This window comes from Phaseolus vulgaris, chromosome 6 (assembly GCF_000499845.2).
Source record: "Phaseolus vulgaris cultivar G19833 chromosome 6, P. vulgaris v2.0, whole genome shotgun sequence".
NCBI classification, from domain to species: domain Eukaryota; kingdom Viridiplantae; phylum Streptophyta; class Magnoliopsida; order Fabales; family Fabaceae; genus Phaseolus; species Phaseolus vulgaris.
In genome coordinates, this window is record NC_023754.2 from 25,653,397 (window position 1) to 25,723,929 (window position 70,533).

Genomic DNA, 70,533 nt, shown 5'->3' on the forward strand with positions numbered 1-70,533 from the left:
TAATAAAAAGAAATATAATGCGTAATTCTCTGTAGATCTAGGACCAACTTTTGGGTGGCACGTTACGTGTCAGCCATTTAATGTATGATACGAAAGTAGAGAAGTAGTTCGATAGAGTTGTTTAAACTGACTAGACTACGTAACTTTCTACATAATATGTAAATTTATTTTATTGTATAAATAATTCTGTAACTTTCACAAATACGTATACCAAGTGACCAATACATATTACTAATACCAGCGATAGCGAAAACATAGCGTAGTGGTTTTGTGTGTGTATTTGATATTTTTATTCAATTTTCAGAAATTTGGATTAATCAAAATTAAAAAACAAATAATAACATGTAAAAGATGAATTGATTGAACATTTTTTTTTTCGAGTTAAGTCCCTCTTCTTTTTCAAGTTTTTTCTCTTATTCTATTAGTAGTTTTGGGATCAGAGAGTGTGATGATGTTCACCTTAAAATTATGATTGATTTGATGGTAAATACAAAATAATATAATTACTTGAAATGAAATGAAAAAAAGTGATTGAAAAAAAATTTATTTTATTTAATATTGAGATTTGGTGCGTGGTCCGATAACAACCCGATAGCGGATGACACGATAGACTCAACAAACACTCATTATGATAGATTTTAATGACTGTGATATCATATTACGAAGTGAACTTTAAGCTAATTCAACTCCATAAAACCGACTCATGGAACAAGGTTTGCACCCACTTATATACAATAAAATATTTTCATCCCTAGTTGACGTGGGTTCTCCAAACTAATATTTTTCTATGAAAAATTGAATAATATACTCGTAAACTAAAATATCTTAATTGTAAAAGAACCAAATCTTTTATTAAAATTTTATAAGGGTCAAAATGCATATTTGCAAAATTATAAGAAAATTGAATTTAAGCCAACTTTTAAAAAGTAAGGGGATTAAGGCTTTTATTTCCTTAACATTTATAGTTACTACCTGCACCACCATAATTTAAAAATGGATAGTCTTCTTTTCATACTATATTGTAATGGTGACTTCGAATTATCCATTTCAGAATTTTTTTGTATCAACAGGGTGCAGCGGAGGAAGATATTTTAGTCTTTTTGTTGTTAATTTGAAGATGTAGATAGTAATCATGGCGGTGTAAGAAAAAAAGCCCAATAGTATTCTTCTTATTCAGGCCCAATGTTAAACCAAGTTCATGGATGGGGCCTAATATTCCAGCTCATAACAGGGATTGCGTATTTCAAACCAATAGCAGGCCCCATATAATTGCCAAGAAGAAGGTCGGAGTCGAAGACAGGAGAGCAAGAATGGGCTCGGTGGCAGTGACGGTGGCGTCAATGTTGTTCTCAGGCGTCTGCCGGAGTCTTGCGACGCCAGCAGTGGCGCGCTCCTTTCGCATGTCTCGAGCAGCACTTAGAAATCACCAGAACAAGAACGCACCGAGTTGGTGCTGTCGGAGTTCATACAACAGTTACACTGCAATCGCCGCTGAATCTGAATTCTCAAAAACCGACGCCGAAAACTTAACCGCAACTTCCTCTTCTAATAGGTACCTTAACATTCTTGAGAGTTCGCGTTGAGTCTTCAATAGTTACTTCCTTTCCACTACCTTCGCATTTTGCATGATACTGAACTTGCTTCTGTTTAAGTTTGCCGAAGTACGATCGATTGCTTCCATGTCCATTGCACAAAACTCCACCGAGAGTTGAACACTTAGTTGTATCAGAAGGAGGACCTGTTTTAGAACATATTTGCAAGGCTCTGGAACTTCCTCCTTTGTAAGCGTGTTTTCCATGTCTCTGCATATCGTAAGATTCATTATTTTCTCATATTTTCTTCACGCGAGTAATATTAAATGCTATGTTTCATTTTGTGAAGGTACGTTACTGATCTGATTCAATTTGGAGCTGTATACTACGCTCTTGTTTGTCCACAGCCTCCTCCGAGTGCTACTGAAGAACAAATTAGGGTATTCAAAGAAGTAACGGAACCTTCGGTATTGCGCCAAAGAGCTTCTATCAAAGGCAAAACTGTGCGAGAGGCACAAAAAACTTTCCGTGTAACTCACGCGGATCAATTTGTCGAGCCTGGAACGTATTTGCGAGTCCACGTGCACCCCAAACGCTTTCCTAGGTACACCTAGAGTTTAGTGGAATGAAATTGCTTTTTAGATTATTTTGGAAAGATGTTGTCCGACATTTTAAAGCCTTTTTTAGGTGTTATGAGATTGATTGGAGATCAAGGATCATATCTGTGGCGGAATCCTATGTAGTTTTGGATAAACCTGCTGGTACATCAGTATGTAATCAATTCCACAGTACAAACTCAGTTCATTAATTCTCGTATATGTGCATGGTACAATCGTTTCTGTAATTTTTTTAATGCTAGATAGCGCAGAGTCCTCTAGTGATGAAAAATTGATATTTAGATCATTTTAATTGGTTATCGACTGGATTTTTGTATTCATTGTCTCTGTCAGTCCTCAGCTTTCACTGTTTGCTCTAGCTTTTTGGTTTTACTGATGTCTCAGATTCAGCATACTACAATCGTAATTGGATTGCGTCTAACATTAAGTTTGGCCAGACTAGTTGAATGTAGGACCCAGATGGTATTAGAATTTAGGATGCTGAAATTTGAAAAATAGGTTTCAAAATGTGATTTAAGGTTTGAGGGATGGTTAGTAGAAAAGAACAGGGGTAAAAATATGCGGCTTAACAGTCTTAGATCCGCTTCTGCAAGTAATTTATGCCCTAATTGTGCCAATGATGTACAAATTGTCCCCGGGGGGTTGAACTAACTATTTGCAAGAGCCATCAAATGTGTTTTCCTTTCTAATAAGGATATCAATGTTATTCTCTAAAAATCAAAGTACTGCATTCTTGTGAGTGTTAACTTTTTTCAAGAGACTCCTTTCTTCCCTTCTTCCTTACAAGATGTTAGTTTTGTCGAACAAGTCTTACATGTCCTATTAGTTGAACCATTGTCATTCTGTGACACTCAAAATCAAACCACTCTTCAAAGTTACTCTCCTCCACCTCGTACATCAAAATCATCATCAACCTTTTTGATCACTTACCATCCTAGAATACAAGAGACGGGTTCGATGTTACAGGGTGAGTACTCTTATTCAAGTCCTTCACCACCATCTACAAATATCATGACTCCCAATAATGAAGATCTAAGATGACTCATTATTCTTTGAAAAGGACTTGGTCTACTCAAAATCATCATCCTATTTACAATTTTCTAAGCTACCATTAGTTGTCTCCTTCATTTTTCTCATTTGTCTCATGTGTACTTTATTACTATTCCTAAAAATGTATTTGAAACACTTAATCATCTTGGATAGTGACAAGCCATAATTGTTAAAATAGGCTCTTCACCAAAACCACACATGGGAGCTAGTTTCTCTTCCACTTGGAAAAAACTCCGTAGGATGCAAGTGAGTTTACACTATTAAAGTAAGATTAATGGTCAAAGGATATACACAAATATATATGGTCTCAATTAGGTGATACAGTTTATCCTATTGCCAAAATTGCCTTCGTCATACTTTTCTTGTCATGGCTGTTGTTTGCCATTGGGTCTTTTATTAGTTGCATATCATGAATGTCTTTCTTCATGGTGTTCTAACGAAGGAAATCTACATGGAACAACTTAAGTTTGTTGCTTAGGAAAAGTGTGGGTTAGTTTGTAAATTACGTCATTCTCTATGTGATGCTTGGTTTGACAAATTTAGCCACATTGTAAAAATTTTGGGTTGAAATGTAGTGAAGTAGATAATTCGAACTTTCTATTATCATATCTTTCTCAAAAGATGCATGTACTTAGTGTATGTTGATGATATATTCATTACAGAGGAAAAACATTTATATTCATTACAGAGGAAAAAGATGCATGTACTTAGTGTATTTTGATGCCACTAAAATTTCTCCGTTAAAGAAACATTTATGCATTCACTTCCACACCAAAGATCTTGAATGTCATAAATATTTTTTGGATATTGAAGTAGCTCAATGAAAGGAAGGTATTGTAATTTATCAAAGGAGATATGTCTTAGATATCTAAAGAAACATGTATAATTGATTGTAGACATGTGGATAGTTCTATAGATCCAAATAAAAAATTAATGGCATAGCAGAGTGAACCTTTCTCAAACCCAAAATGATATAGAAGATTTGTTGTGAAACTTATTTATCTCACTACTACAAGGTCTAACTTGTCCATTGCAATTGAAGTGGTTAGTTAGTTTATGCAGACTTCTTGTCTTGATCAGTGGTATGTTGTCGTTTGCCTCCTCAAATATCTCAAAAAGGCTTCAAAATAAGGTTCCCTATATGAAGATAAGGGAAATACTCAAATGTCTTGGTGGTATTACGATGATGATTGGGCAAGATTTCTTATAGACATGTGTTCTGCCATTGGATAATGTGTTTGCATTGGAGACAATCTTATCTCTTGAATTAGTAAGAAACAAAATGTAGATGCTCAATCTAGTGTGGAAGCTAGGTATAGGACAATGACGTCACTTGTGAACCTATGTGGATGAAGAAATACCTAGAAATGAAATTTTGTGAAATTTAGCATATGAGAATGTACAGTGATAACCAAACAACTATCCACATTGTTTCTAATCTTTTATTTCATGAGAGAACTAAACACATAGAAATAGATAGTTATTTTATTCAAGAAAAGTTGTCCAGGGAAATCTGCATGGAATTTGTCCTCCAATGATCAAGTTGCATATATTTCGACTAAGTCCTTGAAAGGACCTCAATTATATGTTTCATGCTTGGTACATACAATTTGTATGCTCCAACTTGAGGGGGAGTGTTAGAATTGTTTAACGTGTTAGAATATGTTAACTTGTTAGAATAGTTTAATTTATGTCTTGTAGTACCTATCTGTCTCATAATTGTAGCCTTTTCAGATCTTGTCTTTGTATCTCTAATGTAAGAGCACTTATAAATACATGAATTAGCTAAGAGATGAAGATGAATCAATCTCGAGAATTTTTCTCATACTTTCATTCTCAAGTCTAGACTTTAGCATCATAACAAAATTTAAAGCACCCAAGTAATGTAACTCCAAGGCCATAAATACCTGGTTTTTCCAAAATATATAAAAAATGCAAAATTTCTGAAATACCATTAAATTAATATGAGATCTCCATGGCAATTTCTTAGTTAGGTAGGATTTAAATTACATGGCCTTTTCTATTTCTTAGTCTCCCAATTTCACCATCTTTGGTAGGCTTTATGGTCCACTCACTTTCGTCCTTATGAAGGAACAACGACATTACGAAAGTATTAGACGTAGATACAAAAATCTCAAGAACTTATATATTTTGATTGATTTGATGTTTGATGCTCAATATGTGTGGAGAAAAATATCAAGCAGGATTCACTATTCTGTGTCAGCTTTAGGGTGGAGTATGGTTTAGTTAGGTTCTGTGCTAGTCTTGAATGGGTTATTCCTTAAAATTACCAAGAGACCCAACTCAATAATTCAATTTTCTTTTTAATGTGTCTTTAAATTTATTGATATTTTTACACAATTAAATAATTAATTGCTTTTAGTTTCTCCCAATTTTCTTCAAATATTGGTTAGGTGGGTGGCACTACTGACAACATTGAAGAAAGTTGTGCAACCTTTGCAACTCGAGCCTTGGGATTGACAGCCCCTTTGATGACTACCCATCAAATTGATAATTGCACCGAAGGCTGGTATTGCATTTATGTTAAAAGTAATTACAGCTCCTTGTCATTCTGATTGTCATAGATTGTAATGGAATGTCATTACTTGCAGTGTGGTATTGGCTAGGACTAAAGAGTATTGCTCTGTCTTTCATGGTAAAATTAGGGTATGTCTGATCCCATTTCTTATCTTATGCTAGAATAACCTTCTATTGGAAAGGGCACACTCATATAAGGCATGAGGGATTTAATCTCCATTGTGAGATGGGATTCTACAGCATTATATCGTGCATTTTTAATCAATTGAAAATAAAAATTGATTTTAACTGAAATAGCATTGTAATCGTTATTGAGTACTTGTGCAATCAATATTTTCAGGAGAAAAAGGTGAAGAAGCTCTATCTTGCTCTTGCATCTTCTCCTTTGCCAACGGGAATCATTACCCACTATATGCGCCCTATTAACATGGCTCCTAGACTTATTTCAGAAGGTAACCACATGAGTTTGAGTGATTAGCAATAGAAGTTGCTAAAGTGATTGTAAAGTGTGCTTTCATTGACTATCGTTAGCAGCATGCAGGAGAAGCAGGACCATGCCTCATCATGGTATTGGTGGCTCATAAGTGTTACTTTAGACATTAGATTTGGCTGATAGTCAATATTCCATTCCCTGAAAGGGAATAATAGAAGGTAGAATGATGTTGTTGAGAATAATATATATGTTTTAAACTATTTGATTGAAATTGAGATGTCATTTACTCTTTAACCCAAATATTTTGGTTAGGTGCATTACCCTAGATGGAAATTAGTTCCTTAATGAACATATGTGATTTTATGATATTTGACTGAGTTTAATTTGAATGGTTTAGCCTAGCCTAGTGTACTTCAGCAGCATGATTTGTTATTATTTGACTGAGTAATTTGAATGGACTAGGAATTTCTATCAAATATGTGCTTCTCTGTAACTAGGTTAGAAAGTTTCCAATAAGGGTCTTGTATTGTGGATTCAATCCAGTTGGTTGATTTGAATGCAGATTTTATCAAGGGATGGCTTATGTGTCAACTTGAGATCCAGGAATGCAGAAAGGTTCCCTGGCCAACTCCTTCTATACAGGACAAGTATTGTGTTGAAGATTGTGGGTGGCCTTATCAAGATTTTGCATACGAATGCAAAATCAACCTTCTTACCGGTCGCACCCATCAGGTCTGTTTAGTGGTCATTTTATGTACTGTTTGTATTTTTAGTGAAGGGACCTATTTTAATACGTATGTGTTGGCAGATTAGAATAAATAAACGTTAATCAATTCAAAAAATTTAATGAAGATATATAGTTGAGCGATATTTCTAATCCTCAAGTAAACTGATAACAGTTCATGATCTATTTTATTCTACATATTTTTTTTCTTTATCACGGCCATTGTTAGTCAAACAGTTATTCGGCTACTACAAATGACAAATGGTAGCTATAAAGTATACTGTTCTTGCCATTGTTGGGTCTAAATATCAGAATACACTTTTTGCAAGGAGGAATTTAATTTGAAAATATCTTCCCTCGTTATTTGGGCGGTTATATCTCCCTGAATCTGGTATCAACCACTTAAATGTTGTATTCTTTTATACGAATGGTGAACCTGCTGGTGGCCTATTTGGTAGTGTTTCGAAAACAGCTTATTTGGATAAACATCTCTATGAGTTCATGTATTAGTTAATTTTAACTTATGGTAGAAACTTATTTCTTTTTTTTTTTTCCTTCTTATTTTCTTCATTTTTAAGTGTTTATAAAGAAACTTATCAGAATATGGCCTAATTAGAGAATCTTGGAATTTCTTTTATTTGATCATCTTTAAGGATAAAGAAGCTATGTTTTGTACCTGGATAGTAACTTAAATTTAAATGCAGATTCGAGCTCAATTTGCTGCCTGTAGAGCACCATTAGTTGGTGATTCTATGTATATGCCAGCTGCAATTGGGGATATGAGTAATCCTGGACTTAATCCATTTGGAAAATACAAGAGAGATTTCAGTAGTGAGAGTGAAAAAGAAACGGCTGTTGTAAATTGGATTGCACAACATGGAAAAGAGCCAGGTGTTGCAATTGGCCTTCAAGCATGTCAAATTTCATGGGATGATGATGACCACTTTTACGAATCCGGTTCACCTTGGTGGAGGTGTTAAAAGGCTTGAAACGTGTGCTAGGGTTGAGAACAGGGATTCACCTTTATAGTTATGTTTTCATCTTGCCTCAGTTTTAAGTGAGTATACTATCATTCATTCTGATTGAAAATATCTTGATTCAGTGTTACAACTAATTTTTTTGGCTGAAAAATAAAGAAATGTGTCTGTACGCAGAAGCAGATATTCTAAAGGTGGAAGAGTGGTCACGAATCACTCTGTGCTGGTTTCTCCTTCTGTGAGGGTCAGAGTACAATATTTCCTAGAGGCTGTAGAGTGAAGGCAGTGGGATTTGCAGGTTTGAGACTAGAAACCCAAATAAAAGGAAAAGAAGAGGACTTCATGTACTGGTGAGCATTTTGGCACATTTTCTAGCAGAGTCAAGTCTAAACACGTAAACCAGAGAGACATTCATGGATAAAGAAGTCTTTTTTGAGAAGAGAATTTAGCTTTATATATTGTACTAGAGATTGAAGAAATGAGACAATGTCAACTTATTAGTAACATCTGATTAGGTCGTGTTATTAATATCTTAAGCTCCCGTCAACCTCAAATTTTTGTATTGTATTTTTCCAATCATTCGCTTTTCGGGCCAGGATGACTATCAATTGCTTGTACTAACTTGCTAATGATTTTGGAGTTCTTTCCCTTCAACTATTTTAATCAACATCATCAATATTTTAACAGATATTTAATATTGCATAACAAAAATCTAATGCCTGTTAATTATTGTTCATCATTGATTTTAGGTTCCACTACTTCACATGATTACATGCACTTCTAAGAGTATGTTTACTTCGTATTATTGTTATTATCATCATTTTCTTTCTGAAGTTTTAATCATCCATATAGGTTTCATAGAATATGTCTTTGAATCGACCAATATCAACTATAAATCCAAATTTCAAATTGTCTACTGTAATACATTACAAATGACAATTATAAAAATATTGAGTCCCAAAAGTCTAAAGAAAACAACAACAATAATCAGACACTAACTTCTTCCACCCCATTAATTTCTTGTCTCACTTAGATTTTACAAGGTCCATTCCAAAATGAGTGAATGAGTGGGAGGAGACCAAAAAAATTAACGAGGTATTGTACTGGAAGATGTACCAGAATAAAAGAACAAAGGAAGATATATCAACTATAAAGACCTTCTTCATCCAAGCATTTTGCTTCCCTTTCAGTGGCCCATTAATAATACCACTAAGGGAAAAAAACTGCTTTTATTCTTCCTTGAAAGTAAATTATATAGCACTCCATTGATTCTTTGTCACTCTTGAGTGTGACGAGTTTTCGTGCCTGGGCCAGAGGCATGAAGAGCAATGAAGTTTTTGTACCAAGAAGCAGACATTCTTGGAGTTCTTTGGAGAGTGTCATAGTCCACACGATGAAGTCCAAACCTAATTGAGGATCCATCAGTCCACTCAAAGTTGTCAAGCAAAGACCACAAAAAGTACCCTCTCACGTCTGCTCCTTTCCTGTTCATGCAACAACAAACATTTTCTTAACTGAAAGGGTGTTATTGCTTTCTAATAACTTATTTCATAATATTTTATCAAGACAAAAAAAATTGTGCAAGTTTGGTGTGTATATTTTCCAGACTAAGATGGGTATGTGAACACCTTATTGCTCTTGCCAAGGAATCCAAGTAAGCACGCAAGTAGTCTATTCTGTCCACATCATTGATAATTTCTTTAGTGGTCATGTTGGCGTTCTCCTTCCCCCCAACTCCTATGCAAGACAATATATACAGAATAAAGTTTTATCAATTATTTCTAAGTTGGAAAACTCAACCAAATATCATATGGAGACTGACCAGAGAAAAAATATATTTTGACAAACGTTTTTAAAATACGGCTACTTCAAAACTCTTTTTTATTAATATAATAACAGTCAAATTTTTAATTCTTTATGTTTATTTATATTTATTATTATTATTATATTGATAAAAAAAAACTGTTAAGTGGTTATATTTTAAAAAGAAAATATTTACTAAAGCTATATGCATATATACCTGTCGGCCTTTAATATAAGATATATAAAAAAAATATTAATCCTTTTTGTAAGCATTGTTTTCTTCTTTTGTCCATATTAATAAACTTATAAGAAATAACTTAACAAAATAAATTGAATTGATTATTTTCATTAGAACGTGTAATTAGGTTAGAAATGTTTGTATTAAAGATTGGAGGAAAGAGTGATGGGTATATGTACTACTCACCATTTTCAGTAAGGTATATTGGTATGTTGTTGAATCTCTCCTTAATGTAAGTCACAATCTTCTCCAGTCCTTCTGGGTAAATAAACAACCACTCAAGTGAAGTCTGCATGCATTAACTCTGTGATTAACATTATTTTTCAAATTGAAGGTGCATGCTCTTCAATCTAGAAAAGCTATATATACACACCGGTTTTCCAATGGTCATGCCATTGATATGAGCCCATGTTAGAGCATAACCTTCTGTCCTTGTAGACCCTAGTCCTGGTTCACACTCTGAGTGGATGCAGTCCTTAACAAAGTAACTGGTATAGTGGTTTACTCCAATGAAATCTATTGAAGGTTTCAGTTTTTCAAGCTCATATGGAACTGGTGGAAGGTCTTTTCCCAATATTTCACGCATTTCCCTTGGATACTCCCCTCGGATAGCTGGGTCCAAAAACCTACATGTTTCATTCACCACCATAACACAATCTTCAAGAGCCCATGCATGAACAACATGCATTCATGCATATTCACAAAATATAATAAAGCTATTTACCAATTCATATAAAATGCTTGAGCTCTCTCAGCAGCTATCTTGTCTTCTGAGGAGTTGCTGATGGGTTCAAACCACATAGTATGCACTGCCAGTCCAATTTTCCCTCCCTGTTTTTTCTGCCATTCAAACGTTTCGCGTAAGATTGCTGATATTTGGACAACTACAAGTTTTAAACTCTTTATTCACACTACCTATTTCTCCCCCTCTATCTTTTATAACTAACCTTCCATAAGAACAGAATTTCAATATATAATTCTAAAATTATTATTTTTAATTCTGAGATTAATAATGTCACACTAATCAAAGTATATGAAAAAATATTTAGGTAACATAGAAAACTCATATATCTTACCTGATATTTGGTTCTGTAGAGACCAACTATAGAGGCATGGGCTAAGAGAAAGTTAGAACCTACAATAAAAGGTTCCTTCTCTGAGTTCCCACCAACGGAACAATTCCCGAATGAACCAGAACAGCGACCAGGTGGCCATATCCCTATTCTATAGCCACGAATAAATGCAACGTTTGGTTCATTAAATGTGATCCAGTATTTCACTCTGTCACCAAAGTTCTTGAAGCATATGTCTGCATAATACTTGAAATCCTCCCTACAAAAATCAACGTTACATTTACCATAATATTCGTGACCACACTCTTTTATTCTACTTTTATGTGTTGGTATCAGAAGTACTTACGCAATCTTAGGACTTAGCCAACCGTCATATCTATCCACAAGTTCTTGAGGAATATCATAATGTGATATTGTGACAAAAGGTTCTATTCCTAAATCAAACCAGAAAAGAAGAGTTAGAGATAGAAAAAGTATATAACAATAGTGATAACAAAAGAATGAAACCTCTGGAGAGAAGTGTGTCGATTAGCCTGTTATAGTAATCAATCCCAGCCCGATTCACCTTGCCGAATCTACCCTCTGGATCAAATTTGTAATGTAATATTAGAGATAGAAAAAGTAAATGCAGCTTGTTATTTTTAAGGATTCAAAATTATTACAGTCTTAACCTTTCAAGATAATTAAATTAACTAATGTTTTCAGCTTTTGATGCAATATTAATTATTGTATTTATAATTTCTTTTCAGCAAGTTACATCAATTCAATATTTGTATTTTCAACTGATAATAAGACCAGTGTTTGAGAAGATTATTTTAATGTCAACAAAAGTTCAGAATTATGATATGTGAGAATGAGATTGTACAATTAAAATTTTAAGAAATTAAAATGAAAAAGTTTGATTAATTTTTTAATAAAAAAGAAAACTTACTGGGGAGAATTCTGGCCCATGATAATGAAAACCGATAACTGTTGACTCCAATGTAATCCATAAGATCCACGTCTTCCTGTTTTTTAACTCATATCCATTGAACAATTAGTTGAATTGTATCACTCAAATTAATTAAGACCAAAAAAATCATGCATATATTATACTTAACTTTAAATCTAATTTCAATCTAACTATTTAAATTTATATTATATTTAACTCGAGCTTTAGATTAATTTTTTAAAGATTCAAATCATATTTTAGTCATATCTCAACACTAAACTCTTAAAAAGTATATCATTCACTCTTACAGAAGTCACACACCTATTAAAATATTCAAATGGAATAACAATCACCATTTCTTAGAAGTATTTCAATCGACGCAACTAAAAGTTTGACCTTGGATCCGTGTAAAGTTCCGTCATGCTTCTTTTCCTTATTCTAATTGGATTTTGGATCCTTTAACTTGTGTGAGGTTGGTTCATTAATGTAGTTAGATATTTGTATTGGTATCACCTTTGTCTATCTGGTAGGAATTACTAGTTAAAAGAATAGTAATGTGTTTTTCTGTATAAGGGTTGTATCACTTAACTTTCATTTATTTATTTTTTATTATTGATAAAAAAAAAATCATCATTCCTAATTTCACATTAAACATGCATTAAATATTAAAAACTAATTTATTTTGAAAACTATCAATTAACTACAAATGTTTATGACATATAAAAAGTGTCAATAGGTTTTTATTGTGAAAACTAGTTTTAGTAAATATGGAGCCATTTTAAATTATTTTAGATTTAAAATCAATATCAAACTAATTTTTAAACATTCAACCTATTTTATCTTTAAAATATAAAAAAAAATCAGTTAAATAATTTATATTTAAATTAGAAAATTCTAAACTGATCATTTAAAAAATATAAATATAAATTTATCTAGATTTGAATTGGATTTTTGAAATTAAGGCAACCACAGTAATGCAGGTTGCCCATGACATAGACTCATTTAACGTAAAGATGCATTCACCCAAATCAATAGCTCTTTCTTTGACTTTTGTGCCATCTTTAATCAGATCCACATCTTTTTTCTTTTAAATTTTAATATCCACCTACATGCCTTTTTTCTGAAAAATTATTATAGTTTCAATTTTTTTAAAAACAAATTTAGTTCATTAACACTCTCACTTTATTGAAACATTAGTTTTTTTTTTATATTTTACTTATCTTTAAATTAATTATTTTTACGTATTAATAAAAATAATTTTTTATGAAGGCAATTATTTTAAGGAGAGATATGTTTGGAGACAATAGGGTGCAGATATTTTACACATTTATGTTATTTATTTGTCTCTCTTATTGAATGGAGCAACTTTTGGAGTCTCTCAAGAATGGGTACCCATAAATGCTGGTTTGGGTGGATATATGATTTTTTATTAAAGTTATGTATGAATCATAACTTTTTGTGTGTGTAATAAACCATCTCTGAAATGTTTCACAATTATTCTATTTTTTTAATAAAAAATATTATACTAGCATTATCATGATCACCATAAAGTTAATATAACTATTAAATCCATCAAAAAGCATTAGACATTATATATTTATTGGCACCAAATAGAAGAAACAATAGAAATTGACATCTTATCTTTAACTAAAAATATATGAATTAAAAATATTATATTTCTTTATCTAATATTAAATTGTAGGTTTACCAGTCATTTCAACTTATTTAAGTACGGTCTATATTGAAATGAAAATCTAACAACTAAAAAATTATTTTTGATTTTAGACTATATTTGTTTTAAGCTTAACTTGTTAAATTGCAAGGTCTAGTTCAAGCCACGTATTTTATGGATTACGATTCTTTTTAAGTCCAACTTGTTCTTATATAAAATCGCCGAAATTGGTTCCATTTCAAAATAAATAAATAAATAATAAAAATAATTTAGATAAATAAATAAATAATAAAAATAATTTAGATAAAAAATAAATAATAAAAATATTTTTTAAAATTTAATTCTTATAAATAAAACTAAATTTATTATTACATGTAAATTTATATAAATTATAATATATTTACACATATTTAACGGAAATAATGTTATTCAATTACTTTTAACTTAAATTATTTGTTCTCATCAACCTACCTGCATCCATTTGATTCGATGTACTAAATAAAACAACCTTAATTTGAATTCTGTTATTTTTTTTATCCAACCCAATTTTATTTATCGACCTTGTTAGATTATGTTTACTTTGATATCTCCCCCTAGATTGCATGTGGTTAAACGAGTTAGTCAGAAATCAAGAGTAAAATATAAATAAAATAACAGTCACTAAATAAACAAATATTGACTTCTCCTCTTTCAATGGACTTTAGTTGCTAATCATTGTTTAATTTCATGTATGATAAAGTCCAAACAAAAGATGTTGGATTGAATTGAAACAAGGAACCAAATTTGTTTAAATCCGCAAGTTATGTGGACTTCACTGAAAAGGACTCATTTATTTAGGTTCTACATTAAGCTCACAAATATATTTTTAAAACTAAAAATTGAATAATGGTGCCCACAATTAAAAATAAAGGATGAGAATTGCATAAAATTTAAAACTAAAGTTATAAACAATTAAAATTATGGAGTTTAAATTTAAAAAAAAAAATACTAAAACGACCGATTTTATAAAATATAAGTATAAAAATTACAAATAAATCTAAATATTTTAAAGTGAAAAGTGATGGAAGACACTGGAAGCTTTCAAACACACATCCTTCAAATTATAATTGAGGATTGTGTTTTCTTTTAATAAACTGATAATTATTTGTGTCATAAGTTTTCCTTGAGAAACAAAGCGTTTATGTGTATTTAGACTGTGTAGAGATTTGAGATAGTAGATTTAGAATAATTTGAATAGAAAGTGTGAAAAATAAAATTGTTTGAATTGAAATAAGTTAAAATGTTTTTGTGATTATTTTTAAAATTTATAAGTGATATTGAGAATAAAGAAATGAAGTGATGTGAATTTTTTTTATTTTATTATAATATAATATGAATATGAATATGAATATGAATATAATATATATTTAATAGTTTGTTATATATATATATATATATATATTTTTTTATTTTTTTTTTTTTTTTGAAGTGTAATTCTTCGTAAATTTGAAGAAAAAAAAGCTGAATTATTTTTATCTCATTTTCTGTTTTTTTTTTTTTTGTAATTTATGGCCTTTTTCTTCTTCTTATCAGTCGTAGTAAACATGACATTAGTGAGGCAGAAATAGAAGTAAGACGATGATACCTTATAACGATGGTAATGATCATCAGCAACATCACCATTACTTCCATCAATTACAGCTCCTGAAATGGTAGAAGGATGTACTATAGTATAAAAGTCCAACAAATGTTAACCTAAATTTATTATATATAAATATATATATAAAGATATTTTGGAAATAGAAGAAAAGAATTTAGGAAAACCCTAGTTTAATAATAAGACTATTTATCAATTTAAAAGATAGTTGAATGAGGAAAAAAAAATAGAGCAGAAATTTAGAAAACCTACTTAGTAGTCTTAGTATTAGTATTTTGTAGGTTTAATGATAGTTAGTGTTACCAGTGTTTTTACCGATCTAGATCTATCATTGGTATTTTCATTCACGTTTACCTAAATAAAATATTAAACATTAAACTTCATTCTAAAGTGCCTATGTCCTATGGAAGAAATCCTAAAAATTCCCACCAACAACTCCAACACCGGCACCACTCTATCAGCGCCGCCCAGTGCCGCCAGCCTTCGCGCACACTAGGTCAGACGCCACAACACCGCTCGCGCTCCAACCGCCGCGCCGTCCAGTGCCGTCAGCCTCCGCGCACGCCAGGTCATACGCCGCAACAAGAGCAAGCGCCAACCCTAGCAAACCCAAAACACTCCCGCGGCCCAAATTCCTGTTGCGCGGCCTAATTTTCTGCTGTACCCTGCAGCCCATTTCTTGCTGCACCCTATCACTACCAAAACACTCTACCCCACAATTAAACAAATGCTCAAACGGTCCAACCCTAGCCCAGCAAGCACCAGCGGTCCAATTACGATTAAGATCCCATTTTGAAGGATAAAATGTTTTCTGGGACAAATAGTAATATTAGGATAGACCAATAGTAAGATATTCTTGAAATAAAAGAGAAGAGAAGAATTTGGTAATAATAAGACTATTTAGGCTTAGAATTAGTTAATCATAGTATAACCCTTTACTGTTATATCACCATCCATCTATATTTATCAATTTAAAAGATATTTGAATAGGTTGAAGTTAGAGATTTAGATTTTGTTTGTATAGAAAATGAGGAAAAAAAAAACAGAAATTTATAAAACCTAGTTACTAGTCTTAGTATTTTGTATGCTTAAAGATAGTTAGTTATAGTATAGGTAGGAGTGTTTTTACTGTTGTATCAAAGCATGTACCATTTGATTCTTTTTTCAATAAACAATAAGTATATATTATACAAAAATAATAATGAGTAAGAATGTGAACCTGGCTTATGGGTGAAAACGTCCCAGTTATTTAGCCCCTTTCCATCACTCAAGTAAGCTCCCTCAATCTGCAAAATTATTCATTATTTCAAATATGCCAAGCTACGATCACACAACTAATTTGTAACTTCATCTCACAAAATCAGTTTGAAAGATGAAATATGAACATCTTGAGTGTGGAAATGTGAATGATGTAACAAAATTATAGAAAGAGTTGCAGAAAAGAACCTGATATGAAGAAGATGCAGTTCCAAAAAGAAAGTTGGTTGGAAATGGAGAGGAAGTTGAATGGTCTTTGAGGGATAGAAAATCAGCAGCACCCAATCCCAAGAAAATGGAGATAGAGAAGCTTAGTGCAAAGAGTGGTAGGAGTGGAACTTCCATATTTTCTGTGTTTAAGGGAATGTCGACTCACACATACTTATATATAAGCACATTGCCCATTACCAACCAATAGAGAGCATAACGTCTGAGAAGTGATGAAGCTAATCAAGGGACATTCATGGATCACAAGGACTATTTTGTCATTTGCCTGTGGTCTTGAGATGGGCGCTTTAATATTATTCTAGTAAATATTCAATTTCCACCTAAAAAATAGTGCACTAGATAATAGCTCTTCTATTCAAATTTTCATGTATATTGGTTTTTCATTTATACTTGTATCTAATAATAGCCCCTTGTAAGCATATATATTAGTTTTGTTTTATGATAGTATGAAATTGAGAATCTGTGTTTCATGATTTTGGAAATGATTATTTATCAAATATGAAAGAGACCCGTTTAACTTTTTTAAATGAAAATATAAATTAAAAAAATATTATAAGATGTTTTTCATTTCAGTTTGGTTTTTGTCATTTTAATTTTAATTTTTTTTTAGTTTCTATGATTAACTTTTGTGTTAAACCTAACAATAACGATGTTACTTTAAATTCACAATCGTGTGTGTTTATCGTTATTTTGTTAAGGGTTGAGCTGTTCTTGTTCTAATCATGGCGGAGACCACACTTGTGTAGGGTCCAACACAAGCACCATGCAAAAATTTAAAAATATATCATAAAAATTATCTTTACATTTATCAACATTTCTTTCTAATAATTTATTTTCTGATATTTTTCTTTTCGAAGGCGATTCATCGTAGATACTCTCAGGTAGAATTTTATTTAATCTATGATATAATTTATAAGAATAATAAACGAAATATTTATATTGATGTGCACTTTCTGTTAAAAGGAAAAAAAGTTGTTGACGAAGCAAAAACGTGATTGGTGATGATATTATATTGGGCTAAATGTTAACGACACGTTTTTTTTAATTCTTTATTTGAAATTAATTAAAAAAATATTATTTGTTAATATAATTTCAAAACCTAGAGAAATAAATGTAATATGAAATCCACTAAAATTAATATTTTTCAATAAATTTATAAGTTATAAAAATATTTTTTTACAAAATGTATAGCCTACATTCCTCTCGGTGTAGTTGATACCAACTTTGTTACCTAAAACGAAAAATCTTAACAAGTTATTTATTTATTTGTGTTTCTTCCTTTGGTATTTTATTTATTTAATTTATCTTGTAATAAAAAAATAATATTATTAGAAATTTTATTAATATATAAATTTTGTAAAGAGGAAATTAATTTGTCAAAAAATATAAGGGATTTAAATGAGATGAAGGAAATAAAATATAAATATTCTATTATTTAAGTTTAAAAAAAACTTATAAAAAAATTAATTATTTAAACTTAATTTTATAAAAATTATCATCTCTTTAAAATATTTTTTTAGGCGGATAGGCTTGCACTTATGACTGCTAGAATCATTTCTCCTAATTAATATGAGTTTGTGCAGGATAGGCAGATTTATGATTGCATTGGTATTTCTTCTAAAGCTATTAACATGTTTTCTAAAAAGGTTAGAGGAGGTAATGTGACTTACAAAGTTGATATTCATAAAGTCTTTGACACTCTGAGTTGGAAGTTATTATTATTAGTTTTGACACGCTTTGATTTTCACCCCTCGTTTGTCGGTTTGATTAGTACAATTCTTCGTTCAATTATGCTTTCTATCAGAATAAATGACAGTTTGGTGGATTTTTTTCCTTGCAGTAGAGGTGAAAGACAATGATCCTTTTGTCTCATTTACTTTTTTATCTTGCTTAGAAAGTTCTTAGTAGAGGTATCTCTAAGCTTATGAATGATAAGACAATTTTACATATGACTAATCCGTAAGGTTATCTCACTCCCTCTCATATTTTATATGTTGATGACATATTTGTTTTTTGTAGGGAGATATTAAGTCTCTAAGAAATTTTAGTATTTTTCTTAAAACATATATGGTGATTTTTTTGGATAATATGTTAATAACTCTAAAAGTAGTTTTTTCATCATGGATAATTCTACAAGATTTGTTACAAAAATTCAACATATTATTTTTTATAGTCATGCTTGTTTGTCTTCAATTATTTATGAGTGTTTATCTTTGTTGGTGCTTAACCTTTGATTGATAAAGTCAAATTGAAGTTAGCATCTTGGAAAGCTAGAGTAGAGTTAAACGTTTGTGATGTTGATGTTAGTGATTGATGAAATGAGATATAAAATTTAAAATTTAGACAATAGAAAGTGAACTTAGAGTTAGACACTTGATATATGTTTAGTGAATAAATTGAATATGTAACATAAGAGTATATAGATAATTTGTAAATAAATTTTATAAATTATGGATATATATATATATATACTAAATTACCTTTTTATTATTATGTGGTTTATATTACGATGTTAGTATAATAATTGTGTTCTTACATAAAAATATATGTTATGATTAAATATTAAGTGATGTATGTATAGAACTTCGTGAAGAGAAAAATAAAATTACTTAAAATGTAAAATACTAGTATGTATGAATATAAAGTAAATGTAACATTTTTTGGGTGTTTCAAATTTCATCCATCTATTATACATAAAATATATTGATAATGGAAGACTAAATCTTTCTTAATTAACATAAAAAAGATATTGAAAAATTGACGTAAAATATTTATGATTATGCTAATTTTTTTCATTAATTCTTTGTTACTATAGCGAAGATGCTGTTTTAATAAAATCAAAATATTTTTTTATTTTGTGTAATGTTACTATTTTTATTCATGTAATTAAAATGTGTAAGCTATTGTGGGCGTGAATAACTATAGATAGTTCCACTATTATCAACAGCCCATTCCACGTGCACCCGCTTCCCAGCCTCGAAATATCTGCCCAACAACCGACAATCACTTTTTTATAAAATATCTTTGTGGTACGGAAGTTCAATAATTTCTCAAAGAAAACATTTCTTAAATATAAAAAAATTATAAACCCTAAATAATAGGATACGTCTAAATAAACCTCATACTTTGAAAGATATAGAAAATTTGTTGACAAATTTATTTATTATATTTGTCTTGTCTTTTGCTATTCATCTGGTTGGTCATTTTAGGTAAGCTCATTGTCTTGTTCATGAGAATATTGGCATTATTTCACATATTTAAAAAAGAGAGAGAAACACTTATATGTACTTATATGTTATATGAAGATAAGAGAAATACATGGATGTGTGATTATTATGATGATTTGATAAGATATCTCATTCAGATATTCCCATGTTAGATATTTTCGTTTTAAGGTTTTAGAACATAACTAGTAACTTAACTACACAAGGTTAAATATTTTTTTTTGCAATTTAAAGAAAATGTCTTAAATATGAGTTTTGTAGAAAATTTATTCTCGATGTCTCAATAATACAAAATACAAAAAAATTAATTGTAATAATCCTATTAATTTGAATCATGACGAGAATTAACACATTTCTATAAATATATCGATCAATCTCAAATTAAAGTTTAGACTTAATAATATTTATTAATCTTAATTATCAAATATTAGAAACTAACTTGAGTGTTGGAGAATCAAACACTTCTCCTATTTTGAGTGAAAATTGAAAATCGAGACATTTATAATAGAACGGATATCAAAGAGACTCAAAAATAGAATTAACATTAAGAACGAAATCTTCCTAACTTATATAAAAACATATGATATTATTTAGTTGTCACCTTGTATAAATAAAATAATTCTTATAACGATTAAGACTTTTGTGATTTTGTTTAAGATAAGTTGTTCTTGAAATAAATTTATATAAAATTTATTAGTAAATATATTTTTACTAAGTTATTGAGAAAATTTACAATTTATATTTTGAAACATATTTTTATGAATACATAATTAGGTGGAGCTTTTCTCTCATATTTTCATTCTGAAATCTACATTTTTGCATCATAACAAAATTCTAAGCTAATGTAACGCCAAGGCCATAAATAAGTATTTTGGAGATATATGAATACTACAAAATTTCTGAAATGGCATTAAATTAATACGAAAACACCATGACAGACAGTTCTTAGTTAGTTAGGATTGAAAGGTTGTTTGTCTTTTCGTTTCACCATCTTCGGTAGGCTTTCTGTCCGTTCACTTTCATCCTTATCAAGAAACAATGGTATTACGAAAGTATTAAATATTAAATATAGTTACATAAACAAAAATAATTTATATATTTTGATTGATTTGAGGTATGATGCTCAGTATGTACGGAGAAAAATATGTAGCAGGATTCAGTATTCAGGGTGAGCTTCATGGTGATGTATGATTATTTTAATATGCTAGCCTTGAATGGATTATTCCTTAGTTGATACATGGTTATGTGCATGCTGTGATGTACGGTGAGCGTTATAGCACCTTTTCTAGCAGAGTCAAGTGTGAACAGGTAAACCAGAGGATAAGACATTCACCGAAAACTTGTTATAACATCTGAATAGGACGTGTTATTAATGTCTTTGTATTGTATTTTGCCGATCTCTGTCGCCAATTGGGCCAGGATGGCTAACAATTGCTTGCACGAAAATGCTAGTGATTATGGAGTTATCTTCAAACTATTTTAATCAACATCATCAATATTTTAACAGATATTCCTCAATTATTGTTCATCAACGATTTTAGGTTTCACTGGTTCTCATGATTACATGCATTTCTAAGAGTATGTTATCACTTCCTCCAATGAGTTCTCCTTCATTGTTTTTCACTCCCAAGATAGACCTTGATGTTCCATTTACTGCATTCACCACGAAATATTTATGTAGATGATTTCTATTTACTATTGTTCTAACTAACTCTTTTTACAACATATTTTTCCTTATAATTTATTGTGTTTGAAGTTTAAGTGTGGCAAGTTTATCATCAATTTACAAACTTCTGATTTTATATTTATTTTAACAGATAAAACTTTTCATTAAATTTCAAGTAATGGATATATGTAGTGAACAGATTGCAGTAGATTGAAGCCCAAAAGTCTAAAGAAAACAACACCGAATACACACTTTAACTTCTTCAACCCATTAATTTCTTGACTCATATATTTCAGAAAGTTGATTCCCAAATAAGTGAGAGGTGACCCTAAAAACTAACGAGGTACAGGAAGATATATCATAATATAGAACTAAGAAGGAATTATATGCAGTCCTTCATCCATGCTTCTATTCTTCCTTGAAAGTAAATTGTATATCATTCCATTAATTCTTTGTCATTCTTGAGTATGTGGAGGTTTCATGCCTGGGCCAGAGGCATGAAGAGCAATGAAGTTTTTGTACCAAGAAGCAGACATTCTTGGAGTTCTTTGGAGAGTGTCATAGTCCACACGATGAAGTCCAAACCTTATAGAGGATCCCTCCGTCCACTCAAAGTTGTCAAGCAAAGACCACAAAAAGTACCCTCTCACGTCTGCTCCTTTCCTGTTCATGCAACAACAAACATTTTCTTGACCAAAAGGGCTCATCCTGTTCTTGCTTTCTAATCACTTATTTCATAATATGTTATCAAGACAAAAAAAAAATTGTGCAAGTTTTGGTGTGTATATTTTTCAGACTAATATGGGTATGTGAACACCTTATTGCTGTTGCCAAGGAATCCAAGTAAGCACGCAAGTACTCCACTCTTTCCACATCATTGATCATTTCTTTAGTGGTGAGGTTGGAGTTCTCCCTCATCCCAACTCCTATGCAAGACAATATATACAATTCAAAATCAATATTTCAAACTAGGTTGTGTCTTTACTCTCATGTTATTCTCCATGTAACAGCTAATAAAGTTTTATCAATTCTTTCTAACAAGTTCAAAAACTCCACCAAATGTCATGGAGATTGACCAAAGCAATATACATTTGCATACATACATAATATATGCCTTTTATTATAAGATATTGTTTTAAAAAAACCAACAGCCCTTTTTTTGTAAAGCATTTTATAGAAGCATTGATTGTTTTCTTTGTTAGAAATGTTTTGTATTAAAGATTGGAGGGAAGAGTGATGTGTATTTCTACTCACCATTTTCAGTAATGAACATTGGTATGTTGTTGTACCTCTCCTTAATGTAAGTCACAATCTTCTCCATGCCTTGTGGGTAAACATACAACCAGTGAAGCGAAGTCTGCATACATGAACTTCATATGCTTAACATTATTTTCCAAATTGAAGGTGCATGGTCTTCGATCAAGAAAAGCTATATAGAGGGTTTCATATACACACACCGGTTCTCCAATGCTCATGCCATTCATTTTAGCCAATTTTAGAGCAAAACCTTCTGTCCTTGTAGACCCTAGTCCTGGTTCACACACTGAGTGGATGCAATCCTTTACAAAGTAACTAGTATAGTGGTTTACTCCAATGAAATCTATTGCAGGTTTGAGTTTTTCCAGGTTATATGGAACTGGTGGGAGGTCTTCTCCCAATATTTCACGCATTTCCCTTGGATACTCCCCTCGGATAACTGGGTCCAAAAACCTGCATATTTCACCAGCATAAAGAATCTTGAAGAGGCCGTGCCTTGCATCAACAACATGCATTCATTCTTAAAATATTTACCAATTCATAAAAAATGATTGAGCTCTCTCAGCAGCTATCTTGTCTTCAGAGGAGTTGCTGATGGGTTCAAACCACATAGTATGCATGACCAGTCCAATTTTCCCTCCCTGAATTTTCTGCCATTCAAACCTTTCACGTAAGATTGCTGATATTTGGACACCTACAAATTTTAACTCTTAATTCACACTATCTATTTCTCTCACTCTATCTTATCCAAAAGTAGAATATATAATTCTAAAATTATTATTTTACATTTTTCCGTTCTTTATAGATATTTTTATTCTGATTGCAATATTTGTAACTAGCAAACAACTTATTAACTAATTATTGGAATGAGAAAATGCTAGTTGAAAAAAATAAATTGGTCGTTGGAAATTACTCTAAGATTGATAAGAAAGTCCAAAATCAAAGTATATGAAAAATTATTTTGGTAACATAGAAAACTCATCTTACCTGATATTTGGTTCTGTAGAGATGAACAGCAGTGGCATGGGATAAGAGAAGATTAGAACCTGCAATGAAAGGTTCCCTCTCTGAGTCCCCACCATTGGTGCAATTCCCAAATGAACCAGAACAACGACCAGGTGGCCATATCCCTTTTCTATAGCCACAAATAAATGCAACGTTTGGTTCATTAAATGTGATCCAGTATTTCACTCTGTCACCGAAGTTCTTGAAGCATATGTCTGCATAATACTTGAAATCCTCCCTACAAAAATCAACGTTACATTTAACAAAATATTTGTGAGCATACTCTTTTATTGTACTTTTATATGTGTTGATATCACAAGTACTTACGCAATATTAGGACTTAGCCAACCTTCATATCTTTCCTGAAGTTCTTGAGGAATATCATAATGTGATATTGTGACAAAAGGTTCTATTCCTAAAGCAAAACCAGAAAAGGAAAAGAGTTAGAGATAGAAAAAGTATTGAATAATACTGATAACAAAAGAATGAAACCTCTGGAGAGAAGTGTGTCAATTAGCCTGTTATAGTAATCAATCCCAGCCCGATTCACCTTGCCGAATCTACCCTCTGGATCAAATTTGTAATGTAGTAGTTAGAGATAGAAAGTAAATGCAATTTATTATGTTTAAGGATTCAAAATTATTACAGCCTTAAATTTTCAAAATAATTAAATTAACTAATGTTTTCAGTTTTTGATGCAATATTAATTATTGTATCTATAATTTATTTTCAAATAAGTTACATCATTTCAATATTTGTATTTTCAACTGACAATAACACCAATGTTTGGCAAGATTATTTTAATGTCAACAAAAGTTCAGAATTATGATATGTGAGGATGAGGTTGTACAATTAAAATTTAAGAAATTAAAATAAAAAGTGTAATTAATTTTTTGATTAAAAAAAAACTTACTGGGGAGAATTCTGGCCCATGATAATGAGAAGCGATAACTGTTGACTCCAATGTAATCCATAAGATCCACGTCTTCCTGTTTTTCACAATTAGTTGGATTCCTGTTTTTCACAATTAGTTGGATTGTATGTAACACAGACATTGACACGGACACTGATATGACACGGATACGGGTATGGAGATACATAAAATCTCTAAAATGTAGGACACATTGACATATATCTATATATTATATAATTATAAATTATATAAATTGAGAATAAAGATTTATGTGCACAAGTATGTTCCAGTTTATTTTTTAAACAAAAAGATGTTTTTCATGACTGGTTCACAGGGATTTGTTTCTAATTTTTATAATTATAAAAACAATTTATACAATAAAGTTTGAATTTTAAGAAAATTAATGTATTTTTCCTTTTTAAAATTGTATTAGAACTACTAAAATTGTCAGAAATCTAACAAATACTTTTTGAATTGTACACTTCACGGATACGTGTCTTATAAGTGTCATACGAGTGTCGAAGACACATATGGAGATACATAAAATCTCTAAAATGTAGGACACATTGACATATATCTATATATTATATAATTATAAATTATATAAATTGAGAATAAAGATTTATGTGCACAAGTATGTTCCAGTTTATTTTTTAAACAAACAGATGTTTTTCATGACTGGTTCACAGGGATTTGTTTCTAATTTTTATAATTATAAAAACAATTTATACAATAAAGTTTGAATTTTAAGAAAATTAATGTATTTTTCCTTTTTAAAATTGTATTAGAACTACTAAAATTGTCAGAAATCTAACAAATACTTTTTGAATTGTACACTTCACGGATACGTGTCTTACAAGTGTCATACGAGTGTCGAAGACACACCATTTAAAAGGAGTGTCCTAACTTCATATTTGTATCACTCAAATTAAGACCAACAAAACAAATCATGCTTATTTAGATACCCTTAATCAAAGATGTAAGAAATAACTCAGTGAAGAAAGTATTAAGAATAAAATCTCTATAAATTAAAGAATATTTTATAAGTATACAAAATTGTTGAAATTTACCAACAAATTCAGTGCGTGACCCTAGAACTTACAACCAGAACATCTTTAGTGATTAAATTAAATGTTGAATGTTTAATTAAACTTCTATTGTACTTCAGTATAATATATATATATATATATATATATATATATATATATTGATTGAAAAATATAATTCATTTGATTATATTGATGTTATTATTCAATTTTAACAGAATTTAAGGTAAATAATTATGATAATATTAAATTAAAATTTAACGATTAATTAGATCAATAAAATTTATCTTTTATATATTAAAAATATTTTCAATTATGTAAATATTTTGTATTTTTATCAAATAAATTGAGAAGATTAATGTTTTTAACATATCAAGTTACTCTATTATAATTTATAATTAGAATTTAATCAATAAATAGTCATCATTTAAATTGAAAAGTTATTATTTATTTATATCTATTAAATAGTATAAAACAAATTTTAATTAAAAAAAATAGACCAAGATGCTGGGCCTGTCGCCATCCTATGTTAGACTTAATGTAAAGATGCGTTGAAAAAAATGGATATCTGTTGCCTCAAATGTCATCGTAAGATCTCATCTTCCTGTTTTTAGATTTTAATATCCTCCTACATACTTCTTTCTTGGTCTGAAAAATTACTATAGCTTATACTTTTTTAAAATAAATTAAATTCATTAATATTCTCACTTTATTAAAACGCTAGATTTTTATATATGAATTTCTTTAAATTAATTTTTTACATATTAGTAAAAATAATATATTTATTATAAGTTTATATAAAAGTTTTCATGTTAGTTATCACTATTCAACTTGAGATCTCAGTTAGGCTGACATCTCAAGTAACAACAATCATCTGCCATCACATGAAAAAAGTATTATTAAAAAAAATACAAAAAAATACAAAAATAATATAATATATTTATTATAAAAAAATATTTGTTTTTAATTTAATTTCTGATGATTGAAGAGAAGTTGAGTTTTACACTCTTTTCTTTCTCTATTCAGTCTTCTACTTCTTTTTACGGGTTTAAATATATTTTCTTTTCATTCATAATAATGCAATGTTTTTATTTTCAATTATTATTTCGGCTATATTTTATAAAAAAAAATTATGAACAGTTTATTTTAGTCATTTTAAGATATATTAATTTAGTAAGTGAAAAGGATTGAGAAAACTGGATTTCAGTAATTTTAAGGACAAGTCTAAAAGCTATATATGTGAATCGTTCATAAATTTAATACCACGACTAAATAAATTAATGTCTAAATTTGTTATGAGATAGTTGAAAGGACCACAGATAGATTGAGAATTAGACATAATAACTTTTAGTTAGTAAAACAAATTATTTTTTTAAAAATGTTTTGGTAAGTAAATTTAAATATATTTCTTATCAAAGAAAATTTAAAATATTAATAAACATATGAGTTTATATACTGAAATCATTAATAAAATAATAAATGATCAGGATAAAACACCAATATAAAGATTTTTTACACTCATTCAATTATAAATATTCACAGAATTGAAATTTTATACCCAAAACATTCTCCCACTTCTCACAAGTATATTTAAGAATGAGATGTGATACTCATACAATGTTTTTTAATAATTTACACAATGTTATCTTTTCTCTATCATACCATTTATTATATATCAATTTATTTTTTTCTCTTAATAATAAATTTCGTTATACAGTATTCAATAACATTAACAATAAAGTAAGTTGTTTAAGAATCTTTAATAATTTTTAACCATCTACCAAGAGAAACAAAAACGCACAAAAAACATTACATGTGTTTGTCTCTTTTATTGAACAGTGCAACTTTTGGAGTATTTAAAGAAGTTAATAGCACAAGTTAGTTTCAAGAGCAAAGCTACCTTATACTTAATCTATTTGTACTTCTCCTTTTAGTTTCTATATTAATCAATTCAGTCCTAAAATTTTAAAAAAGTTAAATATAATTTTAATTTGTCTAAAATAATTCAATATATTCCATTACGTTACATTGTCCTTGATTACATATATAAACATATTTAATTATACATTAGCACATTTAATTATTTTAAAAAGAATTGAAACTATTCCATTGAATTGTAATTAACTTGATTTGAGGTGATAATAGTGAAAGATTATCAGTCATTGTCATGAAATAGGAGAAATGAAAGAAATTGAAATCTTATCTTTAATATGAATATAAACTCTCAACTAATCCTATATCTTTTTCCTTTGTTTAATATTATAGTGGAGTTAGGCTTACACTTCATTTCAACTTATTTAAGTATGTCGCATACATTGAAATCAACTACCAAGCAAAATATCTATAAAGTGTTAAATAGTAAGGTTTAGCTCAACCCACGCTTTTTACGGATTAAGATTTTTTTTTATGCCCAACCTAATTTTATATAAAATCGTTGGCTCCATTTTAAAATAAAAAAAACAACAATTTAGATGCAAAAAATTAAAAATATTATTTTTGAATTTAATTCTTATAAATAAAAATAACTTATTATTACATATAAATTTAATACATAAATTATAATATATATGTACACATATTTAATAAAATAATATTATTTTAATTACTTTTAACTTAAATTATTTTTTCTCATAAACCTACCCAAAATCATTTGATTCGATGTACAAATAAATCAGACCAAAATTGAATTAACATCCAACCTAATTTTATTTATTTTTTATAGTTGTACCTATGTATTGCAATTGGTTTTAAACAGTTGGCCAGGAATCAGGAATAAAATATAAACCAGTAAAAATTTTAAAAAAATTGGTTTATCCCTTTTCAGTGGGTTGTTATTTGTTAATAATTAATTAATTTCATGAAAGGTAAAGTAAAAAAAGAAAAAGGTGCTGATTTGAATTCAATATTGAAGTGGTGATATTTTATATACAAATGGAAGACGTGAAAGATTGTTTTTTAAGTTTATGAAAAAGAGTGAGAGGGATTGAAGTAGACTTGGATCCATTTATTTAAATTAAAAATATACTTGTTTTGGAAATTTGTTTTATTAGAAGCTTTTAAACACATCCTTCCAAATAAAACCCATGACTATTAAGAGTGATAATAGAAGTAAGATGATGATACCTTATAACGATGGTAATGATCATCAGCAACATCACCATTACTTCCATCAGTTACAGTTCCTGAAATGGTAGAAGCATGTATCATTGGATGCTTTCTCAATAAACAATAAGTATTTTACAAAACAATGAGTAAGAATGTGAACCTGGCTTATGAGTGAAAACATCCCAGTTATTTAGCCCCTTTCCATCACTCAAGTAAGCTCCCTCAATCTGCAAAATCATTCATTATTTCGCATATGCCAAGCTACGATCACACAACTAATTTCTAACATCATCTCACAAAATCAGTTTGAAAGATTGAAATATGAACATCTTGAGTGTGGAAATGTGAACAAAATTGTAGAAAGAGTTGCAGAAAAGAACCTGATATGAAGAAGATGCAGTTCCAAAAAGAAAGTTGGTTGGAAATGGAGAGGAAGTTGAAAGGTCTTTGAGGGATAGAAAATCAGCAGCACCCAATCCCAAGAAAATGGAGATAGAGAAGCTTAGTGCAAAGAGTGGTAGGAGTGGAACTTCCATGTTTTCTGTGTTTAAGGGAATGTCGACTCAGATATATACTTATATGCAAAACAACGCATTCATGGTTCACACGACTATATTTTCAGCTGCCTTTAATTAGGTGATTTAATTTTTTAACAGAAAATATTCAAAATTAGACCCCAAAAAAATTAAGTGCAGTAGTTGATAATTTTTTTTATTTTTTTTTGCATAAATGAGTCTTTTTAAAAATTTATCTATTTGCATATAATTTTTTATGCATATTTGATATATGTACGCTCACTTTTTTTTTATATTTGATATAAAAGGTTTTATATGAAAATAAATAATTTTTTCAACAATTTCTTCACACGAAAATTTCAGTTAGAAACTTTTTTGTGAGGATATTCATCTTCCGGGATCAATTTTGATATTTCCGCGATAATATCTAAGAAACTCTTTTGCGTAATATTGACTGTTTCACATTATTTTTTTTGTTCAGAAGTTTTTTTGCTTTATCATAATTTAGGATTTATGAACTATTTTTCATGATTTTGGGAATGGATTTTTTTTATCTAGATTTTTACAAAAATATTTTATGAAGCAAAAGAGAATTTAACCTTTTCCACTTAAAAAGTACTATATTATTTTGTATTAAATATTTAATATGATAATAAATTAAAAATTTAACGTATTACCTTTTAATTTATAGAGAACTTATATATAAAGTAATATTTTTATTATTAGAACAAAGTTTAAGAATTATAACTCTAAAAAATTAATTAAAATTTAGTCCCGTAATATTTTTGTTTGTATTTTATCATTCTTAGTTCTTTTTTGTTTGTTTTTAGTCTCTCTTTAACTTTATTCGTTAAACCTAATAATAATGGCGGCATTGTCTTGATGTCATGATGATATCATCTATGTCCATGTTAACAAAATTATCAGATCAATAATGATAAAATTATTGAAAGTGTGGCGTTAACCTATGATATCATTAGAAGATTAAAATAAAAAATATTTTGTTGATGTATATTAAAATAAATATTTTTTTTGTATTTTAGAAGATGAATGGAGAAGTTTGAAAGATATATATTAGAAGCATTATTGCACATTCTTCAAGAAACATTTAATATTATTGATGACGGAAATGACAAAACGGACAGCCGAAATATAAAAAGGACAAGCAAACAATGGATTATTTATTATAAAATTAATTTAAATAGAGAAATTTAGTTAAAAAGTTAAAAATAAGTAAATGGTTTGGTTAAATTTTATAAAATATTAATTTCTATTAATGTTGGAGAAATTAAATTTATGAAATAAACTAACAATACAAACTACTGATTTTGATATGTGAATTTGGTTGTTGAGTTAGATGAATGAGTAGATTAAAATCTCCAGCTTCACAAATGGAGGGACAAACCAAGTATTTCGATTGTTTCACCGGATTCATATAACCTCCTTCTATATTTGGTTTAAAATGCTCTTATTTAATACTTATTAGTTCATGTTTAAAAAATATGAAAATTTTGAGAAGATTTGGTACTATTAATAATATATACTATTGATTTACAGATTCAAATCCTCATATAATACTATTTATATTTTTATTAATTTATCATATAACACTATTTATATTTTTATTTTCTTATTTAGTACATTTTTGTTTTTATTTCAGTCTCAAATACCATTCTTTTTTATTTTTCTGTCTATCACTATTTTAAAAAAAAATAAAAATTAAAAACTTAATCATTTTAATTTTGAATGCATTAAAAAATAAATATTTTTAATGTTTAAAATAGTTATTAATAAATAAAGAAATGAGTTTTTACAAAATAAAAATAAATTAAAAATGTTTAGTTTAATTTTTTTTAAATGAAGAAAATAAAAAATTAAACCCTACAACAACACAAAAGTTGATTCTATAAACATAAATTAGTATTTATTTTTATTATTATTGAGTAGCGGGAACACATTTTACTATTTATATATTCATATAATTTTAATAAATATTAAATTATATGAGAAGATATGTAAATTATCTAAATGCACCATTGATAATAGTTTTATTAAGATTTTATGTTAATTTTTATATATTTTCATTTTATTGTTTTTGAATATTAAATTTTGATTTAACTTGGGTGTAATCTTGAACTTTGTAAGGTTATCAAGATTAAAATTAAGGTTTAAAAAAAATGGACCGGCAAACAATGTCAAAACATAATGCAAATAGTTGTATGTTGGAAGTTGTGGAATCTATCACCATATCAATTGAATCCACATTTTCCATGGCAAAGAAGTTGAAAAGAATAAAATAATAAACTAAATATAAATTACCAAACTTCCAACTTATGTAATATCTAATAGATCAAAGCACCAGTAGACATAAAAACTTTACCTCCAAAGCTGGACTTAGGATTCATACAAAAATATAAAAAAAAATTAAGAAAGCAATAGAAACAAAAATGTTCAAATCCTATAACAATGAGACACGTCTCTGTTTCGAACGCTTTGGGAAGTGCGAGAAGGAGGAAACAATGGTGGTTGTTGTTGTACAGTGGTGATTGAAGAGGGACTAAGATGGGTGAGAGTAGGAGAAGAACATGGAGCGTGAATGAAGAGGGTTCAAAATGTGTCAAAATTTATGAACATTTTTTTTTTCTTTGTATGCAACGGGTGAAAACTACTACTCCTTATAAGGAAGTGGAAGAAAGTGGTAACCGCTCAACTACTCTTTATAAGGGGTGGATGTAACTGATGAAAACTACTCATTCATAAGAAAGTGGATGTAAATGGTGACGGTGAAAACTACTGAAGAAAGTGGTAACGCTCAGTAATAATAAAATAAAATTGATTGTTCACGTTTGACCATTACTCACATCTCCTAATATTTATTTCTCTCTCATAAAACAGACACTCCCTCCTCTCATTATGCAATTAATTTTCAAAATAAATTATCTCTTTCCATTCAAACGGTTGCTCCATTTATTTTAAATATTTTATTAAATTTTTTTCTCTCTCTCATACATTAGACACTCACTCATTATGCAATTAATTTTCAAAATAAATTATCTCTTTCAATTCATAATCACTCCTCCACCTCTCTTTTAATTCATAACCGTTCCTCCACCTCTCTTTCAATTCATAACCGTTCCTCCACCTCTCTTTCAATTCATAACCTTCCTCCACATCTTTTTCAATTCAAAACCGCTTTTACACCTCTTTCAATTCAAAACCGCTTTTACACCTCTCTTTCAATTCAAAACCGTCTATACTAAATATTGTAGAAAAAAAAATAAGAAAAGACACAATGACCATAATACAATAATAAAATTAAATATATTAATATAATGATAAAATGGGAAAAAAATTAAAAACAGTTAAGAGGAAAATAAGAAATGATACAATGATCATAATACAATAATAAAATTAAATATTAATATAAGGATAAAATAGGAAAAAAAATTAAGAGCAGTTAAGAGGGGAATCCCTTTATATATAGGTATAGATGATGTATAAAAGTATATCATTTGCATTAGTTTTTTTTAGGATTTTGCATTTAAGGTAGACACTTAAATATTATATGTGTGTCCCACTACTAATTAATACTAATTGACTTTGTTTTTTTTATAATTATGTCCTGTATTTTTTACTTGAAATTAGCATAATTACATCATCAATAATAATAAATAAATACTAATTTTTGTTTATAGATTTAACTTTTATGTTGTTGTAGGGTTTAATTTTTTATTTTCTTCATTCTTAAAAAAGAGTTAAACTAAACATTTTTAATTTATTACTTTTTTTATTTTATTTTTGTTTAAAATTATTTATTTATTCATTAATTATATTTATAACCATTTTAAACATTAAAAATATTTATTTTTTTAATGTATTCAAAATTAAAATTATCATTTTTTTTTTAATTTATTAATTTTTTTTTATTTGAAAATAAAAACAAAAGAGTACTAAATAAAATAAAAAAATATTAGATAGAAAAATAAAAGTATAAACAGTGTTATATAAGAAATTGAGTTATGCATTAATTAATTTTACAATGATCTTTTCAAGAATTTTTTCATATACTTTCAGCCTCAAGATATAACTGCTGCTTAGTGCACTCCATCCTTCTAAGTCTCATTTAAATGCTGCAGTTATGGCCCAAAAGAAAGCAACTTAATTCCTATTGACAGCAAAACATAATAGCTAAAAATGCCCTTATCCTCATCAGTGACACTTTGAGCTCCAGCCATGAGTCATTGTTCCCTTGTGTTACATATAACAGCAACCTTACTGTTTACCCTGTTAACAGAATTAATGGAAACCTGTCAGTTTCTTTCATGTACATGACAGTGTCTGATGTATCACTAATTGAGTAAACTGTTTTAATAGTACAATATCATAGACAAAATAGACCATATTTGTGGTTTCTGTTGTTCATAGATACAATTTAAAATTTTCTACGGAAAGTTCAGGACAGAAAAACACTTTACAACAGCTTGTGAGTTTTCTTTGGATATGTAAAATGTAATAATTCCCAATTCATGTAGAGACGTACATTCATCGAATTAAAGTATTAATTCCACAACTTAATGTGTTTATATGAGTTAGTTGAGTAGGGTGCATGAATTATGGTAAACAACTTTATATGTATTCAAATTCTACGTATAAAAAATCTAACACTTTTTTAAGAATTGTGCTGATTTCCCTCTGTGGAGATGGAGTTTCTATAACACCCTTCTTTTTTATTTACTTGTATAAGTATAGATATAGATAGCAAAAGCAAATAAACAACAATAATATCAGCACACGGAGCAAGTTGGCCATTAGATTCTCTCAGAGTATAAAAAAGAAAACTCGGTTTAAAAGGAGAGGAAGGATTAATGCACCTGTGAATAGAGGAAGGTACCAAGAATTGCAATGGCTGCACCAAGAGCATTGATGGGCTGAACAGGCGTGTGAAAGATAAGAATAGAAGAGACAATGACCGTAATCCTCTTCATAGTGTTTCCGATGCTGAATGTTAAGGGAGAAATCTGATCAAGAGACATGTAAGAGACTTGATTGTACAAGTGGTAGAAGACACTCTGAGCAGCTACCCACCTGCAAACATAAAAATTCATCAGTTTAAAACATTTTCTGAAGAGAAACATGAAATTAAAGGCAGAACAATAACAAACATTGTTGAACTAATTAAAAGGCTCAACAGTTAAAAACTACAAATACAACAACTTCAATCGAAGACTGTAGATGTGCTTACCATACAAAATTGGGACCAATCTGAGACACAGCTGACTGCCAGCCTGCAGCCCAAACCTTGGGGCCCTCCACAGCAATGGCAAAAGGTGTGAGGATCAACAGAGACATCATGGAAAGACAGGCATAGTAGTTCATTCCACTAACAGACATCCCCTTCATTCCTTTCTTTGAGAATATATTCCTGAAGACAAATGCCAAATTTGATATCATAGCCCCCATGAAGCCTGAAACAATCAAATTTGTTGTTTAGAGTGTTGAACTAAAAAAATTTCTACATCCCATTAAAACTGTCTACTGTATGAGAAAGTCAGAAACTTGTTTTTCAGTTAGTAATCGTACCAATCATATTGAAATTGAGCTCAGTCACAGCAGCTAGTGCACAACCACCAATAATTGGCACCAGTGACAGATAAACCGGCATTGGGAATGCTTCTCCAAGCAAGAACCTTGACACCAGGACACTGAAAGCAGGCTCTCCACTCTTGATGATGTGAGTGAAAGAGACAGCAACCTTGGACATGCTCACAGTTGCAGCAACATGCCCAATTGTATGTGCCACCGCAACCTGCAGAAAAATATTTAATTGAGTACTACTAAATCAACCATTCCTTTACTTGAAACTCACTCACATTGTCACACCATTTGACCACAAAGAATGAATTACTTTATTCAATTCTCTCAAGTAATTTTCCCATCTCTGTGTCAAGATTATTAACCTTTCCAAATTTATGTGTCATGATGATGCAGGTTTTCAAAAACTGTCCGCAAATGTAAAGAGAAATTATTTTATAGTCCAGATTCATTATATGTCTATGATCCTCACCAATTTTCATATGATATATAGTCAAGTTTTTCAATTTACAACAAAACTTTTCACAAATAGATTAGCCAATCACATCATGACCATTTCTGTGCCCACATGCAATAGCTAGGAAAAGAAAACGACAAAAATGCAAAAATAGGAAGAAAAAAAAGAATTTCTTACAGGAAACAAGGCCTTCCAGAAGTCGAGGTTAACTGTTGGGGCTTCAGCAACTCTGGTGGCCCAGGAGATTAACATCAGGAGGGAGCCAGCAGCAAGGGACAGAGTGGAGGTGAGCCAGGGGTAAGGAAAAGCATTCAAAACCTTCTTGTTGTAGATGTTGAACACCACATTCAAAGCCCACCAGGTGGCAAAATACACCCCGATCTTCATCCTCTGGGCAGCATCTTCACCTGGCAGCTCAATGTTAATCTCCATGGGGCGTGACCTGTCAGCCTCATAGGCCTGGCACTCCGTCACCCTCTTTCTCTTCACCAATGCCATGTTCTCTGTGGGTGAAAGGTAGAGCGGTTTCTGGGAGCACAACTGAGAGGGACTCGTGTTTTGTTCAACGTTGTTAATGGTTGGAAATGTAAGCAGTTGAGGCCTTGCAGGGGGGAGTTTTCTGGTTGAGAAAGCAGAACAAGTGAGCGATGATGCTGAGCATTTCGTTAAAGAGATCATGATGGCTGCTGCTTGAGTTTTCTGAACGTGGGAGAAAGAGAGAGGGTGGTATTATAAAATGATGTGTACTAGGTGTTCGATGTGTTGGGTTGAATCTCGGGATATCAGAGTTAACAATGGTGAAGTTTAGGAATGTTGCAAGGAAGGGAGAAGGGTTGGTGAGAAGAAGATGGCAGAGTTGGAAACGGTTTTTTTGTATGTGAGGAAGAGGTGTTTGAGTTGGACATTTATATAGAATAGAGATTCCATAGTTTGTGTCATGTAATCAACTAACGGCGTAGAATTTTACTAAAAAAAACAATCTTACAGACAATTTTCTAGTTATGCTGATACTGGCATGCGCGATACCCTCAACAATTCTAAGTCGTTGGTTTTTAGTTTTTAGTTTTTATTTTTAATTTTCTTTAAAATTAGTTTTGTATTATTATTTTTACTTAAAACTACCCAAACTGTTTTTGTTATTTAAATATATGACGGTTTCTATGGTGATTTGATATATGAAATGATTTAAAAAATTTAGAACTAAAAAAATATAGCTTACTTGTAAGATGTAAGACTAGAATTTGATGAGGGAAACTTTGGAGTTTTTTTTAATATTTTTTGGACGAAGTTTAAAGTTTTGATTGATAAATTATGAGCTGAAGATAGTTTAATTAACTCGATTCGTGAAGATTGTGTGTAGAAGATGAGTGATTAAAGGTTATAGGAAGAATAATATCGATAAAAAAAGTAATTATTTTTAAATTTTAAAACAAAGACTTCAGACTGATCAAAAAGAACTTGGAGACCAGAATTGGGTATAGTCGAAACTAGAGAAATTAAAAGTATAATTAACATAAATTATTTAGATTTAATGCAACTCGGTTGTTGAGTTTTTATTATATTATTTTCTGATATTTTAAATCATCTAGACAGTAAAACTTGTTCTCGTGATATTTGTGATATTTTATATTTTTTTATAGAATATAGTGAACCATTTTTCATTATTTATGTTAAACTTAAATAGAAATGCTTGTTTCTGAAATTTTGTTACTTAACCTTCTAAAATCTGATATGCTCTTAATTATGTTATATGTGTTAATCTCAATCCAACTTATACATTGTAGAATTTTTTTAACTACATTCTCAATAAAACACTAAAAAAAGAATAAGAAAGAAAAGAAAAACACTACAATAAAAAAAACAATTATTTAATCTCGTGCTTGTCTGAGTCCCTCAGAAAATAAGAGGGGGAAAAAACACAGTTAAGGTAACGAAATGTCTTTAAAAAAATTGCAAGATGAATATGTTGGACCCTACAAGTATGGTCTCTCCAGGCATGATTAGAGGAAGTACAACAATAATTGTGGTGCAACTTTAGGTTCTGGTGAATTTGAACCGCTAATTTCATTGCCTCGAAATCTCTGCCCAAACGACAAGCCTCACGAGTTCATGAATTGAGGGCTGAGAACAAAAATCTTAAAAATCTGAAGGAGAAAGACAGACACCCCTCCCTGGTGTTGCTTGTTTGGTCACATGAGATTGGTGATTACCAATGTTTTGCTCGCTGCTAATATTTCTCGTGTCATAATTTGTAGTTTGATTTTTCAATTCATTATTGACGGCTGACATGAATCCCAAATGGGTTTGGTGAGGTCCAACGAGATTGAGTGGAACAGGGTTAGTGTCTTTATTCTAATCACAGCTCTTGCATTTTGGAATTAAGCAGAAAGAGCAAGTTGAGTTTGTGTTTGCAAATTCAATTATGACCGTTCACAACCAGAGGCCTTCCTATTCTAGTTAGAGTGCAAATTTTTCCGCAAAACAACACGCTTTTTCAAATAACATACTATTCATAATATTTACTCAAATACCAAATAACACTCTTTACAATTCATTATCACATTAAGTTATAAAGAATCAAATTTTGATTTCCTTTTTCAATTTTTTTAAAATTGAATTTATATGAAGAATTTAATTTTTAAATTATTACTTTCAATAAATTTTGTATAAAGTATTAAATAATTAATATTAATTTATATGTCTTTCATTATTAATAAGTTTATAAATTTATTCATCCAGATATTATTTATTAGTTTTTTCTAATTTGAATTTATGGATTTTCTAATTCATCCAGATATTTTTAATATTCATTTTAAATTATATTTAAAGTATTTAATACTGGAAACAAAATTTCTTATATATTTAAATAAATATATCTTTGCAGTATTAATTTTTTTTATCGTAATAAGGATGGAATAACAAGAACCAGTTCAACCCTTATCCATACATATATAATAAAGTTTAACTTCTCTGATCTCTCAAATCAACATAATGAGAAAGCCAAAATTAATCTACCATTATAAATCTCGTACAATCACAAAACAAATCTAGTACAAACTCACTACGACCAAGGACAAAAGAACAACAAATCTTAAGTACCAACCTAACAACCCACAAAAAAGCAACATCCATTAAAATAAAGATACCTATCACCTAAAGTGAACCCTATCATACCATTAGAGTATTAACTTAAATAATTAGTCTAAATTATAACTTCAATTTTAAATTTTGATTACACGTCGTTGTTTTTGCTGTCTGCATATTTATACATGAAATCCTCATGAACAGGATCCCTTTCTCAAACAACCTTAAAAAATAACTTTCCTGCATTTCTCATCAAACTACTCTTGTTCCTCTGGTTTTTGTGCAAGCGAAAGTGAATAACCATGAAGGAAAAACATGGAAAGATGGAGTGCAAGGGCATATTTGGAATGAATGAAATATGTAAAAGGTTTGAAGAGCAAGAGCGGAGGGCAAAGAAAATTGTCTTTGCAAATGAGACACAACCATAGCTTAATTAGTTATATAGCTAATAATGCACGACGGAAATTCTTGAACTTTTTACCTCTCTTCTTTTCTCTCTCTTTTTCTTTTTTTCTCTTTTTTTTTTCTTTTCCCTCCCTCCATTTCTGTTATTTCTTTGTTTTCTTAAAATACAACCAAGATAATAACTTGATAAGCACCACTCAATAATTGATGTGAGAGGCTTTTTTTTTTTTAATTTGTAATTTTTGAATTTAAAAAATTACAATAACTAAGTAATTTTATGTGTCAATATATTAATATTCAAAACAAAAATATATTGAATGTTATTTTGTTGTTTTTTTTTTAAATTTAGGTATTTTAAATTGAGTTTTTATTAAAAAAAATTATCCTAGTACTTAAAATTTTTATGTTTTTCAATTGAGATTATGTGGAGTAACGTGAATGTTATATTGTTTTTTATCATCTTTTTCATCTATCTTTATGTGATAAGAGATGTATAAAAGAATATTATAATTAATGTGAAATGTTAAGTAAATAGTTTTTATTGAAAACATGTTAGTTAAACAATAGATTATTCTCATTACCTACATCAATTTGGTGACTATGATAATTTTTTTATTAGTATGAATGATAACATGAAAGTTATGGATGAGCATGACAATTTCTTTATCCAAATACTTTCAATTAAAACGGTAAAAATAAAATCATTTTATATTAAATTTAAAATCTCATATTTTTTTAATACATAAAACAAGAAAATAAGATGATACAACAAGATAAAAGTCACTCAATTAATAAAAATGTTAAAAAATAGAAACTCAATTGCAAAAAATATGAAAATTTTGATAATCAATACATACAAAAATTAATTGAATTAAAAAATCCGATGGTGGGGTAAATATAATCGGTTTGGATGAGTTTGTGAAAGAGGATGTAGTGGCAGGTTGATGGTAGTAGGACGGTATGAAAAAGCGGTTTTGTTTAGGTTTTGAATCTCTGAGTTGAGTTGGTCTTAAATAAGCTTAGCTAGACCAATGGCGTGTGCTATAGAATATGGGTTCAATATGATTAGCTCTCTACGGATTTCAATATTCAAAACATAAATGAAGCAATTAATTATAATCTCGAGAGTGAGACCACGATACAATTGCGTAAGTGTTTTGGTATTTCGTAATTGAAGTGGTTTGTTGGAGTTTGAACAACTCCACTTGATGATTGATATATGTTGATGGGTCAAAACGGAGCTCTAAGGCCCTTGTGAATGAATGTCAATCAGTGAGTAGGTTGTTATCGTGCAGTCATTTAAATAAGGAGAAAACTTATCCCTGCATATGAAATCCCACCATCGGTCCCTATTTATTTATTTATTTTATTGTTGATAAAAAAAGAGAAGAAATCCCACCATCTGAGGGTATTTGAAAGAGAAATATTGAATATAAGAAAATTATATAAGAAGATGGTAAAAAAGAAGAAGATGTTTTTATTCTCTTGTATACATAACTCCACCATGTACAAGAAATATACAAGTATAAGTTTATAGAGACTTTCTCTCTACAAATTAGTGAGATTGAGGGCTGTTTTGGTGGTTCATGGGTGGAAGCTTCTTCTCGGGTGAGAAAGGGTTGTTACCTGATCCAAGAGGGGCGTGAAGGTGGTCATTCTTTGCCTCTATGGTAGATTGTTTACTAGTGTTGTCCTCTAGTTTTCTTTGAATAATCGTGAGTTGTGCTTGGATGCTTTTTAAGACCTCTTCCAGATTTTTGGATGATGATTTGGGAGGCATGGTAAGAGTAATGAAAGCACCAATTTGTTAGGCCTTTGCTACTGCTATACTAAATTAGGGCTACCAAAAACTTCTCTGTCTTCATTCACACTGCTTAGTCCCTTTTAAGAGCATAAGAGAGTCATTGGCCTTACAATTCTTAAAGAAACAAAACATTTTAAATTCTAAAGAACACATAATAATAATAATGACAAACATTACAAAGAGTTACATGTGGCTATCCTATTATAAAATCTTTCATCCAATTGAGTTGCTTTTTGGACCTTCTCCTTGGGCTCATTCTATCCAATTGTATGGATTATTCTGCTAAGGTTTCTAATAAATAAAATGAACCTTTGGAATCCAACCATGGTTATCTGTAATCTTAACCAATATGTTTGATTGTTGTACATCATCTAGCGTCCAACACATCCTTCAATATCTTAAACTTACACTTTCTTGGCAAGAATAACAACACTTGTCTGAAAACTTTCAGCGATTCTGATTGGATTTTTTCTGATGCTTCCCTATTGATTACTCTATATATTATCTACCTTGAGTATAGAGTTATATTAAAGTTTAATATAGAGTTTTTTTTTACTTCAACCACTTGAATCTGTATTTCTGTTTGAGTCTTTTTTATGTTGTATGAATACAATCATTGTTTGATTTTAACACATGCAACAAATAAGTCTCTCTTATTTCCATGCTCTCGCTTCTCTTTTTTCCTTTTATTGCAGTTTGCTTTTCTTTTGCTTACACTGTGGCTGATATGAAAATTGATGTACAACGTATTTCTCAATTGAATCAACATTTTGAGAGGAACCCAACAATTCTATTAGTAAGAAAAACTCACGCTTTCAACGTGATAACCAAAATTAAGATGGAAGAAAATACAAAAGTCAAGTACAACCAACAAATATTAATGATCTCCTAATCATTTTGTTTCTGTTATTGCAATTTCTCAGTTTTTGTCACACTTATGCAGAGATTGCATTATTGAGAAAATGCCAGAATAAGTTGTAACAGCTAGCAAACTCATATGGTTGTTCTATTTTAGAGCAGTATTTGAGGACCACAACACACATCTTCAAATAGGTACCTAACATTTTTTATTGGAAGTAACTAAGTTCTCACACATTTAATTTAATCACACAGAACCTCTACTCAAATTTTACATAATGAAGATGGATTCGTCACAATACAGAAGAGGATCAAGAAACACGTAGCTACGCTTTGGCTTCATAAATAACAAAATCGTTTTATTCTACATATTCAATTATGATTATGTAAACTAAGAAAATTAACATCAAAGAATTCAGTTTCTTCCACTCACGCAAGGCTGAAGATTTTGCCGACCACAAACCTTGCTGGTCCCATTGCACTGCCATCTAATTGTGCTTCATCATCACACTTATCTTTAACATGATCTTATACCACTGTTTATTTATAAATGCATTAAAATTTTACCCACAACTAAGACCTCTAATAATTTCTAATTCATCCCCACAATTTAAGAAAACTAGTTGTTGTGACAGAAATTTGGAATGTGAATGATATTAATGAATTTATAGACATTTCACAACCCGAAAGAAAAGACAGTGAATTTCTGAAGTCAAAAAGTTCACTCCATCCATTAATACTCATATTACATGGAATAGCGTTAGGTGTCCGAAGGTTGACGTTTTCAGCGATGCTCAAGAAATTTCGTTGTGTTGAGGGAAAAGAATAATCCCAGAACAAAGAAAAGAAAAGGACAAACACTTTTTCTTTTTTATAAAAAACTATTACAAAACTTATTAACACTATCTATTGCTCCACTATTGGCGATACTTAAATAATTAATATATTAAAAAGATTCTTAATATGCACATTAAGTATAATAAAATGAGTATAAATTAAAAATTAAGTTCTATATCTACTATATTGAAAGAATTAACTTGATATGAGAAATTGAAAGATTGTGTAGGAAAATAGGGATTAACGACGTGTAAATCAGTCGAACAAAATGAGTATATATTGAATGCGTTTTTTTTATTGTCATAAATCATATAGAAAACATTCCGATTTCTTATCACTTAAAAGCTATAGTTATAATAGGGCAAATTCATTTGTAATTTAGATTTATATAAGAATATTTTAATGATTATCTGTTAAAAGTTCTAAAATATCGTTGATGCTTTTATTTTTATAATTCGTTATTAACAAAATATTCATTAGTTTTATTAATGATTAATATTTATTTGAGTAATCAAAGTTGTTTTTTCATTCTACTACTTTATAAAAAAAAATATAATATAATGCTTACAAAAGTGTGTTATCATTTGTATTTAAAATTTTCATGGGCTTAAAACTATTTCTATTCTTTAAAATAATAATTTTTCTTTCTTTATTTCATGTATTTTGAAATTTACAAAAATATATTAAAATTCACCAAAAAAATCTAAACTTTTATCTATGAATATGGAAAAGGACCGTGTACATGGTGTTAAACAGAAAACGTCAAAACACAAAAGGAAAAAGAACCCAAAAGCAACTTAATTAATAAAATTATCATCATTATTAATTATTAAAAATTAAAGACCAAAATCCATTAATAATTAAAAGTTAAAAACAAAAATCCATGAGATAAGTCATACGTTGATTTCATCAAAGCGTCTGAATCGGATTATCCCATCATTTTCTCCTTCCTTCCCTCCTTCCTTTCCTTCTGCAATTCTGTTCCTTTCCTTTACACACTCTCTTTCTCATTTCTAGGGTTTTTTTCTACTTCTTAACCATAATCTCTTCTCCATCACACACCACTGTGCAGCTAACCATGGAAAACTTCATCTCTTCATCTTCTTCTCTGTCACCCATTCCATCCATTTCAGCTCCATCTTCTTCTGCACCTTTCGACGACTCTTTCGAAGACTCCTGCAGTATATGCCTGGAGCCCTTCACCTTTCACGAACCATCCACTGTATGTTTGTTATCCTTTGTTATCCTGTTTTCCGTTTTCTGCATTTGGGGTTGTGAAAAAGTTACTAACTTGAACTGATCGCACTCCATGAACTTGTTGTTGGTTCAGTGCTGTTGTTTCAGTCAAAATTATAGAAATTTGTGTGCTTTTTTGAAATTTGATATGTTTTCACTGCGGTTGTGATTGAAAGCTACGAACTTTACAGTGTTTTATTTTGCTTTAATTAAGATGCATGTGTGGATCTACTGCTGTCAGCAACTGCCAGCACTGACGGAAATGTTTGCCGTGCTGTCATGTGCATATCCGAAGAAGGCTGTGCTGTTGTTTGTTCTTATTATTGCACCAGTTGATAATTTTGTGTGTGGATGAGGGTTAGTTTTTTAGCTTCTAGATCTCAAAGTGTGTTCGAGGTTTAAGTTTGTTGAATCCTAACTATTTTGATGTGTCTAATTATGCTTTGTGTGCGTATGAGTTTCGACCTGTAGATAATCAAAAGGAAAATTCGTAATCTACAATTTGCTGATATTAAATTTCTAACAGAGTATAAATATGTCTCGTTTTTAATTCCAGGTTACCAGTTGCAAGCATGAATATCATCTGCATTGCATTCTTGAATGGTAAGTTATCTAATTGCTTGATGAGTAGCTCGTGTTCCTTCTTATTTTCTTTTGCAAATATAATAGTTTGACTTGTAATGCCTGCATATCTTTCTTTCTTCTTTAGGTCACAAAGAAGCCAAGAATGCCCAATTTGTTGGCAATCTCTTGCTTTGAAAGACCCTGCCAGGTATATATATGCTCATCTGCAAAAGCCTTTTATGGGTATGGTTGGTAGTTTTTATTAACTGCTTTTCCTTCTGCAGCCAAGAGCTTCTAGCTGCAGTTGAAGATGAAAAACGCATGAGATCAAGAAACACGACTACATTTCGTGCTCCCCTTGAACAGCTTAATGATGCCTACGTAAGATATCCTAGTGTTGATCTTTAGGGATCAGTTTTGTTGTGTTAATATCTATTGGTATTTGTTTCCTTAATACATGTGGCATACTTTCATTCAATGGTCAGTAGCGAATTATTCTGTTGCAGGATGATGATTCATTCTCAGATGACTCTGATTCTGATGACCAGATTATGAGGCGCTTAGTTGCTGCTGCAAATAGAGCTCGTCTTGTTCAGAGACAGGAAAGGAATAGATCACCTGGTGCTGGTCCATCAGATGTTCTTGATATTAACTCTTCCATACATGTATCTGGGGTGCAAACAGTTGCAACTTCACCATCCTGGGGTAGTTTGTCTGCCTCTGGTGTAACCTCTACATTTAATAGTCAACCTCCGGTTTTAAACACTACACCCGAGAGTGCAAGTCAACCAAACACTTCTGAGATGTTTTCCTTCCCAGAATCCTTCAAATCCAAATTTTCTGCTGCTTCAACCAGGTAAACATGTTAGCACTTTGATTGGAGTATGCTCCTACAATCATCCACTGGTGCTAACTAATAATATATCTGAAATATTGCAACAGATATAAGGAATCAATTTCAAAAGGTACACGGGGCCTCAAAGAGAAGCTACTTGCCCATAATGTCTCAGTAAAAGAGCTGAGTAAAGGTGTTCAGCGAGAGATGAATGCAGGCATTGCTGGAGTTGCACGGATGATTGAACGCCTTGATCTTTCAAAACGGTCCAGTTCTCCTATCATTCCAGTCCATAGTGAAGGAACTTCAGACTTCCCAAAAGAAGGGAAGAAGTATGTTGGAGAGAATGGCATTGAGGGTTCTCCTAGTAAAGAGAGTGAAGGTGCAGTTCATGATGTTAGTTCGGATGTTCCCCCATTTACTACTAACACGCAATCTTTTCGAATGGAAATTCCTCCATATGTTCAGGTTACTCCCAATCACATCTTAGTTACTACTTTTGAAAATTTGTTTGTTACAAAAGTTATCTGGTCATCTAATTTCTATGTAACCTTGGTATCCAATAAGCTAAAACACAGGTTTATAATTGAATTTATGTAGCAGTCATAAATTAGTTTATCTTGATGAAACAAAAATTGCATTTGCACCCTTATCTGAATAATTGTTGTTGTTCTAAAAGAAAGTGTGCCAGCTTGAATTTTGGTAATGGGGAATGTCTTTAGTCTATTTGTGAATGATATTACTAATGCTTTCAATATGTTTCACTATTCAGGGTGGACATGATAAGCTATGAAGACTTTGATGATGAACTTTTGTTACAATGCCGAGTCAATTGTCTAAGAAGTGCAAGAGACGCCTATGATAACCAATGTACTCGTTGGTATGCGTCCTGCATTGTTATCAATGCCAACCAATTACTTGTAGGAATTAGAAATATGTGCCATCAATTTATAGAGCTGCTGCTTTTATTTAATGCATCTATCTGAATTGTTGTTTCATGAATTTTTCCTTTTACATTGCCAATACTTCATTCGCATTAATCAAGTTATTTAGAGCCTCTAAATTTGCTAATTTGGTTATGATTTAGGCTACTTGCTAGCTAAAAATTACAGATGTTGCACATGCAGTTACTAAAACAGGATTAACACAATTATAAATCCTTATGATATTAGCAATTTATGGAACATATATTTCCATTGTGTTTCTTGTGTACCAAACGTGCACTAGAAGAGTATTAGACGTGTGAACTATATATTTCCCAATATTCTCAACTACGATATGATTTGAGTATTTCGTAACAGAAGTTATAGCTTGTCATTTTTTCAGTTGAAACCGAGTCTGGTATTTGAGTCCGATGACTTTTGGTGTTTAAAATTGTATTTGGGCTTTTATATTATAGCAATTTTTTCTAGTTTACATTTAGTTAGTTGATCAAATATTCAAATTATTCATTTAACAATACCTTTTTCATTTCAATAATTTAACAAAATACTTGATTTTTTAACCGAAAATTATATTAGTTTGTAAACCAAACAGATGCTTTATAATAGTGTTTTTCTTTTGAAAGTTTTTTGTCCAACTTATCAAGTACTTGATCAATGACTAGAGAAAACAAAAGAGGAAACGTTAAAAGTGTGGTGGGCAATGCCATCATTTACTCAATTTAATGTTAAAATTAAGGTCCTTCAATGCATGATTGAATATAATTCATTTTTGTCATTATTATCATTAACTATTCATACAATATGGATGTTATCAATTTTATTATCCAAATAAAGTTATATTAATATTGACGGTACCGATTGGATAATCCAAAAAAGTTTATGGTTTCATATAAACAATATAACGCGAAATAACTTTAATATGATATTCAATATAAGTTAAAAACGAAAATACATATATTAAACATGAAAGACCTTTACAGCTTATTTTCTGTAGTTGAAAGTTATATTAATGTCAACATTTAAAATTGCTAAATTTTATTAATTTCTTTCGTTTTCATTTTTCAAATATGAGTGTGTTTAAAAACATAATGCATTTTTGGTAAAATTTGGCATCGTCTGCGTTGCTCACACTAAATTGAGTCTAATTAAGTATATGTTTTTGTTCTAACGCTAGATTTCACTTTAAAATCCTAAATAATTTCTTGGGTCTCATAATGATTTTTTTATATTAAAAAAAATTAAAAATATATTTTTGTATTATTTTGGAGATTAAGAATTCTTCGGTTCTTGTTGGAGATTATATACTTAAGATTTTTATTGAATATCCACCATTAAAGATGCCTTTAGAAAAGTTTATTGAATTTTAAAAAAATCAATTTATTTGTAAATTATATTTTAATAAAATATCATTTAATATACAGTATTATGTCATTATACTGACAACTATGTTTCTAATTAGAAATAGTTTTAATATCTATGAAATTAAAATCATTTGTGGTTTTATCCTTATAAAATGTGTTTAGCGTGGTGAGTTATCACTCCCTCCCTTTTTAATTAAGTAGCTTATGCATCAATTAAAACTATTGATGTGATTTTTACAATTGATGTAGTAATGATGATGTTTCAAACAAGTTGAAAGTCAAGTCACTTACAAATATCTACTTAACCTGTAGTCCTATTTCATTAATTTTTAATTTGTGTGATACTTGCATTTCTAGGTTAATAATTTCTAATCTACCTTAGATTAATTTTATGGTCTTATAAAAGGAAAAAAATAGAGTAGAAGATTTATCACAAGATATTTTTTTAATATATAGACAAATTGCATTCACCTCTTTCAACATGTTAAATAACTTTTATTCCAATTATTCCATTTCTTAAACATTTTGTTTTGATAAAATAATTCAAATTATTGATTTTTTTTAGATGAAATATTTCAACTATTATTAAATACAAAAAATAAATATTTTAATATTAAAGAATATTTAATAATTAAAATTAGTAGAACGGTTTTTCTCAGCTTACACTAGTCCATGTTATTTTCAACTGATGTTGTTACAATTGTTTTTGACAAGCATTAATTATAATTGTTTTTAATGTTATTGGACATTATTTGTTTGGTGAGCTTTCAAACCATGTGGACTACAAAGCTTCACTGGTTGAGATTAATTAAGGTGAGGCAAAGTTTTTTATTTGACATTAGAGGAAAAAACACTGACTAGTTTGGATTGAGGATTAATCTTGGTCTAATATTCTTAAAAAAAGTCCTTGTTAATGTTGTGAAAATCCTGACTTATGATAGTTGAGAAATAACCTCGACTTTATGTTTGAAAAAAAAACAACTTTAGTCGTAGGAAAAAAAAATCTCTAATTGACATGAAATGAAAATAACTCAAACTAACACCAACAAAAATAAATTATACTTAACAAAATATTGCTAATGTAAGGGAAAAAAAATCTTAATTGGAAAATAACACTAATCTAGGTCGACAAAATGTTTTTTGACAATGTCAAATGAAAATAATCAAACCCTGACAACATTGTCAATTCTAATCAAGTGGACGACACATTGAATTTGCCGATAAGAGAGCATTAAGAGAAGAAATAGAATTTGAAATTATCTATTTTTTAATTAATCAAACTAATCTTATGAATTTTAAATTTTTTAGTTTCTTTGAAAAAAATTAACCAAACAACATATTTTATCATATAATATTTTAAATCTTCTGGAAAATGAATTATCTTCTAAATCTTTTTTAATATAACAGACACTATTATTATGTTTTTAATAAAATAACACTTGCGTTCTTTTAGTTTTAAGACAAAGATTCACTCCCTCATGTTTTCAATAAATGCCACTTATCTTCTTTATACTTTAAAAAAATTACACTAGGGTGGCAGTGGATTGTTTATTTCAACCCACTGGCCCGCCTCACATAACTCGCAGCCCGCACGGATCAAGTGCGAGACGGATTGACTTGTATAACTTTAAAATATATACTCTTTTTTTCTACACCCCATATTTTCTTCATATAACCTCATATTTTACATTTCAAAAATTTTAATAGCATCTTACTACGTATGTTTCATGAAAATAATATTATAAGATCATTTATTTAATGCATCTAAATAAAAAAAATTCAAAATTTTATTTAAAAAAATATTTTTTAATAAATATTTCTTATGCAAGCAGGATTGACCTCTTATGCGAAGTAGACTAGAAAAATCAGCCCGCAAATTCTATGCGAGGCGGACCAAGTGCAGGGCAAGCCAGCTCGCATTGCCACCCCTAATCTTCCTTATTTTGTTTAAAAATATTATATTGACTAAATTTTAAAGTAAAATATGAAATTAAAAACTAAAAATTTAAAATTTAAGAATGGAATGTGATATAACTTTTTTAATTCATCCTATAAGATATGAACCTTATTTAGGAGGACAATTAAAAAGATAGGAAAAACTTTTTAATTAAATCATATAATTTTTCATTTATAACCTTTTTATTTTTTATATTAATTTTTAATTTTCATTATTTTTTTATTTAAGTTAGTTAATTTGCTATTTTTAAATAAAATAATGAAAATAAGATAGTAAATATTTATTTAAAAATATAAAGATGATACAATGAATGATACCATAATGAAATACAAAAACAGTGGAGTACCAAACATAAATGCACAAACTTCTTTCCCGGTTACAGCAGAAAGAAGTTCAAAACTCTCCAGTTACACCATTAATTGATCATCACCTGCAAACATCACCTAATTCAGCTATTTCTTTTGAAGTTTAAAATAAAAAATAAACAAAGAAACCTGATACACCTCAATCATGTTCAACGATTTAATTCAATTCTATCAAAATCAATTTTACTGACTATATAAACCAACCTCAAACTGTAAGTTCAACTTTATGCATACATTCAAACCAGCACAAACCTCAGATCTGTTCCAAAATGGTCTGTGCAGCAGAAACTGTGACAACAGACGGATCTTCTTCAACATTTAGAGCCTTAATTATTCCATCTACTACATATGCTGACCATCTACAATCAAACAATATCTACTCTTTTAAGAATTCACATCTTATATCTGTAGTCAAAGAATAGAATAGTAATACATGCATCGGACATTGTTAAACATATTTACCTTTTCATAATACCTTTATTTGGTACTACGTTACATCCATCTTTTAATTTCCTTTTTAACCATGAATTTTTGACCTCACAGTTTCAGTGTTCGGTTCAGTATAAAAACATTAGAAGAAAGCAAGTAATCTCAAATAACAAAACAAAACTAATGCTCGTGTGAAAGGTAGAATGTGTCAAATCTTAATTCAAAGAGGGTACATAACACATACCTTTCTGAACGAGATCCAAGCAACACATTAGAGAGATCAGTAACTAATTTCAAGCTTTTGTGAAAGCTCCCATCAAAGTCCCCATAAAACTCAATCTGGAAGTCCAATTTTAAAAAACAAAATGAAAAGGCAACATTCGTAACAAGTACCCAGAAGTAAAATAATTCAACCTTGGTAAATGTAAAATTGTAAATACAACATTAGACCAAAAATGTAACAATGTGCTAATTCAAATGCGAAGGAAACTACTACCCTGTTTCATTTTAAGTAACAATTTATAAGAAACAAGTGGTTTTTCACCTCTCATTTTAAAAGTTCAAATCAAAAGAATAGTAATCATTATTTTATTAATTACATTCTTAAGGAGAGGGAGATAAAAATATAAATAATAAAAACACAATCAATAAATAAATTAATTTAAAATCATATGATTTTAATAAAAATGAAATATTAATTATATTTCTGAATTTTTATAGACCAAGTTTATCAATAACTAAAAGAAATGGAAGAAGAAACTAGTAAGGCAAGAAGAGAGGGATAACTTACAGTATCTTTGCCTTGAAGCTTCTCTGCCCACTCATTCATAGTATATGGATCATTAATTCCGACACAGATAACAAAATCGATCCCCTTAGCCTTAAACTTGTCTGCATTATCCATGTAAGTTGGAACATGTTCTTCTGAACAAACTCCTGTGAATGCACCCTGATATCATATAGATATATGAACAAATTATAATGTACAAATGAATGTAAATGACATCTTACAAATAGGCTTTATGAAGTTAAATTAAACTCAAAATTCATTTTCTAAAAGTAACAGTTTTCCTTTCTTGAAGTACAACATAAACTAACAGTGTTTGGTTTCAAATTCACATCTTAAATTTATGAGAAAGAAACTAATAATAAAGTTACAAAAAGGGTCTAGGATCATGTTTTCAGCCGAAAAATTAAGGTTTCTCAAACGTGTTTACAAACACGCTGTAATAAGAAAAGTATGAAGATATAACTCACCGGGATTCCAAATATGACGACTTTCTTGTCCTGAAGCATGGTGGAGAGAGACATTAGTAACAGCAACTGAGAGAAAAGATAAAAAGGATGGGTTTGAGAATGAGAATGACAGAGATAGTGGAAAAGAAGGTGGTGGGGACCTTGAAGATATCCGTGAGAGGAGTGGTTAAGAAGTTAGAAGCGACACCTTCGTCCCATGTTCTAGCTCTTTGAAGAGAAACATTAGGTGCAATAGAGAGTATGTCAGTTCCAACTTCAACCTTTGCGAAAGAGGAAGAAGACCTGATTCCATGAGCTGCACACAATGATTTCATGACTCGCTTCACCAAAGTGGGTGTCATGGCTTCGTTGTTGGGATTCCTTTCGTTTCGTTGGGAGCGCCAATGGAACAAAACAACACATGCATTCGTTTTCTGCCTTTACATAACAACATAAACCTATCATTCTTGTCTTGTCCTTCAATTAACCTTTTTGGGTCCTGTCTTTCTTCGGCATTATTCTCTTGCTTCTTCGCTCTAAAAGTAATTCCGCCACGTAAATACTTACGAAACAAAAGAATTTTGGTCACTAATTCAGTCCTTCACTTTTCAGTCTAATTTTTCTAAAATCATGCCTAGTAATCTATATCACTTCCTGAATATGCATCTTTAATATTAAAATAAATGCGTGGCGTAAAACTACCTTGCCAGAGAAATTGCTCGAGTTGAGAAGATTAATGTTTCTCAGCCTAACATTACTGACACATGTTGTTACGTCAGCAGACTGAATAACAATGTCAAGGAAACATAAATTTCACAGCATTTTAAAAATTCATTTGGAATTCTCACTTTCTAAAACAACAAAAGTAGCAGTAAAATTTACTGTGATTAAGAACTACCATTCTTAACCATTTTTATGTTTGAAAAATGTATTGAATGCAATGTATGTTTAGCACCTTGAATCAATATATTTATTTACATGCAAAGATCTAATACCCATATCTACTATGTTTAATCTTGTTTTAAATATTTTAAGCATCAGTGGAAGTTAATTATGCATATCATGTGATTCAATAGCCAATCAAGATGAAAAAGATATTCCATAATTGGAATATCAAATAGGCTAGTGTGTTTAAAAGTGAGAAGGGCCTTATGATTTCAAAAGATGGCCATAAATTAATTATTTTTATCTTCTTAACTCATGTTTTATTTTCTTAGAAGTACTTACTGAGTAATTTATCTAAACTAACTCTACCTATAGCATGAAAAACTTAAGAAAAAAACATCATAAAAAAAGATAAAAATGTTGTTACAAAATAGAAGACATGCAATTACATACCAAAAAAATGTATGTAAGGAAATTATCTTATTTTCAATACTTAAACTTGTCCTTGATCGATAGCTCTGGTGGAAGGTCAACAAGACATGAACTTAAAAATGCAGGGTTTACCTATCCCAAAAATCACCCCTCACGCCCATGACCAAAAATCAAATTGTGCAAACTAGAATTGATATGTAAGGAAGGATTTGGTGTCATATCTCTTTAAAACACATAGTAATTAATTCCTGAATGTATCACACAAGTTAAGCTAATACAGCTAAAAGGTGTTACAGTGTAAAAACCTCATGGAAGCCTTCCACTAGTCGCAACATCAATGTATCATGTTGATTTTTAAAGTTAAGCAACTCCAAAATACCATTGAAGCTAATGAGTTTTTATAGAGTTCTTATATAAGTAACTACAATCAAGTTGCTTAACTACTAAAAATACAGTTTTCCAAATCAAAATAAAGACTTTTGTGAGTAGAAAAATAAAATAGGACTCACTAAAATACGTAAGGAACTCAAGTTGCAATGAGATGTTACTAAACTCAAGGGAAACTTCATCAGAAAAACAAGTAAGACTGTATATAAATAAAGAAGTGATAAAATACCAAAGTTACAGCTGATATATATGATGTATACTAAAAGCTTACTCAACCGAATAACCATGCATGCAGGGAAGAAGGGAGTAGTGACAACAGAAAAAAGTCCAAACTGACAACCTTGTATCAGCAGGAAGTCTTAGGTACATTTTATTGAAGACTTACTACATATAAACAAACCAACAGGAACTTTAAATCTGTCCCAAAATGGTGTCTGCACCAGAAACCTTAACATCAGATGGAGCTTCTTCAACATTAAGAGCCTTGACCTTTCCATCTACCACATATGCTGACCATCTACAAGGAAACAATAACTACTCTTCTTAGAATTGAAATGTAATCTTTAACTCAAAAAAGGAATAGACATGTCTTCTGAAGAAACCAATGTTCTAAGGACTAGTTAACCAATCAATTGGTCTGGCTTCTGGTATGGTTACCCCCAAAACCCATATTTGGCCAAAAAACAGTAAGCGATAGCAAATCAACTTGAGTCAGAACTTTTATTATTATTCTTTTGAAAATGCCAACTGATAAATTATACTTATAATGTCTATTTCCTCTTTAAAATATATATTTAGGATGATGAAAATGGTTTGACATTGTGTTAGGAACCAAGATTATAAAGAGAAAAAAATAAAGGTTTTTATAAATAGAATGAAAAGAACAAGAAATATGAGAGCACTCTCTTGTAAGGAATCAAGAATTATAAAGAGAAGAAAAGAAAGGTTTTTATTGAATAGAATGAAAAGAACAAGAAATAGGAGAGCACTCTCTTGTTAGGAACCAAGAATTATAAAGAGAATAAAAGAAAGAATTTTGTGAATAGAATGAAAAGAACAAGAAATAGGAGAGCACTCTCTCCTTCAATTCAAGGGCTAATGCTCAATCTACAAAAATCATACTTTTTCCTCTATTCTCTCTCCTTCTTTCCTATTTATATCCAATAACTAACACCTCAAGTAACTAACTCGTGACTATTCTAATTCTAACTAATTTCTCTTCTCTGTGTATCCTAACACATTGTTAATATACTTACATTGTTATGTTGTCATTACTTGGTAGTTTCATCAGTACTTTATGTCCATTTTAAATTTTTTAAACAGTGAACTTGTGACGTAAACATTTTGAAGAGTGGTCTAGTTTTAAAATATAGGAAGAAAGCAAGGTTTCTCAAGATCAAAATCAAACAGTTGTTCAAGTGAACAAGTCTTACTTGAATGATGGTATAGAACATACCTTTCAGATCGAGTTCCAAGTAATGCACCCGAGAGATCAGTAACTAATTCCAAGCTCTTGTGAAAGCTCCCGTCAAAGTCCCCATAAAACTCAATCTGGAGACAAATTTTATATAACATAAGAAAAGACAATGCACATAACCCATTTCCAAAAGAGAGATGTTAGGAACACACCCTCTTTTAAACACATTCTCTATCATTAGTTGAGATTTAAGTCTACAATTTAATTGACGCCTCTCTCTCCTGATTTGTATTTTCCAATAAATTTTAACCAACAAGAGAGAGTCTGTTCTCAACAATCTCTTCCCAAAATAAAGGAAATGGGAAAACCAAAAGACACCAAATAAAAGAAAATTAAAATTCATCGAGGTCAATGAATAAATGATAGTCAACATAGGAATTTCCATGTTTACTGAACATATTATGCTCAATCTTAACACGATGTAAAAACTAAGATATAGAAGTCTTCTTCTGATAAGCCCCTAAACCCCAAACTACAAATTAAATTACTACAACTTTCATCTATTTCATTTAACCAAGTCACTGCACCGCTGATGCATTATCTTCAAACTCCTGACTAATTCTAACAAGATGACAATGCACAGCACAAGGACATCCTACACTCAATTACAAACATGTTTCAAGATTGAATGATCTTTTAATTGCCACACAAGAAATTAGCAACAGAAATTCAACAGCAAGGGAAATGCAAATGAGAAAAGTAAAACCTCTAAGCACACGAAACTTTCTTTTTTAATAGTGAGACAAGTAGACAAGGATAACTTACAGCCTCTTTGGCTTGAAGCTTCTCAGCCCACGCATTCATAGTATACGGGTCATTAATAGCCACACAAATAACAGAATCTATCCCTTTAGCCTTAAACTTGTCAATATTCTCTTTGTAAGGAGGAACATGTTTGTTTGAACAAACTCCTGTGTATGCACCCTGAGAGATAACCAAAGCGTAAGAATTATTACTCTTAGAATAATCACATTTCTTTTATACAATTCCATTCTAGAAACAAAGGAAGCAATTATTCATCCCCATAAAACATCAATATGACAACTTTCTAGAGACACATCAATAATCAGAAAAATTGCAAGTTAACTTACTGGGAGCCCAAAGATGACAACTTTCTTGTCCTGAACATTAAAAGGGATTAAAAAAGACATTAGCAATATAGTGAAAAGGAGGGGAGGTTTGAAAAAATGGAATGGCATAAGAAAAAAGAAAAGAAAAAGAGGGACCTCGAAGATGTCTTTAAGAGGAGTGGTGGAGAACTTGGAAGCAAGACCCTCGTCCCAGGTACGAGCTTTCTGGAGAGAAACATTGGGTGCGGCAGAGACTATGTCAGTCCCAGTTGCAACCTTGGCGTAAAACCTCGTACCAAGAACTGCAGACACTGATTTCATGATCCGACAACCACCTCGATTCACCACAGCGGAAGCCATCACAAAGTTCTCGCAGGCTCGTCACTGAATTGAATCGTGTCCCAAGACAAAAATAACATTCCAATTGCCTTGGGTCCTTACTGGGCCTTTCTTAAATTGGGCCAAGTTCATGTTCTATCTTTTTAGCCCAAATTATTCTGGTCCGCATTCTGTGTTGAGTCATTTCATTGATTCGATTTTTTTTTTTAATTTATGAACAGGTGAATGGAAGTGGTGTGAAAGTATAATAAATTATAAAGTGTGAGAATAAATATGTGTCTCTATGGAAAATGATTTTTAGGATAAGGGGAGAGTAAAATGGGGGATTAGTTAGAATAATTACTCAGTAATGAAAGAAAGTGAGGATCATAATTGGAAAAAAGTGGAGGCATCAAAAATTTATTCTATAAAATTATAATATCAATGTTAAGATTTCGATAGTCTAGAGACACACTCAATTCATCATCATGTCATATTTGTATTTTCCTTAACGTGCATATCAGATATAGACAAATCAAAGATACACATAAAATAAGAAATGAAAATAATAAGAAGATATGTTTCAATGATCTAGTAATTAAATATTTGTTTCAATATTTAAAACAAAAAACATCTTACAACACACATACTCTTTAAAATTATAAAACACGAAACACACAATTCTTACAATAAACGCCTCTAAGAAAACAATCTAAGTAAAAATGTGGTTGTCTTCTAAACTTTTTAATTTGGGAGAGCTCAAGGATTTGTATCCTTCATTTGAAGTTCTAATTATAATAAAATACTTGTTAATAAGGAAAAATAAGTTTTTTTCTTATTCTTCTATTATATTTATATTATATATTGTTACATACTTTTTTTAACTCATGTACAAAATAAGTGAAAAAAATATAGTTGTTTATATAAGTAAAATCTTAATATCAAATTTCATTTATTTTTTATAAAAATTCATGTAAAAGAACTTACATTAAGGAAATTTAAGTTAAAAGTCTTGTTGCAAAACTGCTTAGACACCTCAAACAACAACAATTATCTGTCGTTACATAAAAAAATATTATTAAAAAATATATATAAAAATTAGATTAAAATTCATATAGTAACAAAAGTATACATAAATAGAATATACTTTCATAAATAAACCTATTTCAAATTTAACTTTAACATTAACCCTAATTCTAATCTTAATTCTAATAATCCTAATCATGATTACTAGGTGGAAACAAAAATTTTAAGATGATGGCAGCATGATATCTTTTAAAAATTATAAATGAGTAGAGAGAGTAGTTTGATTCTTACAAGAATAATAAGGAACATGAATTATGGAAAATATGTGATTGAGCATGGATTTAGAAGAAAGATGAAAATGTTCTTGTTGTGAAATGTAGGATGAAGGAAAGTTGCGGTAAATATCCTAAAAATCTAGGAAGCATCCCTGCCACTCTGGTAGTACCATGTCTGGCTTGTCTCTTCAGTGTGCAATGAGTGATCCTTTCAATGTGTCCCTCCATTCTTTATACCCAACAAAATAAAGCTTCTTATATTGCTTCCAACATGCACCCTTTCATCAACCTCAAAGCAAAATCGGATTCATACACCTCTTTAATCCAATACGTTGTTTTACTCAGATTTAATTACAAAAGTTATTCATTTTCTTCTATTTTTTTATGTTTTTAGTTTTGTAATAAAAAGAGAAACTTATATAGACAAAAAAAAATAAACAAAAAAATATAGAAGTTGTTATCCATATCATAGTAATATAATAGATAAACTTTAAAAAATCTGGATCAACATTATCTAAATGAAAGTTAATAAATAGAGTCTTGGTCTTGCGTCTAACACGATAAGGATTGATAAAACTTATACTTGAGGTATTTGGCTGGCAATAAAAAATTGAGACGAAAAAGAAAAGGCGTGGATAAAGAAATTCATTTTTTTCTTGAGAGTGTCGGCTATAAGGAAAAATTTTGAAAAAATGAAATATATTTAGTTTTATGAATAAATTTGAAAAATTAAAAAGGAAAATTGGTGTAACTTGCAAGTAAGAAAAAAAAAGCATTCTTAGACAGCAGATCTTGGCAGGAAGATTCACAAATTTATTATTATAAGCAAATCTGAAAGCTTATGCTTGCAATCATAAACAACACTTTTGTTTTCCAAGGCTTCTAATGGGATCTAGTAAACGATAAAGTGAAAACTATGTTAGTTTTTGTGACTTTTTCTTTTAGGTTGTCTTCCAGGAAAGTATGGTTCCAAGCTTTTCCTTCACTATTCACTATCCAAACTCTTCACTCCATCTCAGGGTCTACAAATCCATATCCAGATAAGTTCTTTCAAAAAAATTTAATCAATATTTGTAAGGTAATACAACTATAATAAATTAAAATACTCTCTTAAATAAGTATAATTTGCTTACTTATATTCTCCTAAATTAAAATCCATAAATTCACTTCAACTCTGATTTCATCTAAAATAAATATTTCTAAGGTCCAAAATTAAGTATAATTAATTTTGATAAACTTAACTTCAAACCAACAGTTATGTTAATTAAACTTTCAATCCAATCTCAACGCTAAACTTTAAATGAAAATATATATATATACATCACAATGCAAAAAAAATGTTATTAATTATGTTGTGAGTGGTGGAACTTGGAAGTCTACTTTAAATACGAACTATATTCAAAATTGGGTCTACTTTTTCTACAGAGAACACGCTTCTTAATAGTTTGTCGGTTAACTGGTGGCTGAGAGATGCTTTAGATTAGAAAAAAATAGCAGCTTCCGTTCAGGATATTTTCAGCTCTCTATACACAAATATTACATAAACACAATTTCCGTATAATAAAAATGGTGTGTTTGATTTTAAAAAAAAAAATTAACCAGAAGTGAAAAAGACAACTTCAGTTAAATTTTGATTAAAATGATTTTATAAAATAAATAAATTTTAAAACAAGTTTGTAACACTTACTCCATTATAATTTTTTTATAACGGTTTTTTTTGTAATTTCTTTAGAAATAAACACAATTACCTTTTACTTATGCATAATTCGTAAGTAAAAATATTAAAGAAATTATATAAAAAACGAATTTAATTTTTTTCTTTCATAAGAAGAGAGCTTACTTAAAAAAACAAACCTAAAAGCCATTGGCAGTATCTAGCCTTAGTTATTTTTTTTTGGATTCTTCTATGGAATAAAAAACTTTTACTTCCCCTCTGTTTTTCCCCTTCATTTCTTTTTCTTTTTCATTTCCAATCGCTACTTAACACATTGAAGCATGTGAAGAAGAGATATTGAGTTAATAGATAAATACAAATTCAAAAACAAAGGATGAACTTGGTGATGTATAGTTATACAGGGAGTAGAAAGGAAAAGTGGAAATAAAATAGTCACACTAATATCTTTGAAACAATGACAAACTTATCACAAGAAACCAGATAAGATAACAATGAAATGCTTGTCTGCAGAGGAAGGCAGCAAAACCTTGGGTGAACCTTCCTACACCATGCCTAATATTTTGGTATATATGGTTTTCCCATGTACATTATTAACCTGTATATATAAACAATACAAATTAACTAACCATTATTGCCTGGCTAAAGAATTAGATCCACAAAATTATTAAAACTTGGCGAAGAAATTAATCAGTAGAATTTGTAAGATTATGCAGGTTTTCACAGGGATCTATATAGTATCCTCTAGCCATTTCTGGATTTGAAAGAATTCTTGTTAGGAACTTGAGAAACCATTCTGGTATCTTGAGACTGCTTTTGATGTTTTGCATATGAACTAGCTCTTCCTTTCCTCTGTTTCCTTCTTGGCTGTGTTGCCTGGGGGATAAACACACCTGTCCCTTTGCTTTCTCTCCTCAAAGCATGCTCATACAGAAAAGTAAACTGTGGAGGAGGATAAATTGCCCCAGAGAAAGCCTGAAAATTAGTTTAACCATGTTAAGATTACTGTAACAGACAAAGAAAGTTCTCCCCAAAGTGCTATAATTAAGGGAAAAAAATATGCGTGGTGCATGTGTTTGAAGTTTGAAGTTTGAAGAGATGAAAGTCGTAAAAGAACCTGAAGAGAGTGAGGAGGAGAAGAATCAAGAGGGTCTTCATCTTCATCCATGATTAGGAGAGCAATTTCCTTGCTCAAATCTGCAAAGAATAGGTCATCTTCAAGTTCAACTGCAACCTCCATATCCGTTTGATCTAACTGAGAACCAAAAGAGTTTCCTAATTGGGTATAAGCCCAAGTACAAGAGTTTGTAATCTGATTTTGTGCTGTGTATCTCTCTCTTTGTTAATTTTTTGGATGGCTTAAGGAAAGAGAAGTTTATATAGGAAAAAAGCTAAGGAAGAGGTGGTGGGGTCATGGTTACAGTTGGCCAATCTGGCTGAAGCCCTACAGAAGGGTTGCAGAAGCATAATGGAAAATTGAAGTGATGTTATCCTATTTGATGAAAAAGTATTGAGAAAACAGTAGGCAACAGCCAATGTCCAGATATTCAATCCTGAATACACATGGTTGAGGATGGGCTTTGTTATCTCTTTTTCTCATCTCATCTCATCTCTTCAAACACCAAGTTATGGCTCAGATTATTCAAAAGCCTTTCATATGCACAGGCGACAAATGAATATTTGTCCCAGAGATTCTTATCCCTATCCATCTCATCTCATGTGGTTGGTTTCCTCATAGTTAAGGTTAAACCAAACAGACAAATATTACCTGCAGAGGTCGGTGGATCTACTTCTTTAACCACTTGCTATCAGGCTCCACCAGAATCTACACCATTCATTTTAGACCTTTTATTAGTAACACCAATGTCTCTTCTTTCCACACCCACACTGTTATACTAAATACTCACCCAAACTATTATCTTTTACATACACTTCACTGTATTTCATGTTTGAGTATTTTGTAAAAGAATAAAAGTTCTAGTTTAATCCATCTTTAATAAGACAAATAATTAGATTCATATATAATAATATTCAATTCAATGACAAATCATTTTATAAAAAGTCATTTAAATTTATTTTAATTAAAATTTATTAAATTATTCATAAACATATTTTTATATGATATGGTTGAATTAAATTTAAAGTATAATTATTAATAATTAAAAAAGTGAAATAAAAATTATACTTTTTGGGATTGTTTTGAGTATAGTTGAAGAATTTTTTTGCTTGAAATGGCTAATGGAGGTCCCAATTTGAAGTTGGTTGGACTTAGTGTTTGTCGGTTGTCACGTGAGGTGAACCGCGTGAGCTTGGAAATTGAGTCCACATTGTTGAGATTTGATTAATTAATATTAATGATTTTTTCTGTTTACCTTTCTTTTGAACACAGTCCATGTATTTTTGCACGTCAAATGATTTTCGGATAAGGAGCCTTAGCTCCTGACTTAGTCCTTCATTTATTTAATGTATGGAATAACAAACTTTAATAGGATAATTACATGGAATTTCAAATATTTTATAATAAAATGTATTATTTACTTGAGAAAAAAATTTAAATAATTAAATTTTTTAAATTTGATGAAACTAATTGGATTATTAAAAATTTTAAATATTTAAAGTTCCTTATATTATCAAATTCATGTTTGATTTTTTATAAATCTTTTTAATTTTCTAGCTTAATTTTAGTTGTGGTGTTTGTTTATTTGACTGAAATTTAAACACTGTTGATGTGACTATTTTTATTATAAATAGTTTTTATTTCTTGTTTGATATTAATCATGACTTTTTTGATTCATGTCAACAAGAATATTTTTTTTGGATGTGAATTAGAATTTTCTAATTGATATTTGTTGGGATTATCTACTTTTTCATGTTTGCAATGAATGTTTTTTCTATGGCTGACAACAATAATATTATCTTATTAATAATTTAGGATTTATTTTTAATATTAATTAAAAAATTAACCAACATTAACTGTGATTACTTTTAAGTTAAAATTAAATAGATTTTTTTTTCTGTTGACATTAATAACAAGTCAACAACAAAATTTAATTAACAATATTGTAAAAATAATTCTGATTAATATCCATCTAAATAAATCTGATTGACGACAAGTGAAAATAATTTTGGATAACATCAATTGAGAAAAAAAGTTTATTAATATTAAAATAAATTTTATCAAATTTTGACACAAATACATTAACGAATATCAACTAAGAGAAATTATTATTATTGATTGTGTCATATTTCAATGCTTTTTTATTAAAATATTTTATGTAATAAAATAATTGAATTCAATAAATTTAAATCACTTTGTCTAAATAAAACATATAATTATATATATTTGATCTTTCACATCTTAAAATCAAGTCATTCTGATTCATTATTAATACGTAGCAATTTTTTAATGAAATATTAAGGTAAAAGTGTAAATTATTGAGAATAAAGTTTAACATTTGTTATCATATATAATTTGTTTCATAAAAATTAAAAAATTACAAATTAAAAAAAAAACATAAGAATCAAAAACAAAAATTCAAATAAAATTATTTTTTGAAAAGTTAATAAAATTTAATATCTCTCCGTTACACTATGTATAAATCAAATTTTAATTTTGATTAAAAATATTAAATAACACTAAATATCAAACTCTATCCTTCATCCTCATAATTTAAATGATGTAATTTTAATCTTTTAATTTGTTATTGTAAAATAAGAGGAGTTAGATTATCGGTGTTAAATGGCAGGTATTTTACTGTGTCATTTGAAAAACTATATTGAAACTATTATTATTATTACTTCTCAAAAATAATATGTCATAACTGTTTATTATTATTATTAAACAGGTGCTATTTTTCTGTTTTGTTTTCTTAACTTTATTTTAGCTTTTATATAAACTATATCATTCATCTAATAAAAATAAATAACTAGTAGTATTTTTTTTCAATATTTTAGTTGTGATATGGTATTAAAATTCAAGATATTACTTAACTTCTCAATGTCATATTCAAGATAAAGTATTTTGATAACTTTAAATTTATTTTTTTGACAAAAAAGTTGCTCGACATAAATATAGTGTAACATCATACAATATATTAAAATTATATTATTTAAACATTATATGAATATTTTATTATGATAAAAAAAAAGACATTTAAGTCTGTCTTATCTCTTTGTACAAGCAAGATTCACTAAAAAATCTATTGTCACTGTCACTATCCAAATTTTAAAACAAAAAAAATTGAAAACAAATTTTTACCACGTATATATGTGGTGGTGGGGGTGAATACGTGATTTGGGGAAATATAAGAGAGAGAGGGAGAAAATGCATACAGTTATCAAGATAAAAAAACAGAAATGAAACATTTATTATTTTATTTATTTATTTTATTATAGTTTTTTTCTTAATGACATATCACTAACCTTATCCATTTTCTTTATTAAATTACTCAATTTATCTTTAGTTGACACTTGTCCATTTTATTTATTTAGATTATTTAATTTATTTTCAGTATTATTTATTTTACTTATTTACATTATTTAATTTATTTTTAGTTGAATATTGTTTTAATTTATTTAATTATATTTATATTAATTATGTTATCTCATTAATATATCTGTATTATTTTAATATAATATTATTATTTGTTTTATTCAAAAAATAAATATGATAAAATAATTTTAAAAGAAATATGAAAGTATAATAAGGTCAATAACCAACCTATTAACTTTTTAAGAATTTATACTTATTGTTTACTCGTTCAACCCTCCTTAGTTTAAGAATGAATTTTCTCTTTAAATTGTTGCAAATCCAGTTTTTCATAAACTTATCAAGTTTTTCCATAAACTTATCAAATTTTTTCATAAACTTATCAAGTTTTTTTCATAAACTTATCAAGTTTTTCGACATCCACTACCATGTTCTCTGTTTAAACTTCTTTGAGTAACTATCTCTTCAACTAATTGGCATTTTCACCAAAGTCAACAATATCACATTACAACTATATTATCTTATTACAAGAAAATAATTATATTAATTAAAAATTTCTGTTATACTTTTTAGCTTTATTTTATTTATTTATATTTAAACCGGATCATTCATTGCAATAAAGCAAGCAAGTGGCAATGTCATTCATTAACGATTTTGGGATGTTTTGGTTTTGTTATTATTATAATTTAAAACTATTCTTATTCCAAAATTTAATTTGACTGCAATTGACAATAAAATTTGAAATAATATTCATATCCACACATTTGGAGCAAGGTGCTGAGTAGTTCAAGAAGACAAAACATCTGATATTATGTCAATGTCCATGGTTAAGTGGAAAGCGAGAGGAACCTTCCTTGAATACTATTCAAACTTAGAAAAAATTAATACTTCATTTTCAAAATTATTAAATTCACAGAAAAAATTAATAAAACTAATACTTCATTTAAAAGTAGAAATATCAATCTGTTAAAAACTTTTTTTCATGTTACTAAACTGCTATTATTGCGTGACAGATAAATGACTTATAATAATTATCGAAATTTTCCTAATAGTAATAATATAATATAATGACAACCATACACGTATATATAATCACACAGCAAGCATATCTTTGGTAACCTATTAATTAAGCAAAAATAAAGATGATATTATTGTCTACAAATAATAGCACTGAACACTAAAGTATTTAGAAGGCAAAAGAAGACAGTGGCAAATCGGGAAAATATTCTCTTATGTTGATTTTTTCTTCATAATTATATTATGTGAAAATTGTTTGTTGCGATAGATATGTGATATGATCACGTGGATACCGAAACAATACATATTAACTCAATTGTTTTTCTACTCGCAGAAATGAAGTTCTAAAGTGATATGTAAGTTCAATAAATGTACCAGATCTACATCCACTAAATATAGACATTTTGATAGTATATAATTATATACAAATCTATTTTATAAATTAATTTTATAAAATTAAGTTAAATTTAAAGTTTATTTGTAATATTTTATTTTAAAAATTATAACCAGTGCTGTCTACAAGCTATTACGATACACATTGACGTGGTCTTGAAGATTATTAATTCGTATTGAATTCACAAAGTCAATAATTAAGGAAACGTGAGACAATAGGATAATAATGGATACATAATTAATACGATGAATATAATGAAAACAAAATTTAATACCAATCCTTACTTTCTGAGTCAGAGAAAAAGATAAATACTTTGAACTTATATTTCATTCTTCCAAGAGATACTTTAACACACTAAAAAAACAATTTTACAACTATTTTTAATAATGATATGTATTAGTATTTAAATTAAAAAAATGAAATGGTGATATAAAAATATCACTTCTCTACTTCTTTTTCATCTTTTTGCATTCTAGTACTTTGTTAGTTTTATTAAAAGAATCACTATTGTAGTAAACTATTCCAAATAAAGAACACAGTGATTATCAAAGTCACTATATATATTTTGGACTATTTTCACTCTCTGTAAAGATAAAATACAAGCGCAGCTTGTTACAGTCCTGACATGGTGACTTAGCCTGCTCAGTAATAATAGTACGCTAAAGTAGTTTCAAAGGTATTAATATACACGTACTTATGTACATACTTTTCTAGCACAGACAAACTGTGAAGATCAAGGTATTTTCATTTGAAGTGGACAAAACAAAACGACAAGAGAATAGCCAAGAATCAGTCTTCTGTGCTTGTGGGTGACTAAACAAAACCACGCATCAATTTGTATTGACTAGCCATCGATGAATAAGTTTGATGACAGGGTAGGAACAGTTAACCTTGTGTAATCAGTATGGAAAATTTTTTGTGACCTCAAGCACTGCTAAAGTAAAATGGTAGTGGATGGAACCTTGAAGTTCCAGCCCTGAAGTATATTTGAGTGACAAAATTTTGTTCCAGCGATATCTGGCATCAGTAACCCCACCAACTTTTTAAAAAAAGGCTTAAATTTCTGAAACAGGAGAATCTTTTTATCGTCCTTGCTGATTGCATGTTTACACAGAGAAGTGATAAATGTTCACCCTAAAGAGGGCTGGATTCTGATTGTGGTGGAAAAAAAGTGATGAAGATGCTCTGGAGTTCAATTTTCAACTGCATAACTGACAGAATATTTTCTTTTCTAACACTATTGTAAGAAAGGTTTCCCAAGACAGATGCTCGGTGAAGGCTGAAAAAAGACATATAATAGGCATTGTATTTAGCTCCAAAATCTTTGAAGCAGAGACACGTAAAGGAAGGTCATGATCAAATCCTACACTTTAGATTTTGCCGGGTGGTGTGTCCTCTTTGTATATGTCATGTCTCATGCCAGTTGGTGCTTCTTAGACAAATGTTAAAAGCTAAATGAACATTACCATTTTAAACAATTGACTTAGTACTTCGTAGTCCTTCTGCTATGTGTTGTGTCTCGTGGCAGTTTGGGTGTCATGCAGAGACGTACACTTAATCAGACATGACATTTCAAATCATCGTAGGACACTTCAGATTTTTCACTGTTGTGTCCTTATTGTATAAGTTGTGTCTCATGCCAGCTGGTGCTTACAAGACATGATCCCTAAGCTACATAAGAATTATCATTTCGATATTTTCTTTATAAAGAACTTGAAAATGGAAACAAAGAATTTAATGCACTGCTAATAAAATGTAAATGGTGGTGAAGTACAAGTGCGGATATGAAATTTCTACATTGCATAAAAAACAACACCTTGTGCCTGTTCTAGAGTTTTGTATATTCCAAAATTCAAAACTCCCACACCATCAGCGATGCTTGGAGTCTAGAAGCTATGATGATGGAAGAGTTGCAAAAGGAAAAAGGAGAAGAAGGTCTTCTTTCACAACAATTTGCAAGTTGTATGGTCGTTGTTGTTTTCTTCATAAGCTTAAACTTCATAATATTTTTCACTTTTTACTTGCAAAGAATATTTTCAGGACCTGCAATGTAATGAAAGAAAAAAAAAACACACAAAAAATAGTCCATATTAAATTATGATAAGTGTAAGTAATTTTTATTACTAATCATAAATTTAATTGAATTATTTTAATCAATTAGTTAATATAATACCCTATTTTAGTGTAAAATGTAACTTAATAATTACGAGAGTGAGGATTATGTCATATATTTTATTAATAGAAAACATTAACAATTTATGGAATGATATAATATACAAATAAATATAAATATATATATATATATATATTATTCCTAATTCATTTTATGAAGTAGGTATTCATTATATATGTGGCAGGTATTTAGATAGAAAAAATGGTTATGGAGTCAATTAATAATTCTTCTAGATAAGAGTATTGACGATGTCAAACCTACAACATGTATTTGAGGTCGGTTAAAATTTGAGGGAGCTCCTTCGGCAGAAGATACTTTGACGCTTAAGTCAGTAAAATCAAAAAATATAATGAGTATAGTATAAATTATGAGTTGAGAATAATCTTTGTGTTGTGTATTAGATGATCCTTTCTAAAGAGTATAATTTGGTATAAATAGACTGAATTAACCTCTCTACCTTTAGTCATAATTATGTCTTAATTGAGTGATTAAGACTAATTGTTTGAGATCCATTGACTTGTATTCCCTCATAACGTTAGATACACAAGTCAAAAAATGATTCATAAATGACCAACCATCGGGTCAAACCCATGACCTTACATGCTCTCATCCTCGGACGTAGGCCAATGAGACTATGGTGAGTTAAAGATTGATAGATGAATCATTTGTTATATTCCATCGAGTCAAGTTCATGACCTTACAATAATATTATAAATAGATATACAACAAAATTTTAAAAATTAAAAACAAATAAACATGAAGTATTTTTAGAATTATATATGTTACAATAATGTTAACTGATTTAAATGTGATTTAAATGGATTCAAAGTTTGTATAATGTAATTTTAGTATTTATTTCTGATTTTTAATGTTTGTTTATGTTGGCTTTAAATTTTAAATTATGTTTTATTTGAGATTAAATTTGTATTTATGTTACGAGTTATAAATATTTCTAAAACATATTAAAAAGTTATTTTTATGATAATTATAATCATAACTAATATATAATACATATTTTTATATAAATGAATGTAGAATGTATATTCTCTATATCAATTATGATAACAGTGAAAAGGTTTTACAAATTATATTCTATATTTTTTTATAATTCAATATTAATTGTATATATATTTTATAATTTACGTGTCTCAAAATAAAACACAAATTTTCATAGCACAACATTTTATTCATATAGATTATTCACGATGAAATATCTCAACATATACATTTTAAACATTTACACATGAATTTTACTCACGGGAATTACTAGTTCATATTTTTTTAAGTTACGAGTGTCTTTTTTATTCCTATCATTAGTTTATGACCTTTATTAAATGTAAAAACGACATTTATAGTTATATTAAGCATATCAAACTACTTCTTATCTTATTCTAATTTTTATAATAAATATTACAGGATATAATTCTAGTTTTGATATTGATACATATAATATATAATAATAATAATTTGATTTCACACGTATATCACTCTTATATTCTTATCCATTATCCATTGTAATATAACTACAAAAATTAATTCATTACAACGGAAATCACTTTGCATTCTTATCGATTCTATGCTTCTACAATTATTGATCGTAAGGATAAAATCAAACTAATAATTAACATTTCCGCAATAGAAAGTTGTCAGAAAAGAAAAATCATTTAAAACAGTGCTATATTATACTATAATTTAAAAATATAAGAGTGTTCTAGTCTTATCTTATTTGAATTCGAATACAATTATCCATAAATTTGATGGACTTTAAAATCTAATTCATTTGTTTATTATTCCTAAAATTAAGAACATATTTTTTTGGGTAATCCTAAAATTTTGATATTTTTTAACTAACACGATTATAACTTTAGTTCTGGATATTAATTCAAACCAAGTTCATTGTTTAGCTAACATTTAGGGTATAATGTGCGTAAATAACAAAAATAACATTATCCATCAAAATATGACAATTAAATTGTTAATGTTAGAATTAAAGGTGGGACTAGAAGCAAGTCCTTGAGATATGTTCATAAAAACTTTAACCATTACACTAGTCAAGTTTTGTTGTCAAATTATGATTATTATTATATTTATAAGTATGATTATCAATATTAATATAATTAATAAAATAAAAATTAATAACATTTTTCATATATTTAATATCATTATTATTAATATTGTTTAATATTATTAATATTATTAAATATTATAAATAATGTTAATTTTATATATATTTTTATTAGTAGTATTTATATTATTAATGTTATTATTACTAATATTATTAATTTTGTTATATTACTAATATCATTAATATTATTTATATTATTAATATAATACTATTTATATTATTTATATTATTATATTAATTTTAATAATATGTATAAATTAGTTATGATTAATATTATTTATGAATATGAATTATGTTTTTATAATTTTTCATATTATATTAATATTTTTAATATTATGTATATAATTATTATGATAATAGTTGGTAGGTAATAGAGATCAGTGGGTGATATTTCGTAGGTAGTAGAGATTCGTGAGTAATAGTTGATAGATAATAGAGATCCATAAGTAAAAGTTGGTAGGTAATAAGATCCGTAGATAATAGTTGGTAGATAATGCTGAATTTACCTACAGATTCAGAATCTATAGATAATGTCCGTAGGTAATGTTGTTCGTAGGTAATATCCGTAGGTAATGCTATATTTACCTACGGACTCAGATCCGTGGATAAAAATTCGTAAATGATACTGATTTTTTTTTTACTCACATAAAATCTTAAGTTTAACTCTTATATATATATATATATGTTACTTATCATTTCAAGCCCCAAAATCTATAATTTGTTTAATTGTGAACAGTTTATATCAATATAAATCTTAAAAACACAATTTTAATCATTCATTAATTTAAATCTCAAAATTCATCAAATCACAAATCAAAGTAAAATGGGACCAATCAAAGAAGTAAAAAAATTATTAATTTATCAAGAGTTTTACTCTCAAACAACAAACACGACATAAGATCCCAAAGGTCCTAAAATAATACAATTTTACAATGATTAAATAATAATACAATAATGGAAAAAAATCTACATATAATAATAAATAACAAAGGAAGATCTATCTCCAATTTATATACTAATAAATTATTTGTCAAAAAGCAAATCCAACTCACTCATATTTTTTTTATTCTCTGACAATCCAACTTTAATTTACTTTAATAAAATATTTTTATTTTATTCTATAAACTTAATCAAATAATTTAACTAAACTTAATTAACAACTATATAGAATAATATGATAATTATAAGAGAACATTGAATAGAGGAATTTCAAACAATAATGATTGTATTTAAAAAAATAGATACGGCTGACAAGAAATATTGATTGATTAATGACACTAAACTTATTTATTGAATGCATTTACATATATAGACAGAACAATTTGTTTATAATTATAAATGAACTTGTTAAAGAGGTTTGATTAAATTAAATATTTAAATTTCTAATCA

The 70,533-nt window shown here is 29.3% G+C and overlaps 8 protein-coding genes across 13 annotated transcripts; 2 read left to right on the forward strand and 6 right to left on the reverse strand.

Annotated features, from left to right (window-relative positions):
• The first annotated feature begins 1,251 nt into the window (after nt 1–1,251).
• LOC137832247 (RNA pseudouridine synthase 6, chloroplastic) lies at nt 1,252–8,561 on the forward strand. The gene is made up of 10 exons (XM_068640302.1): nt 1,252–1,552; nt 1,653–1,781; nt 1,882–2,136; nt 2,220–2,301; nt 5,614–5,729; nt 5,812–5,866; nt 6,078–6,189; nt 6,733–6,902; nt 7,599–7,951; nt 8,049–8,561. The coding sequence occupies exons 1-9, from the start codon at nt 1,311–1,313 to the stop codon at nt 7,872–7,874; spliced, it is 1,437 nt and encodes a 478-aa protein (XP_068496403.1). The 5' UTR covers nt 1,252–1,310; the 3' UTR covers nt 7,875–7,951; nt 8,049–8,561.
• Nucleotides 8,562–8,756: 195 nt separating this feature from the next.
• On the reverse strand, nt 8,757–16,976 carry LOC137832246 (beta-glucosidase 47-like). The gene is made up of 12 exons (XM_068640301.1): nt 16,671–16,976; nt 16,444–16,510; nt 15,213–15,271; nt 11,917–11,992; nt 11,493–11,567; nt 11,332–11,419; nt 10,989–11,244; nt 10,637–10,752; nt 10,286–10,538; nt 10,099–10,201; nt 9,500–9,608; nt 8,757–9,355 (listed from the first exon to the last, which is right to left on the reverse strand). Exons 1-12 carry the CDS (start codon nt 16,824–16,826, stop codon nt 9,148–9,150), a joined length of 1,566 nt encoding a protein of 521 aa, XP_068496402.1. The 5' UTR covers nt 16,827–16,976; the 3' UTR covers nt 8,757–9,147.
• A 4,812-nt stretch (nt 16,977–21,788) lies between these two features.
• Nucleotides 21,789–29,540, reverse strand: LOC137832248 (beta-glucosidase 47-like). Its single transcript, XM_068640304.1, has 12 exons — nt 29,306–29,540; nt 29,086–29,152; nt 28,944–29,002; nt 24,775–24,850; nt 24,354–24,428; nt 24,189–24,276; nt 23,844–24,099; nt 23,391–23,506; nt 23,057–23,309; nt 22,854–22,956; nt 22,417–22,525; nt 21,789–22,262 (listed from the first exon to the last, which is right to left on the reverse strand). Exons 1-12 carry the CDS (start codon nt 29,459–29,461, stop codon nt 22,055–22,057), a joined length of 1,566 nt encoding a protein of 521 aa, XP_068496405.1. The 5' UTR covers nt 29,462–29,540; the 3' UTR covers nt 21,789–22,054.
• A 3,900-nt stretch (nt 29,541–33,440) lies between these two features.
• LOC137832249 (glucose-6-phosphate/phosphate translocator 2, chloroplastic-like) lies at nt 33,441–36,424 on the reverse strand. Its single transcript, XM_068640305.1, has 5 exons — nt 35,667–36,424; nt 35,021–35,246; nt 34,683–34,905; nt 34,312–34,525; nt 33,441–33,724 (listed from the first exon to the last, which is right to left on the reverse strand). The coding sequence occupies exons 1-5, from the start codon at nt 36,165–36,167 to the stop codon at nt 33,713–33,715; spliced, it is 1,176 nt and encodes a 391-aa protein (XP_068496406.1). The 5' UTR covers nt 36,168–36,424; the 3' UTR covers nt 33,441–33,712.
• Nucleotides 36,425–43,372: 6,948 nt separating this feature from the next.
• Nucleotides 43,373–46,183, forward strand: LOC137832250 (E3 ubiquitin-protein ligase RHF1A-like). Of its 3 annotated transcripts, none has more exons than XM_068640307.1 (7): nt 43,373–43,699; nt 44,270–44,316; nt 44,423–44,485; nt 44,562–44,658; nt 44,784–45,133; nt 45,220–45,580; nt 45,885–46,183. In XM_068640307.1, the coding sequence occupies exons 1-7, from the start codon at nt 43,556–43,558 to the stop codon at nt 45,903–45,905; spliced, it is 1,083 nt and encodes a 360-aa protein (XP_068496408.1). In that variant the 5' UTR covers nt 43,373–43,555; the 3' UTR covers nt 45,906–46,183. The 3 variants fall into 3 exon arrangements, with proteins under 3 accessions (XP_068496408.1, XP_068496409.1, XP_068496407.1); XM_068640308.1 differs by having other exon boundaries at nt 43,375–43,699; nt 44,826–45,133; XM_068640306.1 differs by having other exon boundaries at nt 43,377–43,699; nt 44,766–45,133.
• Nucleotides 46,184–49,633: 3,450 nt separating this feature from the next.
• On the reverse strand, nt 49,634–51,966 carry LOC137832252 (peroxiredoxin-2F, mitochondrial-like). 4 transcript variants are annotated; one of them, XM_068640310.1, is made up of 6 exons: nt 51,566–51,966; nt 51,426–51,455; nt 50,959–51,117; nt 50,413–50,507; nt 49,992–50,098; nt 49,634–49,804 (listed from the first exon to the last, which is right to left on the reverse strand). In XM_068640310.1, the coding sequence occupies exons 1-5, from the start codon at nt 51,764–51,766 to the stop codon at nt 49,993–49,995; spliced, it is 591 nt and encodes a 196-aa protein (XP_068496411.1). In that variant the 5' UTR covers nt 51,767–51,966; the 3' UTR covers nt 49,634–49,804; nt 49,992. The 4 variants fall into 4 exon arrangements, with proteins under 4 accessions (XP_068496411.1, XP_068496412.1, XP_068496413.1 ...); XM_068640311.1 differs by having other exon boundaries at nt 49,944–50,098; XM_068640312.1 differs by having other exon boundaries at nt 50,959–51,104; nt 51,426–51,491; nt 51,613–51,907.
• A 1,319-nt stretch (nt 51,967–53,285) lies between these two features.
• LOC137832251 (peroxiredoxin-2F, mitochondrial) lies at nt 53,286–56,073 on the reverse strand. Its single transcript, XM_068640309.1, has 5 exons — nt 55,812–56,073; nt 55,677–55,706; nt 55,351–55,509; nt 54,565–54,659; nt 53,286–53,625 (listed from the first exon to the last, which is right to left on the reverse strand). The coding sequence occupies exons 1-5, from the start codon at nt 56,013–56,015 to the stop codon at nt 53,520–53,522; spliced, it is 594 nt and encodes a 197-aa protein (XP_068496410.1). The 5' UTR covers nt 56,016–56,073; the 3' UTR covers nt 53,286–53,519.
• Nucleotides 56,074–59,367: 3,294 nt separating this feature from the next.
• LOC137832254 (uncharacterized) lies at nt 59,368–60,814 on the reverse strand. The gene is made up of 2 exons (XM_068640314.1): nt 60,064–60,814; nt 59,368–59,921 (listed from the first exon to the last, which is right to left on the reverse strand). Exons 1-2 carry the CDS (start codon nt 60,184–60,186, stop codon nt 59,691–59,693), a joined length of 354 nt encoding a protein of 117 aa, XP_068496415.1. The 5' UTR covers nt 60,187–60,814; the 3' UTR covers nt 59,368–59,690.
• Nucleotides 60,815–70,533: the final 9,719 nt, after the last annotated feature.

Excerpts from the sequence above, each read along its gene's own strand:
- LOC137832248 (XM_068640304.1), bottom strand. The coding sequence starts at position 29,461 with ATGGAAGTTCCACTCCTACCACTCTTTGCACTAAGCTTCTCTATCTCC. Across the intron at positions 24,429-24,774 it reads ATGGGCCAGAATTCTCCCCA|AGGGTAGATTCGGCAAGGTG; the intron begins GTAAGTTTTTTT and ends AATTTGATCCAG. Across the intron at positions 22,957-23,056 it reads GCATGAGCATTGGAGAACCG|ACTTCGCTTCACTGGTTGTA; the intron begins GTGTGTGTATAT and ends TCATGTATGCAG.
- LOC137832249 (XM_068640305.1), bottom strand. The coding sequence starts at position 36,167 with ATGATCTCTTTAACGAAATGCTCAGCATCATCGCTCACTTGTTCTGCT. Across the intron at positions 35,247-35,666 it reads TCTGGAAGGCCTTGTTTCCT|GTTGCGGTGGCACATACAAT; the intron begins GTAAGAAATTCT and ends ATTTTTCTGCAG. Across the intron at positions 34,526-34,682 it reads ATTGGTCCCAATTTTGTATG|GTGGGTAGCTGCTCAGAGTG; the intron begins GTAAGCACATCT and ends TTATGTTTGCAG.
- LOC137832251 (XM_068640309.1), bottom strand. The coding sequence starts at position 56,015 with ATGGCTTCCGCTGTGGTGAATCGAGGTGGTTGTCGGATCATGAAATCA. Across the intron at positions 55,510-55,676 it reads TTGTCATCTTTGGGCTCCCA|GGTGCATACACAGGAGTTTG; the intron begins GTAAGTTAACTT and ends GTTATCTCTCAG. Across the intron at positions 54,660-55,350 it reads AGCTTCAAGCCAAAGAGGCT|ATTGAGTTTTATGGGGACTT; the intron begins GTAAGTTATCCT and ends ATTTGTCTCCAG.
- LOC137832252 (XM_068640310.1), bottom strand. The coding sequence starts at position 51,766 with ATGACACCCACTTTGGTGAAGCGAGTCATGAAATCATTGTGTGCAGCT. Across the intron at positions 51,456-51,565 it reads CTCTCACGGATATCTTCAAG|GACAAGAAAGTCGTCATATT; the intron begins GTCCCCACCACC and ends ACCATGCTTCAG. Across the intron at positions 50,508-50,958 it reads AGCTTCAAGGCAAAGATACT|ATTGAGTTTTATGGGGACTT; the intron begins GTAAGTTATCCC and ends TTGGACTTCCAG.
- LOC137832246 (XM_068640301.1), bottom strand. The coding sequence starts at position 16,826 with ATGGAAGTTCCACTCCTACCACTCTTTGCACTAAGCTTCTCTATCTCC. Across the intron at positions 11,993-15,212 it reads ATCATTACCATCGTTATAAG|GAAGACGTGGATCTTATGGA; the intron begins GTATCATCGTCT and ends GTTAAAAAACAG. Across the intron at positions 10,753-10,988 it reads TCTACAGAACCAAATATCAG|AAAAAACAGGGAGGGAAAAT; the intron begins GTAAGATATATG and ends TTTGAATGGCAG.
- LOC137832250 (XM_068640306.1), top strand. The coding sequence starts at position 43,556 with ATGGAAAACTTCATCTCTTCATCTTCTTCTCTGTCACCCATTCCATCC. Across the intron at positions 44,486-44,561 it reads GCTTTGAAAGACCCTGCCAG|CCAAGAGCTTCTAGCTGCAG; the intron begins GTATATATATGC and ends TTCCTTCTGCAG. Across the intron at positions 44,659-44,765 it reads AACAGCTTAATGATGCCTAC|CGAATTATTCTGTTGCAGGA; the intron begins GTAAGATATCCT and ends AATGGTCAGTAG.
- LOC137832247 (XM_068640302.1), top strand. The coding sequence starts at position 1,311 with ATGGGCTCGGTGGCAGTGACGGTGGCGTCAATGTTGTTCTCAGGCGTC. Across the intron at positions 1,553-1,652 it reads GCAACTTCCTCTTCTAATAG|TTTGCCGAAGTACGATCGAT; the intron begins GTACCTTAACAT and ends CTTCTGTTTAAG. Across the intron at positions 1,782-1,881 it reads GCTCTGGAACTTCCTCCTTT|GTACGTTACTGATCTGATTC; the intron begins GTAAGCGTGTTT and ends CATTTTGTGAAG.
- LOC137832254 (XM_068640314.1), bottom strand. The coding sequence starts at position 60,186 with ATGGAGGTTGCAGTTGAACTTGAAGATGACCTATTCTTTGCAGATTTG. Across the intron at positions 59,922-60,063 it reads CTCCTCCTCACTCTCTTCAG|GCTTTCTCTGGGGCAATTTA; the intron begins GTTCTTTTACGA and ends ACTAATTTTCAG.